Below are 72,089 nucleotides of genomic sequence, written 5' to 3' on the forward strand. Positions count from 1 at the left end.
ACCTGTGCCTATGGAAACCCAAATTGCAACAGTTCGTCAAGAAACACCTGTCTACAATGATGTAGCATCTGAACATACATATCCAAAGATAAATGAAAATCCGGAAGCAATTCCACCAATTGACAGAACTGCATCTGGCTACTTTTCTGATGATCCAAGTGAACATGAAGAAACGCCAGCAACAAAAACTTTCAAAAAGAAAATTACAGAGTTCTTTCATCAACTCAGAGAAACATATCTAATTTCACCATGGATTGAAATATGGATTGTGTTAGGTGTACTTTTTCTCCTTCTGTGGCTCATCTTGGTTTTAAGTTTGGGTAGATTTATTGATGGAAAATATAGTACAATGGGCACAGCAAGTCAGAACATCAACTTGGTCCTGAAACCACACAGATCTTCTCACATCGAAAAAAGAGAACTATCATCAGTGAACATCACAGCCATCCCTATACCTGGTGGTATAGCATGGGACAAAACTGACTATGAAATCTATGGCCCGGTTGAGCTCTTGAAATAGCCACACCAATTCAAGATCTCCTTAAATGACTTTGTATCACCTAGTACTTTCTCTGATAATTGGGACTTTGAAAATATTAATAATATGATGTCAGATTTAGAAATGTCAGCAAAATTTACAGAACATGATTATTTACAGGGTTTTTCGAATTATGAAGAAACGTATTGCCTCAAATACTTTGGGCATCCTTATCTGCATAAATCTGCTAATCCTAGAAATGTTTTCAGTTATAATCAGTGGGAACATTGTCCAACTCCGCCAAAAGGCAGTTCGAAAACATTTTATGAGAAGTTTCCATACTTCTCAGGGTTTAATTACACTAATCCAGAAACGTTTTATTTTTAAATTATGAATAAGACAGGAATGAAAAACATATTGACAAATACTAAAATGATTTATTCTGAAAAATTTTATGAAAAAATGTCTACATTTGGTTTTGAATTTTGGAAAAAGAGCATTGAGACAAAAACCATCTGGGGTACAAAAGAGGGGCAGGTACAAGGTTTAGAATCATTATTTAGAGCCTGCATGATCCCAGAACAAATAAGCCCAGCTGATGCGAGTGCCGAAGGAAGCCGACCCTCCCATTTGACGCACTGAGAGAGACGCTGTCTTTTCTCCTGCCGAAAAATCCAGCTCAAGTGTTTCCAGTCACCCTTGCGGGTTGCTGGGATTCCGAGTCCTGAGAAAGAGATACAAGACCTCCTTCATTCTAAAACCAAGGTACGGAGCTGATTAGATCCTTAGAGAATTCGAAAACGAGCGTCAAAAGTAATACGTCTTTAAAAATAGAGATAGGACTTTTATAATGACGTACACACCACGTCGCTGGGTCGGCTCTTTCCTTGATCGTCAGAGACACTTATTATCTTTTTTTTTCTACGTTTTCTTCTTTTTTTTTACATTCCGCTTGTTCATTTTGGGGGGGAGACCCCCCCAGCCCCCTTTTTTTATTTTTCCTTTTTCTAAATGATGAACACGCAGGACGAAGGAAGACTGAAAGGATTGATCATTACGTGGTAAAGACGGTCGTGGAATGCACCCGCGTTGAAAAGACATTTGCATGGTAAGTTACCCGTAGTAAACGTAACGCGTGGTAATGACTTCGTAGTAAATGATGTTTCCCCAGGCGGGTGGGCAGTCCTGCTCTAGGTAGGGGTGGAGTGGCTTGCCCACTTTGAGGGTGCTGGCTGTTTGGTCGGCCCCATGGCCGACCAAACCATTCATACACACTCTGCCTTTTCTCCATGTAGGCTGCATGCAGAAATTGGCCTTCCCATAGACACCTGTGTTGTTGGCATCCCAACCAATCACGTTGCCATTGCTGCACAGTGATTGGCTTAGGGGAGGGGAGGGAGGCTGCCTGCTTCAAGTGAGGAGCAGAGAAGCAGACATGATGCGGGACTGGACCGGACTGCAAAGGAAATTTAACTTGTTTTTTTTTCAAATTAAACCTTCCTCCCGCACGAAACTAATGAGTCATGCCGGGGGCGACTGCATTATCATTCAAAAGAGTTAGTCTTTCATTCAGCAGATTGTTGGTAATTCAGTTATTGAGTATTTCTCTTACCCACTTGCTATGTCTGTTATTTTGCTACAGAAGGGTGCATATGGATGCCACTTTGCTGTTTATATTTTAATGTGTTACCGTTAAATTGCCTGTATTCCTGTGATAATAGGTATTGTGTGTAACCTTGCTTTTGAGGGATATATTGCACATCCCTTTTGCTGCACTAAAATACTCTATGCTGTATAGACATTTTTCAGATGAACAATGGTTAGTATGATCTCTCTTCATTCTCATACACATACCACAATTTCACAAAATTAGACTCTAACACACAGCGCCACTCCGCATAATTCCAATACACTCAATACCACATAATTACGAATAACACAATCCACTGCACACACTAAACAGTATATATAACACGTAGGTAATAAAGTAAGAGCAATCTTGATTCTTAGCTCGATCTCATAACACAAGTTGTTTATTCTTTACGTGGTCAAATGAAATAAAGTCTTAGCCTATACATGTTTCGTCACATTTTGCTGTTGTAAGCCGCAACTTATTCAGGGCTAAGAAACTTATGTAAACAATATGGGAATAGTAATTACCCACAGAGATTGTTCCTAATATCACATTCACCACTGTGAAAAAAGCATCCAAGACACATAGGTCATTTTGCTTACCAGAACCTGTGGAAACCTATGCTAATGTGCAATAACAGTAAAGTGGTCTATGGCTTTCTGGTGCATTGGTAGTTCACAAGTGATGTGTGCACATATTATGTAGAGTCATAGTTTCTACGGAATCGCATCACACTTGTAATGTAATTGACAATGGGGGAAAACGTAAACATTTAAAATTGTGACTTTCGTGGTCTAGCGCACAGTGAGTCTATTATTTTTAAGATAAAAAGTTGACATCCCCTTAATGTTGCCTACTATTAATATTCAAAACAACGGAAATAGCTAAAGTGTTCTTGGCGCAGATCCTACAGAAGATAAGACAAAATATGTACAAAAAGGACTCGGTATTATATTCGAGTACCCAGCGGTGTCCAGCATTAATTCCCACTTAGGGCTGCAGAGAAACCAACCTTAGTTTTGGTTTTAATTCTGTCTTGAAATGGGTTCAAGATACAAGGTGTCCCTGGCAGTGGGACTCTTCATGTCGTTCCTAGTGCTAGTATAAGGTGCTAATACACATTTCTGTGCACCCTTCATGTATTGGTAATGGACCGAATCCTGGTAAGAGAGTAAAATGAAGCAGTTATACCTGTGGTGTAGCCATGGGCTCTAAATTTTTCCCCTCCTATGCCAATTTATTCATGGGGTGGATGGAGGGAAATTGGATATGGGGTACCAAAGGCAGTAAATGGAGTGATTCTGTTTTGTATTGGGGCCGGTACATTGACGATTTGCCTCCTCATTTGGACTGGCACCACAGAGAGATTGCCGGAATTTGTGACAGACCTAAATAACAATAATGCAAATATTACGATTACTTATCATTACAGTAAGAGTTCCATAACTTTCCTAGAAGTAGATCTCTTTGCATCTAACAACAGAATAGAAAGCAGACTTTACAGGAAAGATACGGCATGTAACAGTATATTACACGCTGCCAGCGCACACCCGAGAAACTATATCAATGCCATCCCCTATGGGGAGTTTGTGCGCGCCAGACGAAACTGCAGTATAGATTGTGATTTTGAACTTTGCCTTCAGGGCATGAGGGACTGATTCAAACATAGGGGTTACAACTACATGATAATATGCATTTCCCTTAATAGGATTTCATGGGTAAATAGACAACAAACTCTACTGAACATTAGTAAGAGCCCTCAAAGACCGTATTGGGGAACATTTGAGGGCAGTCAAACAGGTTGACACCAAATGCCTTACAGCTGTGCTAATGGCAGAATGTCCGTCTCTTGATAGCCACAGAACTTTTACTTTTTTTGGATTGAACCATGCCGAGAGATATTAGGGGTGGCAACAGAGAACTGACACTGTTGAGGAGAGAGGCAACCTAGATTATGCGTCTCAAAAGTGTTGAAATGGGTCTAAACATTGACCACGAATTACACTACTTTTTGGGGGACTGACCAATGATGGATATGAGTACCACACCTTAGGAGCAGTCCAGCTCGACCTCTCTTATGTGGTCTCTTGTGCTGACGAGCTATGGCACTAGGCAAGATCATCTAGATTATCAGCTCAATATCTACCTATGAATGTCTATATATGTCTACCCCATCCTACCTACATACTAAATCAGTGTGGAAATTTTGTTTGAAATGCTTTCTTCTTGAAGCTCTATAGAATGTATATAAAGATAAAATACTTACCACATTCTTTCCAGGCTCCCTGACTTTCCCACTTACATGTGCTTAACACAAGTCTCTGTACCATCCTCTGACTATGACAGGTGTTGATACACTTCCTCATTTCAATTTGCGTCCACAGGGCTGTGTTTGTAGACACTGTGGACTTGTGGACTGAGAGTTATAATTGTTTTCTCTCTGTTTATAATTCTTTTTATAATTGGTTTCTTTCTTCCGCTCTGATATACGGTCTTTTGAGCACTCGAATTTGGATTCATCGACCTTCCCTCAATTTTGCCACATAACTTTTAACTATATTAATTCTTATGCTCTGCACCTTATGGGGATCACATTGATTATCTACGTTCTAATCAGCAATTAGGTTTTCGTTCATCATTTGTCTTCAATGCCACAATATTTACATATGGCCGCTAGACTTCTACTTTGGCTTAGTTTATTGACAACAAGTAGTGGTGTATTCACCTTGCCCCTTTATTCATTGGGAGACGTTAACCTTTCTATTCTCCTTTTTTTATATTTACAAATACTGAACTGGTATCGTTTTTCAATATGCTTATAATATCATGATATAGCCCACTATGCAAGCATGGACTATCGTTAGATTCTTTCCCTTGTGAGTAGGCAACCAGATATATCTGTCTGAGTTGCCATGCCAAAACTTAAAACTGTGCTTTAATAAGGCAGATACAATAGATGCTAGGCGCATACTCTGTTACAGGTTGCAGCACGTTGCATACTTTAAGATGATGGTCACATTTGTACCGTTGTTTCTGGGGCTACATATAGTGCAGAACGGGCGTTTCGTCCTTCCACTATATTAGTAATTTCGGGTTACTAAGCGCTGTTTCTCGGGCAGACTGTGAACAGAGGCCCCGGGTACTCGCTGGGAGATGAACTACATATATATATGGCAAGCAATGGATAGAAGATGCACTAGACTTGATTTAAACATGATTAGTGTGCTATCAGCGTACTTCCCCCTGTGGCAACGCCGCCTGAGATCTTAGTCCTCGTTTTATTAGATTTTCTTGAGATTATCTTTAAGTATACCTGTTTGTTTCAACATTTGTCACCAGTCATCTACTATTTAACGGGTGTCCCACATGGATTGCGAACTCATATTAACAGGGATTGCGGTCTTGATTCTGTTGTGAAATCTTAAGTGGAAATTACACTACTGTACAGCATGCCCATTTTTGAGGTATGCGGTATTTTCAGAGTGGGAACAAGCCGATGAAACACAAGGGTGTGACTACACATATAACTTTGCTTCATTTTACTCTTTATCGGGATTTGGTCCATTACCAATACAAGAAGAATGCACAGAAATGTGTACCAGCACCTTATACTAACACTAGGAATGACATGAAGGGTCCCACACCCAGGGACGCCTTGTATCTAGAACCCATTTTGGGACGGAATTAAAACTGAAACTAAGGTTGGTTTCTCTGCAGTCCTAAGTGACAATTAATGTTGGATACGCTGGGTACTCAAATATAATACTGAGTCCTTTTACTGCATATTTTGTCTCATCTTTTGTAGGTTATGCGCCAAAAACACTTTAGCTATTTCCCTTGTTTTGAATAGTCTCATCTCTATTGATAGTAGGCATCATTAGGGAGATATCAACTTTTTGTCTTAACAATAGTAGACTCACCGTGCGCTAGACCACGAAAGTCACAATATTACATGTGTATGTTTTCTCCCATTGATATGACATTACAAGTTTGATGCTATGACTCTACATAATATGTGCCCACATCACTTGTGAACCACCAATGCTCCAAATAGCCATAGACCGCCTTACTGTTATTGTACAGGGCTCAAGCGTGTGGTGCAACTTTGTATGGGGCAGAATTATGGGGGCATTCCTCGCCTGCTACCTTAGTTGCAGTTGAGAATAGATTTTTCAGACAAATAATGGGTCTGCCGGCAAGCATCCCGCTAATCCCTTTGCGATTAGACATGGGTATTTCGCCGATTGAGGATGAGATTGCCCTAAAACCACTGACCTTTTGGCGAAGACTCTGGGCAACTCCCGAATTATTATCATACCAGGCAGATACAAAATAGCTTTTATCTTACCAAGATTTGTTGAAAAGGGTCCCTTGGTTTGCCCATGTAAAGCATGAGTGCAAAAGGCTTGGTCAACCTTTTTTGTGGAGCACTCCGGGTGATACTTGCCCTTCAGTCCTCCGAGCTCTATTGCCCAAGATTTTCCATACCCTAAAGCTCGAAGCGTTACAAGCAAATACCAAACTTGGCTGCCTTACAAAACAGTTTCTTGCAATGAAGGATAACTATGAGCTAGAAATATTCATGGATGATATCCTTCCCTAGGGTGCTAGAAAACTGTACGTACAGTTTAGACATAGCACCCTACCTGTACGTGCGGCCACTAACAAATGGGCTGGGCAGAAAGAGGAAGGTTGCCCTGTATGCATTACACAAGAAGAAACAGAAATGCATGTTTTATTTTTCTGTATGAGAAGTAACAACCTAGGCAATTAATGATTAAAATACCCTAATGGTAAACAGTAATAAGTGGTTGACTACAGCTGACTAAAAGACAATATTTTTTATTTAACAATTTAAAAAAAGTAAACAATTCATTCACATAACACAAGAATAAAAATTCACAGTATAGTTTATCATAAACATCATGACATAAAGAGAAAATAAACAATCTAAAAAGCTAGTTCTTTATCTATAAGAGATAAGTGGCGAGATTCTATGACTCTACACGCGTTTCGGCGGCTAGCGCCTTCTTCCTGGAGTAGCCACGTAATATTATAAAAAATTGTTTTTCTTGTTCTAAAGGAACCAACAGGTAAGATGCCTGCTTCTTATTATAGATTCTTTTAGCGCCAGGTGTTGCCTGGATAATATAGATGATTGATAATTAGCATCCGCCACCGGAACCCTTCATGTAAATTAGCACTCTGCAATATCTCTGGTTGGACAGTTTCCGAAGTATTATTGGTATCTATTCAGAATTTCGACGTTCTTTTAATATGTAAGATATGTTCTTCTATTCCAAAGAGCGATCAGTTGGCGAGGTATTGTGTTGTATTCGCCTAGCAAGTCCAGATTTTCTACTTCTATGATGTAGGGATGGAAAAAAGATTTTCAAATCTTGTAGAGAGGGTTGGTATTAAAAGATCTCCCTGCCTAAGGATAGAAGGCAGGGCTCTCTATGTCCGATGGCGGGAACTCCGTCTAGCGACTGCAAACGCGGGAAAATTTTTCTGTCCTGGTTATCAAAATGCAAGGCGCTATTGGCTTGTACAGCTCTGTCGGAATCTGGGCTTTGATCATCGTAGGAAGGCTTTTCGGGTCTTAAAATACGACACATCTAAACCTATTGTGTTTGCTGTTTCAAGATACTTAAACACAATGTGGCGTAGGATGTGGGTTTTTGTTCAGAAGGGTAAAAATTCATAAAATGCGTATCAGCAATATATTTATAAATGTGATTATCACGTGCCTAGTCTGTGTTAGATACTGGCTTTAGTATTATATTATCTGGTATATAGAATTGTAAATAGTATTAATTTCTCCTTTTTGTCTTTTTAAACTATTTATTTTATTATTGCTATTTTTTTATTTTTTTTAGTTGCTTGCCGACTGTTTCACATTCATTGAGATAAATCTTTCTCACAGTGCTAATCTATTGCCTTCCCTTCCTCTCCCCTAGCTGTTCGGTATCACATCTAGTGAGATAATCTTTTCTCACTGTGCTAATTTATTGCCTTCCATCCCTCTCCCCTAGCCGTTTGGTAAAATCACTGTATCTGATGTAAATTGGAAATTGTATTACTTATGGAGTGTCCTTTTTAATCATGGTACTCAGTACTCAATAATGTATGTTATTCTGTATCTGTGCTTACTTTTTATGGTCCTAGTGACCGAAATAAAAGTCTTTGAAACGTATCGTACATTAGCATGGGTTTTCACAGGTTCTGGTAAGCAAAATGAACCGAAGTGTCTTGGATGCTTTTTTCACTGTGGTGAATGTGTGATTAGGAACAATCTTTGTTGGGTACTTACAATTCCCATATTGTTTACATATGTTTCTTAGCCCTGAAGAGGTTGTGGCTTACAGCAGCAAAACGCGTCAAAACACGTGTTGGCTAAGACTTTATTTCATTTGACCATGTGAAGAATGAACAATTTGTGTTACGAGATCGAGCTACGGATCAAGATTGCGCTTAATTTATTACCTACGTGTTATATATCCTGTTTAGCTTGTGCAAGGGAATGTGTTGTTGTTTTGTTTTGTGGTTTTGCCACAATTAAGGTAGAAGTGTGGTTCTCCTTACCCCTTTTTGAACCACTCACATAATGAGGGATGGAAAGCAATAGTTGGCCACCCGGAATTGATTGCGATGGCCAGTGACTGTAGGCCCCCTATGATAGGAAACCCGGAAACTGATAATAATAACTTTAGGGAGTGGATGTCTCGGCACAAAGACAAAGCGGGTCCCGCTAAGGTTAGGAATAGGTCTGGCCATAAGAGATTATCGGCCCCATGGTTTGACCAGTTACTTAAAGAAAAACAAGGAGAGGTACGTAGGGCTGAACGTATGTGGCGGAAAGAGTATCATGAGGGTGAAACGTATGTGGTGGAAAGAGTATCATGAGGAGGATCGCTGTAAATATAAAACAGCCAGAAGCGTATACCATGCGCTGATTAAAAAAGCAAAAATTAAATTTTACACTACAGCAATAGAAACGGCTAATAACAAACAAAAAGCTATCTTTAAGATAGTAAATGGTTTCAACAATCCCAAAATACTAGTGCAGGAAATCCCACCTTCTGAAAATCTCTGTAATATAATTGCGGACTTTTTTGAACAAAAAGTACAGGGCCTCACTAAGGATTTTGAAGCTCCTGTCGAAGAATATGGGGAAGTTAGCAGTAGGGTGAGTTGTCCTCTGCACTCTCTGGCGATGTTTCTGCCAATAAGCCAGGAAGAGACTCACAGGGCAATACTGGCAACCAAAACAGGGTCACCATTTGATCTATGCCCCCCCATGCTTCTACATACGCTTGTGGATACTGTCAATCCTGTAATTAATAACATCATAAATGCATCACTGGCCACGGCCATCTTCCCCTCAGAGTGGAAACTGGCGGCAGTCAAACATCTGCAGAAAAAACATCTACCTGACCCCACCACACTATCTAACCTTCAACCAATTTCACTGCTCCCTGTATTATGTAAAATTACAGAGTCGTTTGTAAATAAACAAATCACTAAGTTCCTTGAAGACAACCAGGCCTGGCATCCTAACCAATCAGGTTTCAGAGCACTACACTCTACTGAGTCAGCTCTCCTGTTCACCACCGATACCATCCGTATGGCTTTGGAGCAGTGTAAAAAGGCTGTCCTGATCCATTTAGATTTGTCGGGAGCCTTCGACATGGTCTCACATACCATCTTGATTGACCGGCTAGCAACATCTGGCATAACTGGAAAGGTCCTGGACTGGATTAAGAACTTCTTAAGTGGCAGGAGACAAGTGGTCACCCTGGGTGATTTCTGCTCGAAGAAAAAAACACTTACGACTGGAGTACCGCAAGGGTCTAGTCTAAGTCCGACACTTTTCAATGTGTACACCACCCCTTTGATCAGGTTGACATCGTCTTTTGGTATTGATGTGGTTGTATACGTGGACACCCAGGACTGGGAAGAAAATTTGAAAGGTTGCCTGACGGCTGCATTCGACTGGATGGGGAAAAACCACTTGAAATGTAATACGGGCAAAACTGAAATCATGCCAATGGGCCCTCATAATGACTTTGTCCCTAAACTCTGGTGGCCGGTGAACGCAGAGGTACCGTCTCATACCACCAATGCGGCACGTAATTTAGGCATCAAGTTTGACACCGCTCTGTCTTTCAAACAACAGGCACTGGCAGTAGCAGGGACCTGTTTCAACGTCATCAAGGGACTAAGAAAATGTTTCGACCTTCCCCCCCTGGCAGCTAGGAAAATGGTAAAGGTCGCTCTTGTGACATCGAGGCTAGATTATTGCAACAGCCTATATGCAGGGTTTTAACACAGAAATCAAAACAAGTGCCAAAACACTAAACAAGGAACGTAAACGGCTCCATAAAAGCGGGACAAAACAAAACAAGAAGCTAAAAAAAGTCACGCAAAAAAGGTGTGGGCCGCAAAACGTGCTCACTGTGAAGCACAATGGTTAATCATATTTGATTTGCTGAGCCCGGGAAAATCACAGGAGTTTTGGAACTATATATGCAACGTGGGACGAGGCACAAACCACAGAGAAAATGCCCTTGAAGCCTCTATTTGGGTCACCCATGTTAAGGCATTATATACTAATGATGGCTCCGTAAATATGCAAAATGTTACACCCATTCCTGGAGACTACCTTGATCCTACCATCGAGATGACGGCCCCACCGGGAATATCGTTGGTCTCTAAAACTTTAAAAATATTAGGCAAAACGCCGCGCCGGGCCCTAATGGTCTTCCTGGGCATTTATTTAAGGCAAATATTGACTTTTGGGCCAAACATCTGACCCATCTGTACTCCGAATGTTGGCTCCTGGGGGAAGTTCCAGATTCCTGGAGAGGCTCGCTTTTACAGCCCATTCACAAAAGAGGCCCAAAATCAGCACCCGCCAATTATCGCATGATTGCCTTGTTGGATATTGAGGGTAAAGCTAATGCTAGCTCCATCCTGAGGGACCTCGCAGACTGGTCAAGTGCAGCTGGCATCCTTCCGATCTGCCAAACTGGATTCAGACCTGGGTCAGCCACTGTCGATAACATCATCGCTCTCACTTTCTTAGCGCATCGTGCACGGTCAGGCAAAAGTCTTCCCCTCTTCGCTTGCTTTATTGATTACTCGGCAGCGTTTGATGGGGTCGACCGTGCAATTCTGTGGCATAAGCTGCTCCAATTGAACATCAACCCGGGGCTGCTAAGAGCGATACAGTCCCTGTATCAAAATACTTGGGTGCGTATCAAACTCTCAAGGGACCATGCTTCTGCTAAGATTCACACAGATAGAGGCCTAAACAAGGGTGTGTGCTAGCCCCATTACTATTCAACTTATACACAGCGGACATGGAGAGAGCCTTGACTGACGCCGCCATGGCCACTCCAAAGATTGGCGGGCGCAAAATATACTTTATGCAATACGCTGATGACCTGGTCCTTTTGGACCACACGAGAATGGGGCTGCAAAAGCTGCTGACTGCACTTGCCGTATATAATGACAAAAACAGGCTTGTAGCTAATCGAACGAAATCAAAGGTTATTATATTTGGGCATAACCAAGGAAAAAATCTCTGAAATAGAGGCTAGGCAACCTTTTGCTGGGAAGCACACAGCGCTACACCTACTTGGGCATTTGTTTTCAGGAGTCGGGGCTCCCAAGCGCCCATCTCAAGTCAATCCAGGCCAAAGGTAAACCCATCATCTATGCCATCTGCAAGCTGCAAGCCTCCCTACACACCCCATCTACTACGGCCATCAGTAGAGTGCTTAAAGCCAAGCTCATGCCGGCACTCAACTACGCCCTCCAGCCATTCCCGGGCAAACTGATCCATGAATTAGAAAAAATTAATTGCAGGGCATATAAGAGACTTTTTCACCTGCCAAGCTGCACCAGAAACATCCTCGTTCGACTGGAGTTCTCACTCAACCAGTAAAACCTGGAAGAGCTCGCCACCTTAAGCAAATACTATTTTCTAACGGCGACACAAGAGAACACACTGAAGGCAGTCCTGAAATGCATTTTCAGAGAGCCAGGGAGTCCTTGGTCGGCCACCCTCGAAGTGACTAAGGTCCATCTTAACCTCGCCATGGACTCCTGGAATCCTGAATATGTTACATATTCTGCCATCAAAAACGCGATTAAAAAACAAGTGCGTGCGCGGTCACGGGAATTGGACCTGGAGTCCCTGAGGAGTAGAAAAGACCTGCATGAGACCCTGTGTTTCCCGCACATCCTGCACACTCCTAAACAGCATCTCTTGCAGGCAGTGGGCAGGGCAGCCCTCCATAAGATCTTGGCCTATAGACTACACCCATTGCCCCTTAAAGAACTATACCCGTGTGGCAAGGTCAGCCTAGGCATACAGGAATGCAGGCTCTGCAGCTATAAACGGGAGTCACTGGCACATCTTCTCTTCTGTTGCCCTGCCCTGCGGCTGCCCCGCAGTCTTTATCTTAGGCCATTACTTAGATACTCTGGGCTACGCTCTGCAAAGGATGGGATTTTTCACCTTTACACCCTGTCCATGGTAATGCACATGGCTGCTTTTGGAAAGTTCATCTTCCAAGCACGGGCAATGTTGATGTCTTCTACTGGTCGGATCAATGAGTCTGCTGCCGGCCCATGACCCTTTTCCCTGGCACCTCTTCATTCTTGAAGTAACTATTTAAGTCGTTTTTCGAAATATTCTTGATTTTAACTTTTGTATAGTGATGACTTTTGTATTTCTGGTTTTATGTAATGGTTTTCAGTAACCAACAATAAATAAATTCATTCATTCATTATATGCAGGGACCAATAAAGTGGTCACGCACAAACTTCAGATGGTGCAACACGCAGCCGCTAGGCTGGTGTTGAAATGGTCAAAGAAATCCTCTGCATCTGCTGCATTAAATACCCTGCACTGGCTACCAATTATCAAACGGGTCCTTTTCAAGATCCTAGTTATTACATTTAGAGCCTTCCACTCTCAGGGACCAAAGTACCTACAAGAGAGGTTCTCTCGTTGCCACCCTGTGCGTAACTTGCGTTCCTCCAATGCCAACCTGTTGTCTGTCCCTGTTTTCAGACTGAGTTCAATGGGGGTAAATCTTTGCCAGTTCTAGGGTCAAAGGCGTGGAATAAACTCCCCCCTCACCTCTGTGCCATAGAGCGGGAACTGGAATTTCGAAAGGCACTGAAAACCTGGATCTTTAAGCTTCCTGACACCTGTGCAAGAGTACTAGTATGAAGGCCTGGCGGAATTACTAATAGCAGCCTGACCAGTGTTTATATCTTCTTGGTCAGTAGTGGCGCCTAGATGCTCCCTGGAGCGATAGTTGCACGTTACAAATATCTGTTTACATTACATTACATTACAATACAGACACAAGTACACTATCTGCGTACTGCCTAGGAGCGCCATTACCCTATGTCACCACCCACCTTGCAGCTCCACATAACTACTATCCATGTTTCGACTGCACACCATGCCACATAATTCCACTACACATTTCCACAACTAACAATTCCAATCCAAATCACATAATTCCACTCCACACCACATACAACCACTCCACTCCAAACCAAAACGCATGGGTAAATGACATTGTCATTTACAACCTCAATAGCTCTAACTCTAAAAAAAAGTGAGACCTATTGCATTGAAAATGCTTGTTTTTATATTAGTATCATTGGCCTCCCATAATTTAACAATAACACTGATTTGTAGGTGGGGCTGAACATCTAAGTAGAAGCAAAACAAAACAGCCTGGGAGATCAAACAGTGTGCTTGTGAGGTTACAGGCCTTCATTAGACATCCGAAATTCAGCTGGCCAACAAGAGGCATTCATTTACATGTTCTGCTTTTAGTTCAAGCAGAAAAACAGATTGTATATATTCGCTCAGTAGACCTGCGTGTAAGAGTGTGTGCATTTTTTAAAAAATGCGTTGGGGAGCGAATGGGGTGGCCTCATTCGAACAGGCTAGTACCAGCAACAGCGTCCCCTGGAGAGTTTCTGTATATGAGCAGCAAGTCCCTTGGGCGTCTATGATCCCTCTGCAGCAGGACAGAAGCCGGGGAGCTCAAGACACCAGAGCAGCTGAGCTCTCCCTATAACATCACTGAGACTCGCCAAGGCCCAGAGGAGAAGACACATGTCAAGGAAAGGCGATGTGGCGGCCAGGCTTTGGGGAGCACCATCTTGGTAAAGCAGGAGAAAGAAGAGTGTACAATTCACAAAGATTTGTCTTAACTTACTCTTGGAATTCAGCAGTAAGTCAGTTGAGCTATAAGAATCCGTTAACTTACTCTTAGCAAAAGATTTGTAGACGGATATGTGCTAGGGGTGTTGGCACAGAGTCTCGGAGAGAAAGGGTGGGCCAGAGATTACAGGGGGAGGAGTCGGTGAACCAGGAGGAAAAGCCAGGTAAGAGGAGAGGGAAGTCTTAGGAGGGAAGATATGAGCCATGGGTGAAGTAGACCCTTGCTTGGAAGAATGGAGGAGACAAACGGGGTAGGTGCGAGGAACCAACATAGTATGTGTTGTATTGCACATCACACTTACTACACGACTTGTTTGGAGAGTAGCACACTACTCCATAGCCCAAGGTTAGTGGTTAAATCCAGTAATGCCATTACTAGGTTTAGTCTTGTGCTCTCTGGGAAGCATTCGAGCCATTTACTTCAATTTCTTTTGTAGGAAAGTCAATTAGTGTGAGTTGGATAGCCTCATTAGTAGGGCCTCTGTGGCATTATGCAGGTGACTGGTGGGAGGAGTAGAGAGCCAGAAGAGAGTAGGAATGATTGACTTCAGAAAAGGAGAGGCTGTGATCTATGAGCCGTTTACAAAGATACATAATGGAAAATAAAGCCAAAGGGCATGCGGATATCAGTAGTAAAAGCACAGAGTAGTGCAGACAGGATGGTAGGGAGCGAGGCAGGGAGTTAATAGATAGCAAGAAACGAGCCTGGATATTTGATAGTTCCAGGGCTTTAAGTGGGATGAAAAAACTGGGAGAAGGGGGAGAGGGTGTCTCTCAAAGGGGCGTGGCCATTGTAATCATGGGCGTGGCTCAAAAGCACTATGCTGAAAATATATGCTTAGCATAGTGTGCCACCCAACTGGTATTTTTGCTACTTCTGTCATTACATCCAGGTATATAATCCAGAAAGTAACATTACAAGTACAACAAGCCAGTACTATTGGCTTTGTCAATGGTTGTTAGATACGTAACATAAATAAGCAACAACCATGGCTTCGTAGTATAGCATATTGAAAATGCTTCACTTCTGAAATGGTGAGGCTGAAATAACTAAAACGAGTCTCTTTAGAGTGCAGTGGTACTGCTGCAAAGTTGAGGGTTTTTTTCCCCTGAGGGTGAGGGCACAAATGGGGAGCCCGATAGAGACCCGTCTCTGCACCTGCCTTTTGGAACTGCCGGTGTTGAGACCTGGCCCACTTAAAGCCCAGGGTAGTTCAAAACAAAGACCAATTTTACACGAGGGTTTTACTGAAGAAGTGAACCAATACAGTTAGGAGGTGAAGCAAGGAAGATGAGAGGTGGGCAGGGTGAGAGAACGGGCTGTCTGACAGTTGATTTTGGGGATATGAAGGTATTTAGGGATACAAGCAGTGCTTGATTTGTGTAAAAAAAAAAAAAAAATGGGTCAGGGCTCTACTCGGGAGGCCACTGCAGCGTGCACCACACATTGCCCCTGTCATGCTGCTAATGATTGTAACAACACAATTAATAACCACCCAACTCGGGCAAGGGTGACTATTCAGGCAATTAGACGCCCCCAGAGCTATAAGAATGACTCAGGCAAAAGGTAATAGTTATTTTAATGTATATTGATTTAATTATTAACTGTTGTAGTGGTCATCTCTAAATTAGCCAGACAGAGCCACCATGTGGCAGATTGTCACAAGTGCAGGTGTTGACAATTTAGTGCTGTTGCTGAGCTCTGGAAACCATCAGCTCAAATTAAGCACTGGTCATCCAAGCTTAGTGGAAGAGGTCTCAAAAGTCTCAAGGAAGCATAACAGAGCAAAATCAAGCCTTGATCAAATGACCTCTTTATAGAAGCAGAGATAGTCACCTGATATTGGAGAGCCGTCTGCAAAGGGGAGGGCTCAAGGCACTGGTGTTCAGGTGTGGAACAACAAGCAGTGTTCCAAGCTGGGAAGCAGTGTGAGCGGAAACAGCAGCTGGGGAAGGTGGCTGTGCATCTGCGACAGTGGACTGAGCAAGCAGAGAGGTGTGAGTGAGGAGCAGTCTAGGGTGGCAGGATTCAAGTGGAAGGCTTCTAGGAGGTGGCGGGCCCGGCCCACGATTACTGAGGGTGGGGTGGGGTGGGGAGGGAGGCCGAGAGCTGGGTTCAGGAGGAAAGACGGTAGACTGAGTCGGAGAGGTTGAATGGGCTAAGCTGAGTAGGGGGCACATCGAGTGTGCCAATGCTGGTGGAGGCATTCAGTGAGTACTGGGCAGCTTGGGAGTAGGGGCAGGCTGAGGGGAGCGGTTTATAGGAAATGTCAGAGTTGATCACTTGAGTTTTCCAACTGAGGGAGGGGCCGGCTCAAAACAGAGGCTGGGCTAAGGGCAGGGGCCAGTCTGAAGGCATGACATTGAGAGGTTGGTTGATGGGAGGCTGAGAGAGCAAGTGGCTACACCAAGGACGGGTATAGGCTTCGAAAGAGACAGGAAGAAAATTGGTCCATCTAGAAGCAGAGGCCCAGCGGACGGAGGCTGTCTGGAATGGAGTATGCACAGCACGTTCATTTGGTTCACTTTAGGATTATCCGCACCCCCCTCCGCCCCCCCATGACCCTGGTCATCTTCCTACTAAAGTGCCCCAGGACCTCACCAGCATCATTCACAGCTGGGAACCTTCGATCGGGACCAAGGGATATTACATCAAAAACATGTATTTGAAATGTTTAAGATTGATCAAGTCGAAGAGGATAATTACTCTTGCCAGAGAAATACAACGAGACTCAATCCCAGTAGCACTCACTCACTGCTAGTGAGTGGCAGTCAGTCCTTTAGAGGCGGCCTCTCAAGTCCTGCCCCATCAGTGTGACTCTCGGTTAGCTGAAATTCGTACCCAGTTAGTGGCACTCGGTTTCAGGGAGTCGGGCTTCTCTTCCTTAGATTCACTCCTTTGCGATGGAACCGGCTCCTCGTGAGACCCGCTGCCAGTGGTGGAGAGCCGGTTCTTGCTATGTATGCCAGACTGCCCGCATTTGTTTGTAGATGCGATAAGGCATGTTTACATCAATGGCAGGGCTTAAAGGTGCAGGGCGGGACCCTGCATCTCTGTTCAAAACAGATCATTGCATTAGCATTGGGGACACTTTGTTCCAAGTGCAAAATAAAAGTAAAGTACACCGTCCCCCCTCCCCAATCCTAGTGTTATTTACCTTGATGAACCACCCCCACCAGTCTATTCCCAAATTAAAATGTTACCTCCTTCTCATTTTTTCCATAAAACTTTATTTTGTGAAATCCAACAAACAGAGACAATAAGTTAAAACTGCCGTGATGTTATGTCCATGGGGATTTCAGGAAAGAGAAATATGGGAGAAAAAGGAGACTTTACTGCCACAGTCTGACCACAGCTGTTTTATTGTCACTATTTTCAAGTTGTACACTGGCTGCTCAAAGGCACAAAACACTCAGATGTCACGAGCAGTTCTGTCCATCCTCTTCGCCTCGGCAAATGTTCTTTATTTTCCTTTTGTATAAATATTTGCTGATTCAGTGGGGAATTCCTATGGTACAAAAAAGGCGGGGAAACATATAGTACAGTCCTGGTTTTTGGTGTCCATAGTGTGTTTGTGCTGCTGGATGGAGGGGGCGGTCCGCTGGTTTGAGAATCTCCATACCACCAGGTCTTCAGAGATGATAGCAGTTCTGAAAAATGAAGGCGAAAATCTATCAGTACCAGGTGGCATCAATAATCTTCCATTTTGTTAGACAAAAAGGATTAAGTTCTCAGAACAGTTGGAAATGTAAAACCTTTGATAGAGCCCCAAAATATGCGTTTAAATATCTGAAAATTCACAATACTGGTGTTTGTGATTTATGGATAGTATGTGTTAAACAGAAACCTACAATTAAGCAAAAGTAGGGCCTTCCTCTTATGCAATTTGAATTCACATTCAAGACTGGAATGACATGCTACATCGCAAATGGGACGTAGCTAGGCTTTACTTACTTCCCAGGGCATTCTTATCCCACCTATACTAGGCATACCATTGATCTCTGGCATTGGTCTTGCTCTTAGATCCAGCTTTCTAAGCTGCCCTCTGTGCCCCTTCCCAGCAGTTATAAAGCACGTTTTCTTATTAACCTTGCTGTTGTTGGCATGTTGCTCATAGAGACTGCTAATACCATGCTTACATTGTTGGAATTCAATCATTCATCAGTGTATAGGCGGAATATGGCTACCTAGCTTTATGCATAAATGTCTGGAATTAAAAAACGCGTGGTCTCCGATTATAGGCTTAAAGTGATAACCTACCATTGGAATTCTGCTTAGACAGACATGATGTGTTTTACGAAAGCTGTGGAAGAAAACAAACGAGACACTGTTAAACAAGAAGACTAAAAGCAGGAAGAAACAGAATACATGAAAATCAAACCCTTGTATATAGAAGTGTTTTCAAAGGATTTGGGAACTTGGGCCAGGTGTGCATGCTACAGAATCTGCTACCAGAATATGGGCTGTAGAGGCGGTCCTGGTAAGGAGGCCGTGAATTGAAAGGTCAGAAAGATTAAATTACCGTCTTGACACCCCCTGAATTTAGACACATTTCATGCGGAGGAAAAAAGTTCGCAGCGCATGGCGAGATTGAAGATTCAGCAAGGTTTAAATATTAGTGTAATCAGGACAACTCTTCTGTGTCCAGTAAAATTATGGTGGTATCCTGTGTACTACTTACTCCAGGACATACTAGGGCCATGGATTAAATACAATGTCACAATCTTTAGATTAGTGAGACAGGGCTTCCATCGGATCTGTATGTACAGGTATGGGTGGGTTCACCTCCCTAAGAGCGACTCTAGAGAAAGGTTTTATAACATTGACCCCATGGACGATGGATCCAACAGTCTATGGAAAGTGCATGTTGAGGAAAATGGGGGGGCGTCCAGTTTATGAGCCCTACCTACTAAAAAGGAAAGGGGTCTTGAATGAAAAAATAAATGCAGTTGAAAACACGATCTGCCGCCAAACAACCACGTCTTATTATGATACAAGCATGGCCGAGGTCCTGTACATAAACTGAAAGATGTCAGGGAAAGGTCGGCCCTCAGGACTTACCCTCGTAGTTGATGCAGCCGTTGGAGTCTTCCTGGCCTGCCAGCAGGGCTTCTACCTCCTCTTCCTTCATCTTCTCACCTGTAGACATAGACGAAGTACTTAGTAAAGATGTCCCGGTGCAGACTCCATATACAGCGGACCTGCATATTCCTAACAGGACATCTTTCGGAAACATGGAGTTTTTGGGTGGGGGTGAAGGTTGGGGCATTCCACCACCCCCCCTCCCTTCCTCCCGGCCCCCTTATTTGCATTAAGGTAATTTTAGGTAGGAGAAGGGTAAAATAAAAACGGGTGAGTCACGCCTGAATCGGGTGTGTTTGATAAGCATGCTATTCCTCAGCCCGACACAAGACTGAAGGGAACCCAACTGCCGTTCCAGTTTACCAAGCCTGGGGCCCTTCCCATCACGCCCCCCGGGACCAACTGAAGATGGAGATATGTTACCCTTGTTACAATACCCTTGGACAATAGTACTCCCTTCAGCGGCTTCGAAGTGTGAAAACCTGCGCCGGACAGAACAGGATTTAAAACGAGTTTGCACATGGATCTCTGAAGCTGGTGCATTAGCCCAGTGTGTTATCCAGCAGCAGCTGTCCGTGGTGCTGATTGTGCGACTGATCGCATGATCACTTCCCCCTTCCCACCACAGAAAGCGCAATACCTAGTGTGGCCAGCACGTGGCGAAGCTCAGCGCCCATCACGGTGCCGTTGCCCTCCTTGTCGAAGACGCGCAGACCCTCAACGAAGTCCTCAAAGGTGCCCTGGTTCTTGTTGTTGGCGATGGCCTGCAGCATGGGCAGGAACTCCTCGAAGGCGAGCTTCTTGGCGTTCATCTCTGGCGGGAAAAGAAGCACAAACGTTAGAGGCAGACAGGCCTTCCAGGGCAGCCCTACAAACCTTCACAGACGTTGCTACAACCTCTGTGCAAGCAGCCGCCTCAGGAAACCAGAGGGGACTGACCGCCCAGCAGTGAGCAATGTGACAAGATGGCGCATCACTTCAAAGATAAGTTAAGTAGAACAATGATTAAACGCATGATATTGCGATCGCCTGACTATTCATTTTTCATGCTCGTCATTATAATAATAACACCCCATTTGGTATTTTAATTTTGTGTAGAATTTAAATGGCGCCCTTTGTCACATGCAAATGGATAGCTTTTATAAAATGCTCTACAAAGAAGGTTGCTTTAAAGAGTTACCACTTTTTTTAAGCAGGCAAGAGAGCCAGGGAACACGAAGAATTTCCCCAAAATCAAATAATTCGGCCAAGCCAAAATGTATCCCTCTCAAAGTTGACTCAGCATTTACAGCAGGCGACAATGGTTTGATTAGATTGACCGAGGGTGCCATGATTTTCAGAAGGGCCCCGGCCTCCAGACTTACGTAGTCCCCAGATAAATGAAGGAGAGCCCACTCCCTCAACCATGGCCACGGCAGAAGACATAACACATACCCATTAGAAAAGGCCCCCAAAGCGCATGCGCGGAGCCAGGACCCCGTGACCGCTCCCAGGCGCGCGCCTTACCCTCAGCACTGGGGTTGCCCAGGATCTTCTTGACCTCGGCGTTGGTGGGGTTCTGTCCCAGCGCGCGCATGATGTCAGCCACCTGGCCGCATGTCACCTTGCTCTCGCCAGTCCTGTCGAACAGGAGGAAGGCTTCTTTGAAGTCTGCAGGGAAGAAGAAGGAATATTGAGGGTGCGCGCGGACCTTCCCGGCATGCAACTGCAACACTCATCCCAAGGCCCACCCAGGTGATGTTCCCACCGTGCACCCCGAGGGCGCACTGGACGCAACTGGTCTGAGGAATGGGCCTTCTCTGAAGGAAACTGGTCGGGGTGCTTTGAGTCAGTCTTGTCAAAATATGGCCTTGGAATCTTGACAGGTTCCACCCGCATTTAATCTCGATATTGGAGTCATTTGTCATTTGCTTGGTAGTGAGGTATGGCCAACCCCACCTAGTTGTACCCAAGTAAACCCAGGAAGGACCCCCAAGGCCCACCTGTCCTCGACCTTGAAATCAACGGCAGGAGGACAGTTGTGCCAGATAGCCTCACACCGGGGTCTCCAGTGTGGCAGTCTCAATGTTACACCTTCATAATGGGACACCGTTTCGCCTACCCCTCAGTGCCAATGCAACAGAAGCAATTCATTTCCTCACCTCGAGGATTGTTGGGAACGAATACACGTGGCTTGGTTTGCAAGAGGTGCTGCACATACAGCGTTCCAGGTGTGGTCTGGGAATGGGGCGTGAATAGTTCTGGTTAATGTATTCAAGTTTAGACCTACTTTTCTTAAAACAGACCTTCTTTGAGCAGCACATTTCAGAGTTTCAGTGTTTACCAAAGATTTCTTTTTTGATTTAGCAGGAGGTGGCGCTCAAGTTCCATCCACGGAGCGCGCGCTGGAGGGTTTGGGGCCAGGTTATTCAATAGGGCACGTGTATTCCCAAGACATCCTGCCTTGGTTTGCATGGGGTGTGGTGCATATATCTTTAAAAACAGGTGCGGCGCCGCAGTGCAGCTGACCGCGCGCGCGGGCACGCACGCCTCCTTGTATGTCTACAAGGATTCGTTGGCTGCCGCAGCCTGCTTGTAAAGGTGGGGGGAGGGGCTGGTCTGCAGAGCCGACACCTGCCCGAGGATGTCTCTCGTCGTCTTGTCGAGCAGGGAAACGTGGGTATTTTGGGATCTCTGCTCCGAGTCCCATTCGGGTTCTGCCAGCTGTTGCAATAAGATATAGTCCTCCCTTTTCTGCGCGAGGTCTCAAGGAGGCCTTTCACCCATGCACTCCATTTTAGGTAAGTGTCTGGTGCACGCAGTGAACTCACACCATAGAGTGGGCTCCAATTTCGAGGCGTGCTGTGAGCAGAGGTGGGTAATGTCAATGGGGCGATAACAAGCTACCGTAGTAGTTTATATATTTTTCAGGGATCGAAACGTGGTATTATGGTAAGGGCATGTGGCTGTCCCCAAAAGGCATTATTGTTAGTTTACTCGTTCTAATGCCCCGCATGTGCAGATCTGTGGCAAACTAAGCTAGGGAGCAAGGTGGTGTTTGAAAAAGGGGGTGGGAGCTGGTGAGTTCCTAGCGCTGTGAACCCCTCTATTCGCCACCAACACTCTTTACTTGTATTCTTAACCCATAAGCAGCTCCAGTTAACTTCCCAGTTATTTTATAACAAACTTGTCATTTTTCAGATAAATACCATTGAGTCAAGGGGTCAGGTATCAAACCGCGGCTTCTCTATGCTTCTTTTGGATAAGTGAGTGTCGGGCTCGGTGTGTGGGTTTGAATCGTCCTGGTCAGACCCAGGCCGGGCTGCTGAGACTCCTTGTAAAGCCATATACATAGCCAGGACTCTTCTCCCCCGCCCGAAGTGGCAGGCCCAGGTGCCCCCCATGTCTGCTAGAGAAGCCCTTTCACGCCCCTTTTCGGACCTGAGTAGCATTTTCTGCCTGCCGCAAATACAGCGACCCCTTCAACGCCGGATCTGGCATCGTTTAACAAGTTTGCACACATTGCCTGGCCAGCTTCTGAACGCACGAACATTTATTCCAAGTGTTTCTTCTATGTTTGATGACCACGTGCAGATGACTAACATTTTTAGCACCCTCTACGCTTGTTTAAAAATACACATTACTAGAGTCATTCCATTCATCCAGGAACCCTGCACGCTCGTCTTGTTTTCTGAATCCTGCCGTCAGAGATCTAGCCATGCAATCTTGCATCTCACACAGTCTGTTTGGCCTTAAAAGACCACAAACTGACAACACGATGTCCCTCTTCAAGTATCACACGTGCACCCCACACCCGCACTGTCCCTCATACAGGATATAACATTCTGTTTGCAACCTCTCCCATTGTAGGTAGAAAAGTGAGCTTAGTGTCAACTGATCTGCACACGATCACACAACCTGGTCGACAAGCTAATGGCAGAAGGCCTATATTAAGGGAAGCACAGATTGGAATTTGGGAGTGCTGGTTCCACAGTCTACAGCTGAACATCTAGGCCACATCTCCTGTGTAACCGGTACCAATATCCTTGGTTACCTTCAGGTGCACTGGCTTAGAAGTAGCACCAGTTGGTGTATATAGCACTTCTCCCCACCCCGTGTTTCCTGAACTGGAAAAGAACTCACACCAAACAGCGCTAAGAAGAGACTCACAGAAGATGGAGCCTTCTCCAGGAAGACCAATCCACCCTCCATCTTCCCACAGACCCCGGCACCTTACATTCACTCTACAGTAGGCCTCACACACAACTTACCTTCCTGCTGGTCCTGGCTGAACTCGATCTGTTGTGAAGAAATAAATTGGCCACAAGAGAAAACAGTTTAAACAAAAAGGCACAGAGGATCTGGTAAAGTGCCCAGCTCGCTCAGTGAGGAATCCTTCAGGTGGACAAAATGTTGCCTCGTCCCTCCTGACTCACAGCTGAAAGATCCTTTTACAAAGCTGGGACAACCAGCAAGATTGGCAGTGAAGCGAATGCCTTTATCTGCTCATGGAGCAGGGCAAGGGGCTGCTGCGAAATTATACCCATTTCCAGTCACCTTTGATTGGAGGTGCCTTATGATATTTATTGTAAAAAGATTTTAAAAAACATAACTAAATGTGCAAGGATTCTGTGATCTAATGGGTCCCATTTGAGTGAGGCCAAAAATGCACAAGTCTCCTTGTAGTGTACAGTAAAAGGCAATGCTTCACTCTCAACCCTGCTGGACTCAAATTCCTGTTGCACTTACCAGCAACCTCTTCTTCGGAGAAAGACTGCAAGGAAAGGAGAGAAAGCAAGATACTAGTATAGTGCGAATACATTGACAGAAATCAAGCAACTCGGCTACTCTAAGGATCCCCCAAAAGCACCTGGTCTGAAAGCATGTAGGCCCTGGTGGTAGTAGACTTATCACTGAAGCTGACCTCTGACCCACCCCCCAACCCTCCCTCACTGCAAACCCAAGAGGAGTGGGTCATGGACGCCTGTTCCACACCCAACCTATATTGAACTGTATAGCCCTAATGTTGTACTTCATCAAACTACCTCGAATATGGAAGCATACCACCGACTCCTGATACCCACCACCAACATTCAAAAAGACTACCCAAGGGTTCCAAAACCTGAACTCCGATTGCAGTGTTTGCATTCTAGGCTACTCTTTAATCGTACCATTTTCTGAAGTCTATCCTAGATAGAGTAACACTGTCTTCTCAAAGTTACTGTATATTAAAAGTCCTCTGTCACTGAAGTGGTCTTTAAGTGCCATGTGACAAAGGCCCCCGCACAAGGCTGCAGTGCTCATGAAGCTATTAGTAGGCCAGAATTGAATAATTGCTTATTCCCAGTGACTCCCTTTAACATATTTTTTCTAAAGACTCATTTTGAAAACACTTAAGCTCTGTGAAGAAGCCCCATCTAAAAAGAGCGCTTTCTGAAAGGCTGGCTGTCTGGAGCAGGAAAGAGAGGCAGGCAGTGGACGCACCATGGTAGAGTCTGTCGGGTTGGGGCGCAGCGGCGGCTGGAGGCGTCTGCTGGTGGAGGCTGAGTCCCTGAGTGTGGTCCTGACTGCCGGGCCCTGCTCCTTCTTATGTACCCCTGGCGGCCTCGTCACGGCCAGGGTCCGGTGTCAGGCCCCGCCCCAGGGACAGACCTTCGCTTTCTTAGGGCAAAGGCGGAGGGACAGATATGTTTCTTGACCCGACCTATGCCGGGGGCTATTTTTAGGCACCCGCAAGAGAGTAGGGTCCGTTTTACTCCGTTTGAAACGTCTCTGTCAGCACTTTTATTGCTCTGTTTCTAAAAGGAATGCGAGGCTTGGCATAGGCCCTTCGGGGATTGCCTTAAAGGGGCTTCTGGCGCATTGAAGCCCACATATACGCTGCTCGGAGCTAAAGCTGTGCTTCTGGGGTGCCCCATCTGAAATGAGTTTATCTTACTCCGGTAATCCACGGGGTGCCCCTGTGTCACCAAACCCTGATCGAACTCCAATGTATGGAGGACTCGGACCCAGTTTTCTCCTTTTTTGTTCTATACACAATTATGAGTAATTACTCTCTTTTCGTTGTTTAGCAGTCTGGACAATTTTAATTAACTACCCCTGATATTTTAAATTTCTTAAGTTTAATATATAAACTCTAACTCTGCGTCCACTTGCCACGCTTTCTGCTGAGAGCTGTCAGAAAAACATTAAATACGACTAAAAATAATCCTGCAAACTTTTTAGGGGCATGGACATAATAGGAGATCATATGAAATTTAAAGGAAGTTATATTCCTGCCGACACCTGTTTTACACATATACTTCCTATTGCATTCTGTGAGTTACATTCCTTCCACTAGATGCAAAGAAGCCATGCTGCTTGATTTGCGACAACTCTAGTGAACTTTAAGCATGTCAGCACACAACAGTATGCATCCTGGGACTTGTAGTTTTGCATTAAGCTGTGTACTTAGCGTCTGAAAAATCTCGGTATGCAAAATGCTTTTCTCTAGAAAAAACAGGGTCGGGACGTCCTGCCGGACGTAATAGGGTGCACACTGGCAGATGTGTTGTTGACAGACTGTGTACGTTTTAGTGGGAGGGATCTGAAATCCGGGCTGTACTGCAACCTCAATTTTTGACTTGGTGGACATCACCTTCCCCCAGAGCTTCATTCAGAAGACCCCTTGCTCTCAGGCTGCACAGTGTTAAAAGGAGGTCTTGGTGTCCAGACATTGTTTGCCACTTGACATTAGATGCAGCCTGCACTTTCACCTGTGGCTGATTAGGGAAAGGACTGCCCTAATCAGAATGCCATTGAGCACAAGTTTGAAGGGGGCGGGTCACGGGTGTATTTCCGGACCACGTCTAGCAGTGGTGATGTCACGTGGCACTCGAGGCAACGCATCTTCCGTTTCATGATCTTAATGAGAAAGAAACATAACATGACACAACACTGCTCCTTGTCCGCTGAGCCGCCTCATCGGTTCTCCAAAGGCTCCTTTTAAAACAAGCTCAGGCAAATCCCATCGGCCAGTCTTTAATGCATGCAAACTGCATTTGTGTATGCCTGTGCCTCAGTGTTATCACATCGACCTTGCCAGTGTTTGTTTAAAGTAGCCGGATTTGTGCAACCTTATGCTTGCATATATGTGTTAAGTACATATGTATTCACGGGTAAAGCAATAAAAAAACTTCTACGGTGAAAAAAAAAGTTTTTACTTCATACAAACCATGCATGAAGTGAATGTGTTTGATGATTCCTTGAACTTTTGAGATGTGAAATAGTCCCATGTGCATTGCAATGCAAGACTAAACAACCAATAGCTTGAGGTGAGAGGCATATCAATCTAAGCCCACGTTATGTATGTAAGAATTACTTCCAATAGACTTCTAGTCTACTGCACTCTCACACTTGGCCTAAAAATTATCACTATGTGAAGAGAATGAGAAAATGACCACATGTGGCCGTTTAATAAATCTTAGAACGCCCCCTAGTGACTAGACAGATGTACTGCTAGGATCTAGTTGCTGATAAGCTGTCCTACATGTCGCGCAGTGAACGCTGTGCAGCATTTGAGATAAAGAAATGCCATCTCCCAGATATGGTGCTCTCGTGTGTTTGTTAAAGCGACATTAAACTCAGGGTAATGTACGCAAGATCAAACTGTCACTCTCCCCGACTCCGCTAAAGACCCGTCCTTGTTTCAAAATCCCTGCACCAACTACCAAATATGCATGAAGTTTCGTCCAGTGAAAATAAACAATACTGCCATTCCCAGAATGTAGTGCGGGGCGAGTTTGAAATCAAGGAGCTGATTCCCGATTTACCAAGGCAACCATCAAAAAACCTTGTTTGTCCATAGCATGTTTCTTTAAGTGGTAAAAGCTAGCTCGAGCTGTACACACCACAACCGCTGTTCAAACTAATCATGTGAGGACCACGGAAAGGTGAGCAGCGGAACGAACTACGCTAGGACTTGCCCCTGTGACCTGCAGCCAGCTTGTACTAGGAGCACTCACCCGCAGAAGTGTCCCACCTGAGCTCTGTCAATGCATTTGCTGTGGAACGGGGTGGAGGGCGGGGCTTACCTTTAGGGTCGCCCCGCTTGCAGTCTCGCTCCGCGAAGCCCTGATTGCGTGATAAATCCAACAGGTTAAATAAACATTCACATCTTATACCCCCGACCCCTCCACCCACAAATCAAATCATGCATGGAACACCACAAAAATCAAAGCACGCCAAATTACACAAATTCAACCAACCGCCCCCTCCCACAAACTAAAAGTGTCATGCACAACTAGACTGGGCTTTAGATGCATATTTTAACAACACTGACACATTTGCTGTCTACAAATATCGCATGCTATCCCATGTCAAGTGACTGGAGCTTCTACAAGGGTGTTTCCGTTGCATTCTGGTACTTGTAGTGTTGGATATATAACAAGAATTTATACCGCGGTACCAGAATACAATGTTAAAAGCAGGACGGGACAAAATGGCCAATGCTGGCAGGGGACACATTTGTGTGGCTGACAATGTAGAATTCAGGAAGTGTGCTACTAGAGTGTGTTGGTCAGTGAGTAGCCATAGCCTCTCTGCACGCCAATAGGACACTTAATCAGAAGTGTGTGCAGACCAGAAAGTCAAAGCAATGAATTGAAAAGTAGTTCAGTTTTTGTATTCCACATGCTAAAAAAAATCAGGTATTATTTGTACCCACTGAACTACATTTAATTCATCTAAATGAGCGATAAAGAGCGGAGACACTCAATCCTGTGAGGTGTGCCATGTGAGGAACTGTTTCCTGTCATCACTGGGATGTAAAAACGGCACAATGACAGTAATTTAATTTGATCAATGACATGCTATGATGGCAGCGATACATCTGGAAGGACGATTGTGTAATGGCTGTCCTTTTTTGCTTTCCACTTCAGGGGAGCCAATCAGAGTATTCAACCACCTGCACGTACATGAATTGTTTCCCAAGGGGCATTTGTGAAAGGCTTTATGCCAAAACGCGTCATGCCCAGTGCAAATAAAGTGAACATTGAACCTGTGACAGTGCTCCGGTTATGTTCCTGGTGGAGGGACTTTGGTGTATAATATATATGTGTGTATATATATATAATACCATTTCAAGCTTAGGGCGCTGCATTCATTATACAGAAAAGCAAGCAAGAAACTCTTGCTGGCACCCTAAGTGACAAAGTCTTTTTCCATTTCTACAGCAAAGTCTTTAAGCATAGGATTAGCTAGTGTCAGTCACACCGAGCTCAAAATGACAAAAGCTTAATATCTTTCCAGGCAAAGCACTGCTGCTTTGGATTGGTACCATCTAAAAGCCACACCTGACACGTTTTGTTCCTGTTGTCTTCAGTGAGGTTTAACTTTGTCCAGACACATGGGGACATCCAGTATAAGTCAAAACAATACCCAGAGGGTTGCGTAAATTATGCAAAAAAGAAGCAAGGACCTCTGGGTAGAGTACATATTTTTGGGAGTAGCCCTTTCCACCCCAAAAGTCAAGTGAACTTAGAAATGCATAATCCGATGCATTCTTGCTAGGTGGCACTGTGGAAACATAAACTAATAGAGAAACTAGAACACGTCATTTGTAGTAGTCTCTTCACCTAAAATATCTCCTTTTAAATATGACGCTTATAACTGGGAAGGTTGTGTCACCTAAAGCGTGGTGTCATATTGTAGGCAGGCAGCTGCCTGCAAGACCGCTCTGGACTGCCGGGCCCCGAGTGCACTGATGCAAACGAGAAATAAAAACTGAGCACGGGACGCGCCGGCTAAGAGGGTCAGAAGCTGGATTCGGGAAGCCACCTGCAGCTCCCAGGCATATCGGAGTGTAGCAGCACGTAGTCTGCCCGTCCGCGCCCCACAACGGGCTGTAGTCTTGGGCCTCCACCCACTCATCAGACGTCATCATCCTCGAGCAGCGCTGTGGAGAATGCAAGTTCCAGAATGCATTGGGATGTGAAAGCAAGACGGCGATTGGAAGCTTAAGTGTATGAATGGCTCTATCTACAAAGCTGAAAGTGTAGCGTAGGAATAATTCACGCTAGGGAGCAGAAGGATGTAGGTACAGAAAAAAATGTATTATTTATTTTCTCTTTTAACATTTATCAAAAAGGTTTCAGGTGCTCATATGAGCACCTGAAACCTTTTTGATAAATGTTAAAAGAGTAAATAAATAAATATTTTTTTTTCTGTACCTACATCCTTCTGCTCCCTAGCGTGAATTATTCCTACGCTACACTTTCACACAGGACCTTAGTAGGCCACCCTTGAACCATTGTTTTTTCAAAAAAATCACCACTACCCCAGGTTCTCTTTATGGGGTACCCTTGTTCTTAATAAATATCTATCTATAAAGCCGCACCTAGTTACAGGTGGAGTTAATGAAGAAGGGATATTGTTTGGCACGTGTGCGTGCTTTTATTACTATTTGATCAAAATAACGAGAATCCTAGAAATTGAATTCACATTGCTTCGAAACAACAAGGCTGCTGTAGTTAGACCTTCACAGCGCTAAATTATCTGAATATGATTATTTACGGCCTATCGTTGGGTGGTTTCATATTGATCACATTTCTAACGAGTGCATGCATTCTCGTTTTCTTAACTGAATGGTAGAATACTATGTTCAGTAACATTCTTGCTGTTACATTTGTGGGTCTTTGTAACGTGCATTCCAACAGTGGTTATTTTATTTAACTCAATGGTACTAATTTTCTTAAATTTCAAAAAGACGGAAGGTGAAGCCAAAATAAAGGGACGATGTTTTTGGGCAGCTTGAAGTGGTAGACCCGGTGCGAAAAACAATATTAAATCCATGCAGGTGAGTCCAGATCTCTGCAACAGTTTCCTTGTTACATTTGGCTGTCCCGCCAATTCACTGAATTCAAACTGAGCACCGTTTAGATATTACACAGCAGCGTGCATGTGCTCGTTTAAATACTCTCGGCGGAGCTGCAGGCTCGTCTTTTCATTCGCTGCCTTAGGCAGCAGTGCCGAATATGGGAAGTGGCGGCTGTCCGTACACTGATAGGAGAGGTCGGCCATTCCCTCGCCCCGCCTCTCCCTCTCCCCCTTCCACTCTCTCTTCTGCCTTTCTTTGATAGGGTGAAAGAAGGGCTGTGTCCAAACTGGAAATAGAGAGACATGTCTCCTTTCAAATGTCCACCTGTTCATGCCGTTCGTTGCACGAACAGGTCATCTGGGGGCGCTATACTGCAACCAAGCAAGCTTTTAGAAAAGTAAATGTTCGATCTGGTACCTTTCTGGGACCTCCCAACTTTGGGAAATGGGTAACCGAGGCACAAGGAGCTATCCCCGTGTGCTCAAGAGCACACGGTTCCACCGGTAAGTCTAAGTTAGAACTCTACTATATGATTACGCAGCCTACACACCCTATTCCACGGGTTTTGAGTTTTTCCGAGTGGATTCGTATTATTCGAAATTTGAAGGGTATTTAATGAGCATTAATAACTAACACAGTTTTGCAAGATTACAACTTAAAATATTAGCAGACAGAAATGAAAGTCAACATTTCTTAGCAGTCGAATGACACCAAATACAAATTGCACATATAATCGATCGTCCATGTACTTAATAGAATAATTCTCATAATAAATAGCTCCTGTCCTTGAAATAAAAATACAATTACGTTAATCATTGGAAGGCTGTTTAACTAGACTAGTGTTATTTGGAGTATTTAAAATAAACAAACCAACTAAACACGGATTGTTGTGATTTTCCTGCGTGTAGACTGAAATCCTGATCGAAGTCTAGTTGTTTATTCTGCGGTCTAGTGTGTTGCTGTTAGTGACGTTTCATTGACGACTTTAATATTGTTAAAATCCACTTAATAGCGGAGTGGAAATGCACTTGTAATAGATGGAATTGGGAGAAAGAGAATTGCATGCCTAGCCTAACGAGTGAAAGTTTAAAATATATTCTACTCAGTTGTATCATTAATTTAAAAACCACATCCTGTGAATGCTTCATGCTAATGTGCATCCCTCGGAGACTATGACCGTGTAGGTACGTGGCAGAAGGTGTACTTGTGGCGCCCTCTTGTAATGCTTCTGCTGATGTCTGCAGTGGGTGGTATGAGAGCCTTCAGGAGCCGGAGCAAAGGCTGCCTTGAGATGAATGTACTTGGCGGCTCCGAGGGGGCTGTGCACTTAAAGCCCCTCCCAGAGAGGGGCGGTGCGAGCATCGCTCAGAGCCGCACTGCAGATCGCTCTAAGAAAAGACCGCAGCAGGTGCGAGCCCCGGGATGGGCCGGGACAGCTGCAGTCTTATAAAGACCTTCACAGTAGCCGGGAGCTGGGGATATCCGAGGGCGGGTGGATTTGGAAGTTGGCATGGATGGTGGCTGTGAGGAACTGCCTGGTCTCCTTGCAAAAGACGGCTGTTCAGAGACGGGTCTTTACTGTCCAGTTTCTGCTCCACTCTGCGAAGTATTTAGGAAACCGGCAGCACGGGCTGTCTGCCTATTGAATGCATAACCAGGAAAAGGCTCTCACCCCGGTGGTGTGCACCCGGACTTGTCTGAAACTACATTTGGGCGTTCTCTGTGTGGTATAAACGGAGCAACCCCCAGGGCATGGCTAGCATGTAAGGTGGACACGTTTAAATCAGCGAACAGATTGTACTATACTCCTTAAGTGAAGCACCCTGGGATTAGGGTTGCCAACTTTTCAACAAAAAACACCGGCCGTTTGTTGTTGTTTTAAGAGTCTGCAAAGGCTTGCACATGAAACTTGAGGGGATTTTAAACAAATTAGTTTTCTGTCCCTGTTTACTTTAATTAGTCAGAGACCTTTAGTTCAACTCTAGAACGCTTTAAAAAAGTGTGTCCAATTTATATTGTCTGTTTGAATTATGTATAGACCAGGGGTAAAAAGAGCGGCGTTAAATCATTTTTCGCATTTTTGTACATGGCGGGACTGGTGGCAACTCTACCTCCCAAGGCACAGGCAGTGAACTGAAGATTCGATGTTACGACTTGCAAATAAAGTATACACCATTCTCTGTAGCGTGCACAAGAACCCTGTCAGCTACCTCACTTGCTATGGGAAAAGACCCCTGGAAATTAGGTCATCGAAATTCAACAATGCGCCCCAAAAGTCCCACACAGCTCTCCCTAGACATGCAGAAAGTACTCTAAGCAGCAAAGGAAAACCAGCATGCACTCTACTCCGAAAATTAATCTTGACGAGATGAAACCTGACTCGACCCGCCCACCTTCCTATCTTGGGCAAGCGGCCCAGAGTGGGCACACGGCGGGTCATTGAGAGAGGAATAGACGCACTTTGGGGACCTTATAAAGCCATCAGTACATCCCCCCCCTCCTCCCCATGCACCCCCCCCCCATCCTTTCTTGAGAGGTGCAAGGTCTCCTCGAGGGCTGAAGTAGGGGGTGTTTATCGACCTACGCCCCCACCGCCCCAATCTCCCTACCCATTGGCGAGCTGTCACATGGAAGCAGTTAGTAAAACACAGCGGATGTCACGGCGTCCACACTCAGCAAACACAGAGTAAGACGCGGGCAGTAGTCACTGGAGGGCGCCCCCTGCACGTGGAATGGGGCAGAACGCCGGATTCCTTAGTAAAATGTTTACTGTTTTATCTTAACAGGAAAGAAGTCTAGCAAAAGTCTAGCAAAAATCAGGGTGCAGTGACAGGCCGAGGGGTAAAATCCACATACTATATATATATAAAAAATACTACTAAGTCCGAATATCTAGCACCCTTTTATCTGAGTTGGTTCTAGGGGTTGACTGATAATTATTTTTTTGCTGCAAGTGTTACTTGTTCATCATTTCCCTCCTTCCAAAGACCCCGACGTTTCACAGCAGGTTAATATGCGCTCTCTTGAAAGCTGTTGTATGGGTTTTCAGAGCTTCCGCCCAAATATAGTGTTTGTTTTTTGTTTAAAGCAGAGTAATGGGGCATAGAATACATGGCTTCTGCAAAAGCCGGGAGGAAACATTTTCAAGACCACTATTCAGTTGAACGCTGCATCAAGTCACATGAGTGAAAGCCTGTCTATCCACTTTTCACTTCTCACAGGGTGCTTGAAATGCATGTGCGAACTACTGCAAGACTAGAGCAGAAATATCAATGTCTTTAATTCCAGCGTGGGTCCCGAAGTACTTCGAAAGTGCATAGGACCAAACTATGTGCTCCAAGCAAGACTTATAAGACAAGACAGCCTGTTTCAGCATCTCCCAGGTGGGGCAGAAGATCTGGGCTGGAGATGCAAAGTGTCAAGCTGCCTATTCATTGCGGTTAGTTACCCCCGTTCGGTACTTAATTTAATTTGTTGTGGTTTGTAATGTCGCAGAATGCTTTGAAGTAAATTGTACGGCAGCACAATGCAAAACACAAAGACAAATCACTGAAATAAAGTACTTCGGGTCAGGTAGAGGTTTTGTACAAATGTACAGCTCCCAATAAGGGTGAGCCAGTGGGTAGTCTCTCCTTAAGCACACCCTTAAGGTGACTTCCATGAATGAACAAGTGGGTCCCACCACCATCGTGCGGTTCAGTGACTCTGCCCAGGCTGGTCCACAACACACCCTGTCCTGTTACCTTAATGCTGGAGAGGTCGATTGCAGCCTCCTTGGGCTTGACGGGTTCAGGGGCAGGGGCAGGAGCTGGGGCTGCAGCAGCCTTGGCTTCGGGCTTCTTCACGTCCTTCTTGGGTGCCATTGCGAAAAGTTTGGTGGTTTTTCAAGTGGGGTTTGAAGAGAAAAAAAGACAAGGACCGAATCCAAGCCAACCAAAAAGACCAAGCAAGCTGCAGGAGATGATCCCTGGAAGAGGAGAAGCTCCTGATGGTCTACAGCCAGTGCCTTGAGGGAACCCAATGTGTTAAGCACTCTTTGGGCATATATATATATTTCACTTCGGACCGAGCGCGGGTCTGACGCAGGCTGTGGGATTGGTGGACACCGGGGGATGTCATCAAGGCTCGAACTATAAATGGAATCTTTGGGTCAGGGTTTCAACAAACCAGGAGCCTTTTTTCCAGCCTCCCCCCTCACTGCCCCCCCCCCCGCATTTTTTAATAGAGGAAAAGGACAAACACTCGCCACAAAGACACATTGAGACAGAGCTGGTGTTGACATTGACAGGCAGCTTTTAATGTTTCACATTTTCTTGCTCGAAGCTCAGTTCGAGCCGAGGTCATCAATCATGTGTTTTTTTTTTTTTTTGCAGGCATGTGTGTCACTTACAGAAGAGGTTTGGTTTCACGCTTGGAATTTGGGATTTAAGGAGCTTTGGGGGTGTGATCACAGTTTCCATTGACCTTCCTTCTCTTCTCGCCCCTCCTCTTGCTCTCCCCCTCCTTTAAGAAAGTGTTGATCCAGCACTAGACCCCAAGAGGGGAGAGAGTTTAAAAATAAAAGCAGACGTATATGGGTCTCCCTTCCAGGCCCCCTCCACTCTTCAAAGGAGAGTTACTATACTCCCAAGGCATCTCGTCCTGCAACGCGCACTCCTTTTATACTACTGGGAAAAGTGACCACATTCGCATAATAACCCAACCAAGCCCAGAGCAAAAATAAAAGATCCCCCTACAAATGAAAAACTTGAAGACAAGCCGGCAATGTACCAGACAGCATTGCCACTAGAAACTAGAATCTGGCTCCCGGAGCCTCGGTTCCCCCACAAGCTTCAGTGTATCTGTTCTGCTTCTATTCTATGCACCGTGACCCTGCTTGCTGAGTTTTCCCCACAGGATTGTCTGCTTGCGCGCTCTCACGGGAGTTCCTCAAGAAGAACCTAACTTCCCAAACAATACACTCCTTGGTTGGGTATAGCCAAAAAGAAGTGCAAGTCCGATTTTCCCAAAGAATCGCCCAGCTCTTTGGATTCCAATTTCTCAGCAGAAACCAGAACTCTTACCCTATTTTCTGTACAGTTACGAAGAAATCCCCGGCTGATATAGTCTCCCGACGACTGGTGTTTTGTACAAATATGTGCAAGGCGGTCAGCAGAGCCCACATTTATGTCCTTGCAAGTGCCAGTGCTTGGGAAGGGTTTTATAATTAGAAAACACACTCCTGTAACATCGGCTCCCCTCTCTCTCTCTCTCCTTCCAAGGCATTCAACCTACAGTTTGGAGGAAAGGAATAGCAGCTCGTGCGTTGCAAATGTACAGCTGTTCTCATAGCGCTTTGTCCTGCGGGCCACGCTGTTTCTAAGCACTTCCAATTTAGGTAGGGAATGAAACTAAGGCACAGGGTAGTGAAGTGATTTGCCCAAGATCACACAATTTGATTAAACGAGGAAGCCAGAATGAAAACTGTTTCAATACCAAACAATTTACCTATCCAGGAAGAGAGTTCCAAACCCTGAAACTCACCACCTTTCAATATACCAGCCACTCTGATCTTCTTTCAAGCAATTCGCTCCACTAAGCTCAGACAACCTCCACTAAGCGGGCTAGTGCTTAGGGAAAGTTTTGTCGAAGGTTCTGTATCCAGTCCTTTACGAGACCAAAGCACCTGATTCGTTTCCCAAAACCTCAGTTTTTGTTTTACAAAAACTAAAAGGAACGACAGCCTTCACTTGATAGTCAGTAGCCGGTCTTTTGAAAGGTCCATGTTTGAAACCCCTCTAGACAGCTTTAGGTCACAAGATTCTTTGTTCACCTTTGAACATATGGTATCTCCAGAGGTTGCTGTCTCCACCTTAGCTCGGATTCTTTGTGCTCACATGAGCTTGGTGGCTGAGTTGATGGGTAGAAGAAATGGCTGCAGCGATCGAAGGGGAAGTAGCAATCCAAACATGCGCCCTGTCTTCGATATTGACCCGTCCAGCCCTGTCACTTCTGCCTTTGCTCTTAAGAGCGACGCGTGAAGAAACGAAAAACATTTCCTGCAATTAAATGGGTAGAGATGAAAGAAGACAGACGGTACCCAGTTCAACCTCTCTCTAATTACCACTTTGAATAACAAAAGTGTAACCTTTGCCAATGTCGTTCCTAATAAGGAAGTTACACTTAGCTCCGTGTCCTCGTTTAACATGACCAGAACAATCTTGTATTGGCCCGTCTACTATTTCTAGCAAACTTGTAGTCCCTGCCAAGGGCATGCTTTTCTAATAGCTCATCCAACCCTGGCTTTTATTAACAAAGTGCTTAATTTGTGTAAAAAAAAGTGTCGGGGCTCTCCTTAGGAGGTCACTGCAGCTTGCACCACACATTGCCCTTGTCATGCTGCCATGGATAGTAACAATACAATAACTAACCATCACCTTCCTACAAGTGTGACAATTCGGACTATTACAGGACCTCAAAGCTCTAAGAATGGCTTGGGCGCATGTGATTGTCATTTTGCCTACTGAATTAATAATTGGCTGTTGTGGGAATCTCTATATAAGCGAGCTGTCCCCATAACTTTAGAACACGTCTGGACTAAAGGGCATTCTGCCAGGAAGAAGAGCAGGATGCTGCAGGAGGGACGGACACTCTGCTGGTTGCTTTGTTGTGCTGGCCGGCTGATTGCTGCTTCTGTCCTGGGAGGGAAAGGGCTGGACTCTGCTTATTGTATCCTGCTTCCAAGGTTCTCCAAGGGCTTGTGTGTGCTTCCCTTCTGTTAAGAAGTCTCAAAACCATCAAATACTTCATCTGCAGCCCATGAACTCCTCTGTTGGGAGTTATCTTAGCTGTGTGATCCCCTTTCTCTGATTAGAGTGAGAGTCCCTACTTTGACAGGGTGCATATCGACTGCCTGCTAGGGACCCCATTTCTAACACCCTTCAAAATTCAAAAAGTGTATTTCTGTAACATGTGGACTATTTGACATTGCCAAAAAAGTACTTATGAAAAGTGCTAGATCATAAACCTGAAATTGTAACCATTCCCTCCCTCAACCCCACAAAGTTGACAGCAGTACACATCCAGGGCATCTCTGCCACACTCCCAGTCACAAAGAGTAGCAGTAAACCAGTGAAAGGTGCAGCTAGCCCAGTGTGCTGTCAGGAGAAAACCCTGGCTTTAAAGTGTACTACTGCAGTTCACATCAATGTTTCTTGGGATCTTTATGACTGTGGGGTGTCAGTCGCGGCTGCTGCCTGGAAGCAGCAGTGGGCGGGGTGGGTGACAGGGCGGGAAAGGGGGAAATTGGGTAAAATAAACAAATTGCTTACTTCCTGGCCTCCGCTTCTCCTGTGTCCCGTCCCGTCCTCCTCCTGGCTTCTTGTGAGGAAGCAGGAAGTACCAGGGCTCACACGCTCCCCGAAGCCAATCACAACACTGCAATGCAGTGTTGTGATTGGTCTGAGCACGTGACATGGCACTTAGGCAGGGGCTGGAGGGGTGGGCTTCTTGTCTATGCAGGCTGTAATGCTGCCTGCATGGAAGGGCCAACTAAACAGTCATTGTACACAGGAGTGTTCTACCACTCCTCCCCTGCTCTGCTCTTCAGGTTTTATGGTTTCACTTTAAAAATCAGCTACTAAATGGGTATGCCTTTGTCTCTCCTTTTTAATGTGAATGTTTAGTTTTTACCTAATGTAGTTTTCTGCAGTTTTTATATTTTTAAAACTTGACCAAAAGTAATTAGGGCTTTACATGATTATCACTTATAACACACACCACCACATTTTTGTATGTGGGGGAGATTAAATGATTTAATCAAAATCACAGGATATTGAGACAACGCGAAGACTTGAACCTGGTTCCCCAGTTCCAACGTCTCAAATCTGGCCCTAACTCCACATTGGAGAGTGGTAGGCAGAAGCCACATGAAAGCTCGGCTCGTTTTGGGCTCAAGGTTCCAACATGACCTCCAATTTAGCCTGAGTCAGGCTTCAGGCTCGAGCGGGACTTGACCTTTCACAGGCTCCCCCACCTCTATTAATAAGACAGACAGAGGTTGTAGGTGCCACCACTGAAGGGAGCCTGTTCTTCTCAAAAAACCTCTTTTCAGGGACAGTGGTTATTTCACATCCCCTCTAGAAGGGGCAGATGGCCACGCCTTCTATCACTTATTCTAAGACTTCAAGTGGTCTATGACAACTCCAACTGTTACAGTGTATGCTCAGGGTCCATAAGTTACCAGCAAAAATGAATCAATGGAGTACTTATATAGCTAGGGTGACCAGATTTTGAGAAGCAAAAACTGGGACTGGTCATTCATAAAAGTAGGACTAAAGTATTTTCTGTTACTTTTATGTCTGGTCTGTCCTGGCTTTTACATAGATACATAAATGTGTGTGAACACACGCACACACTCACACTCTCCACTTGGAAGAAAGGGAATGACGACACCATGTGGGAGCTTTTAAAATATTTACTTAAATATTGTACATTGAACGCGTTCCGGCTGTGACCCACCTTGTTCACCGATACCGAGGCAATTGTATGCTTCTGCCATTTAAACACAAACCATGTGAAGTGTAAAAAGTGAGAGCAGACTGCGCTTCTCGTTGGTTGTTATAATCTATTGACTAACAGTTTAGTATAGTTATTTGAAGCATATAAAATGTATTAATCATGAATATATGTGTTGGAAAACGAGGCAGCATCTGATAGGCCTGCACAAATACCATGACTACATTTGTCCTTCACTGGGAACCAAACACCCAATTGTATTGCCTGACTCTCAGAGGGTAGCGTTGCAGAGCAGCCTGAGGCTTACTCAAGGGAGTTGGTGTGGGCTAGTAATCGCCATTTGCAGGTGCGCAAAAATAACACTCAATAATTGATTGTCCAGTCTGTACTTTGCTTTATAAAAGTAAGAGTACATTTATTAAACACGCACACTACTCAATACTATGCACCAATTTACAAATGTACATAAGCTGTTGGAATTACTTTGTAACATTGCATAACACGTCCACCCCTCCCGTGGGGGGGTGGGGTCTAGTACCACCACTCCCATGTATGCACATCATCTTGCCCCCAATGCAGTTAGTTGAGCGTAACCTGGAGCGAGGGCCCTGCGCACTGGTACCATCCCAGTGGCGACCCACCCCATTATCTCAACAAGCATTTAAAATAGGTAACCCTGCCTTGGTGACACATGACCATGACTGAGCATTTCCTACTGACCATGAAGTATACACCTCTCCATCTTAAGGGCTTGCAGTCTGGGTTCTTCACCTAAGCGCAGCAGCAAGAATACATGTTTAAGCTTCACTTTAGATTGACAGTACTCATCACATTTGTGGATCATTAGAATGCATTGCAATTATAGCCTCTAAAGGCATCACAGATGAAATCACAGGATTATGCATATACAGCCAGACACCCTAGCAGGAATGTCTGGTAACATAACCCCCCTTTGCTTATGACATCACCTTCCACCAGTTCTTCACATTACACATGTGGTCTTCAGTCCCTCTCAAAGAAATAACCTCAGAAATGCATTTCCGGTGCAATTACACCTCTTCACCTCCAGAGGATGCCCTACTCCAGACATCCCCAACTCAGCCCTTCACTCTGTAATGCACTTCTCAGTACACCCTCAGCTCTAGAACAAAAGTTTCAGCTTAGAAGGTGTTAAATGCTGGCTGAGCCCTTGAGGGGTTATTCTTTTCAAGTCCCCATGTGACTTAGGGAGGAACATCTCTTCATGCTGGGGGTGAGACTGCGCTTCTCCAGCAGTCGTGGAGACCATTACCACACCCAAAATAGTTAGTATAGACTTACTACATCCATCATAGTTGGCATGTGTATCTTTAATATAGTATCCAAGAAGTGATGTTATGCCGTTCCTCTAGTGGCAGAGTCACAGATTCAACACAAGATCGGGTCCCACTATGCCCAATTTGGGACTATAGTTGGGAATCCATTTGTTGGGTTGTAATGCCCTCACACACCCTCTTAGGTGTCATGCTTCATCATGTGGGCTGCTCCTCGTTAGGTCGGCGGTGCAATACCCAACAGGCTCCCTAAAAGGGGCACTTTATCGGAGATCTTTTATCCAATAGCCATATGATGAAGTGCAGGTGTGGGGCCAGAATCGTGTAGATTTGAAGTGGTGAATTAAAATAGGATTGGGAGTACTTAGCACAAATTAATGTATTCTGGGGATCTCCTATCCTAGTTAAAAACAGTGAACAAGGCACTCATCCGAGTGTTATGTCTTGTAGTGGAGTGTCCTTTGTTAAAAATTATAGGTCAACATGTTTCTCGCTTCCAGTAAATTCTACTAGTGATTCTTCAGGACCGGGAATGTAATTAGTACCATCTACGCTTAATGTTATTCGTATAAGATTTACTCACAGAACAAATTGTCTATTGATAAATTTTCCTGATGCGACCTGGATCTACCCAATTCAGTAATTACCCAGGCATCAACAGTACCAGGCGGATCACGCATAAGGCTTAGCTCCTATGTTTGCAAGAGGTTAACAGCATTATGTTACATACCTATATGTATTTAATATAAATATTAACGCAAAAAAATAATATTCTTTTAGTTTTAATAAACTTATATTTACTTTTAAATGCAATTTCGCGAAGTCGCGTTAGGTGCGTGCTGCGTGTATGCACCCAACACGGATCCCATGTGACCAAAAAAAGAAATTTGATTGGTTTATAACACTTACTGTTCTAACTATTGAAGAACCCCACCCATTTCAATTACTCTTCTTAGACCTTCCTTAGGAGAAGACCTGCCTGAGAAGACCGTCACTTTTTCTTCATTGGAAACCTGAATTTCTTTTTTGGAGACCAAAATGGCTACACCACTGCAAGAATCATCTGATTCTGTTTATTTTCTTGCTGAACAATGTCTACCAGAACCTCCCCCTCCCGAAAGATACAAATCCATCGTATGGAAATTTTTTACTTTTCCAGAGGGGCAAAAGAAATGTAATGGCACCAAGGTAACATGCAAGATTTGCCAGGCAGTGCTGTCCAGAGGAGATCCAAACAAGAAATACTCCTGTGGCACTGCTAGTATTTGCAAGCACCTCCAATCCATGAATCCTGTGAACTATTCTCACGAAGAATGTAGAAGACTGCGACAAAATGCACCTCAACCACCATCAATACCATGTCCCTCTGGGGCATCACCTTCAACATTACCACCAGAGATACATCTCCAATTTGTGAAAGTTAGAATGCACTGAGTGAAGTGTAATCGTTTAACTTGTTCTAGGGAGCAATCAGTAGACCTAGTTTTCAGAGCAATTGATAACCATCGATGCTAGTTTTTTTTTTATTCCCTCAAAGTTCATGGTTTTGTTCGTCCTGTTGACTTTTTTTTCTTAAAAAACAAACAAAAAAAACCCTTAAAAAAATATATATATATATATAAAAGTACAAAAAACAAAAAAAAAAGCTATTTTCAGAACTAACTACTCTGGTTAAAGAAAGCGCTACATTTGCATGCTAGTGTGTGAAAGTTTACATAAATGTATACATACTACATAATTGACTAAATCATGCATTTGTGGTATATGGTGAATAAATAACTGCAGAACTATAAGGAAGTGCTGTAGCAATGCACTGTAAGCTCTTTAGCTACAGCATGCTGAGGTACTTCCAAAGCACAGGGATGCAACATATGTACATAAATATGGTGGAAGTCTGTGCTTACCTCTGTACTGCTGCTTCAACTGCAGGCATGTGGTGATACAGGCACCCTTGCACCATGGTGCAAGAATATCTGTGTCGTGTGGAGTTTGTTTTTGTGCAGGAAGACACACCTTCCTGCACAAAAGCAATCAGTGAAGGCATTTTTCACCTTCAACGTATGCTGTGCATTGTAGCATATATTGGAAGAGAAAAAATGAGAAGAAATGAAAACAATTCTGGGGCAGATTAACAAGCTCTCTGTGCTACCAGTACGTCACTTTTCATGACATACTGGTGGCGCAGGTGACTCCTCCATATTTACAAGGAGAGCAAAAGTTACCCTGTGTGGCTTTTCCTTTCCTTGTAAATACGGCCCCTTCACTTGCAGCTCTTTGCATTGAAGGGGCGTTTCATGGGTGATGCTGTGGGTGTTCCCAAGCAACACCCATGGAACAACACACTTCTCCAGATTTACGAGAAATTGTCAATCTAGAGATGTGTCTGAATGCTACACCACCCTAGAGGTGGCATAGGAATGCTCAACGAGGAAAAATGTTTTCATTTCTCCTTGTTTTTTATCTTTCAATGCATGCTGTATTCTATAGCATGCATTGAAAGAGGAAAAACCTTCTAGTGATTTTTTTATGTGCAGGATGGTAGCCCCTTCCTGCACAAAAACAATCTCCCAATGGCGCAAGCATTCTTGCACCATGGTGCAAGGGTGCCTCTGCCGGCGCTTGGCAGCTGTTTCTGCGCCAACGAAGGGGAGAGCACAGGAATGCAACATATCGTTGTAGATATGTTGCATTCCTGCGCTCTGAAAGTGCTGCAGCGTGGCGCAGCCAAAGGGCTTGCGGTGCCACGCTGTGGCACTTTCTTCTAGATCTGTCCCTCAGTATTCATGTTAATTTTATCCTGTAACTTAAAACACCCACAGAGCATCTTTCCACATATATCTACTCCGTCCTTCTCCGTTTTCTTCACCTGTGTGCAAACACAGGCTATTGTGCATTTTAGTACTTAGTTAAACGTACCTTCACAATGATAGAAATAAAAAATGCGAGACATTTTTTTCCAGTTTTTTTAATAAAATAAATTTGTGTAAATTTGATACTTTAGAATTAGAATCTGTAAAAGAGAAAAAAAATACAGTTATAATACATAGTACTATACTTTTTACAATACACAATTTTTACATTTCATAAATTATTTTCTTTGCCTTTTTTGTTGTTCTCAGAATATATTGAAATTCACTAGAAACAGTGATTTCAATCGTACTCATCACGTAACAGCGGGCAAAAAAAAAAATCATTAAGATTGTTAAAAAAAAATCTATCCTCAATAAAATACTATAAAATACAAATCACACATATATAAAATGCTTACTGGTAAGAACCTGGTAAGAACATTTTATAACTTCAATTTATTAATACTGTAAAAGTTGTTGCTTAAAACTATACGCCGAGACAATGTGCAAGAAAAAGTCCGTAATTCAAACAAACACCTTTCCTCAAGGCCAAATGGCATTCTTGAAATCCGTTATATTGAAATTTTGCAATAGTAAGCGTATTAATACATATTAATACATTCCTCAGAGGCCGAATTATGTTTAAAAAAAATTGGCTTTAAAAACATTAGGTAGGAATTAGGTAAACCAACTGAGCATCATTACAAAGTGTCCAGCCTTTTTCACATTTTAGATAGGCGGTGTAATGTCCAGATGTTGTGGAAGGTCAATCATGGAAAATTATTGCTACTGCTACAAAAGTCCTTCCTGATATTGATAGTTGACTTGCTACAAAATGTTTTATTAAAGTTTCCAATTTTCTTCCATCAGCTGTACAACGTTGCATCAATAAAATTATATATTGTCCATATCTTTGTATAAATAATTTTGATAACATTTCTGATTTGCATTATCTGCATTCCATGAACTGATTTGCTGCTTTAACTAGTTTATTGAAAGACACTGATTACAGTCTGGCAATTGTCAAATTTATAAATCTTTCAGTGTCTCTGTTAGTGCTACATGTATACATCCAAATTTCACAATGATGTTCCCATTTATAACAAAGGGCAAACAGATTTTACATTTTTATACCTTCATTTTCCAATATGGTAAGCATATACATTAAAAATGCCTGAGCATCTTGTTGGATATTCTGCGCAAATTATGTAGAACCAGAACATACATCCAAAAGATTACGAATATCAGGAATACTTTTTATTTTACTATTATCAGTTCTCAATTTTTCATAAACGCAATGAAACAATGAACAAAATCATTCTTCCAGATTCTCTATAATTTTCTGTTGCAAACCTTCAAGAAAAAAACCAACATTGACCACTACATTAGCATAGCAGTTGACACCTGAACTATTTTCAAACTGATAACCAACAATCTCTTCAACAGTGTCCTTTTTCTTTTTGCTTGCAATCACATTATCTTTTTTTCCCCTTCTCTATACCTTCACTAAAGATGTTCTCATCTTCTTTTTCTTCCTACTACACGGTTTTCAAATACAGGATATTGACCTAAATTAGGAGCATAAACTCTTCGTAACCGATTATACTCTTTTACACTGTTTGCATCTGTAGTAACCTTTGGGTCATCAAAAACAAACCCGATAAAGTTCTGACTCATGACAAAGCAACATATGGCATACCGCCTTTAAATACAGTTTTTCCAATGTTCACCAAAGCATTTTCTACACTTAAACCTTGAGATTTATGAATAGTCACTGCATATGCCAGGGAAACTGGAAACTGTTTTCTATGGACATATAAATCTTTGACAAGGAAAAAACGAACTGAACAACAACCAATTTGTTTCACTTCTTCATTCTGATCAAATGCAATTTAAAAAAATTCAATGCCATCTTTATTCAGATAATTAACAAAATCCACAACTTTGCACATTGCTCCATTAACTAAACTTTTTCTACATCAAAATTACACCTTAAAATTACCTGACAGTTTCTAAATACATATAAATTCTTTTCTAAACCAGCAGGTTTAGATATCGATTTTTCTAAAGAATCTAATTTTGTTTTAAACTTTTCTGTCAAAATAATAGTGATTCCTTCATGCTCAATTTTATCAATGGCTTCCATTTTTATTATTTCTTCATTTTTCAGCTTCAAAAGTTGTTAGTTGAATATAGAACACTCACGCATTGTTGGCATTAAGCAGATTACAGATTTGTTTTCTGCAATTTTCATATATATTTTCTCAGGAACTACATTTTTATTTGGAAACAAATTGGAAAGTAATCGACTCTGCAAAGCTTCTCTGCCATGTCAGTATGCCAATTCTCATATCTTGAAGAATAGTTCCATAATCAATATTATTTGCTTGTTGCATATTTGTAATGAGCTTCTTGTATTCAAAATATGACCAAATGTTTATATTTCCAACACTACCCAGAGACTTTTTGGTGTCTTCATGCACAAGTGTTTTTAATACTGGTTGTCTTTTACGGGAGTAAGTTGCAGTAGATCCCCGAAAACGATGTTTTCCTCCAAATAACACGTCATACTCTGTTTTAAGAATTTGTTGCATTCTTAAATGCACAAAAGCAAGCATTAAGTTTGAGACCATGCTTACCTCATCAATAATCAGAAGTTTCATTTTCTTCAGCACTCATGAAACTTCACAACAAGCTTCTCCAGATAGCTTGTGATATTCCAATTTGTTTTCATGCTCCACAGGTAGCATCAGTAAACTATGTAATGTAATTCCTTTAACGTTGTGTGCTGCTAAACCAGTTGGAGCAGTTACAAAACAAGGTAAATGTGACTCAGTTGTTTTCTGTAGATAAGTGGTGATTACTTTAAGAAACTTTTTACTGTTCCAGCTTGTCCACTCACATACATTTGAATAGGTTGAAAACATGTGCATGTACATTCCTTTTTTATGAAGAAATCCATGATCAATCTGTTGTCTCACTTGCTAATATATTTCTTTCTGTTCAACATTTAGTTGTTCTTCCAAGTTTGCTAAGTCCGTTACATCTTCTTGAGCTTGATGAATTACTGTTTCCACCTCATTCATGGCGATTGCTGCTTCATTTTTAACAATTGGTTGTCCTAGTGGATCTTGACTCAGCGCAGCAGAACTTTGACTATCTTGAGAACTGTCTCTAGCAATCTCAGCTGCAATAGTAGCTTCTTGATCAATTTCATCGTTCAACACTTTCATATAATTTGCAAAAACAGTGCATTGTATGGTATCTTTACAAGCATTGAAGGAATCTTCATAGCTCTGAAATTCTCCAAGTAATTCCGGATCTGAATGCCATGGTTTGAACAGTTGCAAAAGAGCGAAATAGTAAAATTCCCGTTTATCAACAGTGTCTCAACTCCGCTTCCTGTTATTAACCCCTTCTGTGCTGCACGGATTTTCCCCCGGTGCTGAACGTTCCATTGGGTCTATGGAACCATGACGGAACGGTTCCGTCATAAGCACAGGCCACCTTATGCTCATGACGGAACCGTTCCATCATGAGCATGGAAGGGGTTAATCAAATTTCCTTTCATTTGTTTCACCAAACATCCTTCGGAACCAATCATTGCATATTTCCCACCATTGATGTTCTCTGTAGTATTCCATTTAAAAGTGTAGTTTTGCAGTGCTTCATAGAGACACTTATTCTCAAGATGATGACTTCTGTTTGGGTAATATGTCTCCAACATATTTGTTTTCAAAATATCTGTACTTTCTGGATCTTTTTCTGCTAAATATTACATTTCTTGAACAGATTTCAGTACCCGATTTCGCATTGCAGCAAGACCTAGACTCACCCAAATTATTCTTCTAGATTTGGAGTATAGACTTGCAGATGATAACCGATCTGAGCATTCATATGCTCCAATTTCTCAATGGGATAACATCTTCAAACTGAAACTGTATAATTTCTTACTTGGAGTCTTCTCATGAGAAATCTCTTCCTACATTTCTTTCAATTCTGTCTTTTCTAATTTTGTAATGTAGGACGTTACATATCGAGCAGCAGCAATGGAATTGTCTGCAACGTACTGAATATCCATGTTAGCATTCCACATGGACAGAATAACCGGATTGTAGACATTTATGTATTTTGAATCTTTGCTTCTTCTTAAAATGTAGGTATTTTTTGGAGACTTTTTTGTGATGGTATGTCGCATAGCTGACAAACTGTTCACTCTTCCTTTGGATATTAGAGAATGAGGAAATGCAAAATGACATTTGGTATAGAACTTATCCTTAGACTTTTACTTTCGTCTGCAGTATTTTCCACATCGATGGCTTTGGAATCGTAAGACTTGTTGTCTCAAGTTTTTTTCTTCTGTGCTTTTTGGTACAGTACATGTGGCATATTCTTCAATAAAGGACCAAACAGTATCATCTGAATCTGTTCCAAAGTTTGGGGCATCCTTGATCCATACTAGCAAATGTATATGAGGAGCACTTCTTGCTTGATATTCCTTTCTCCAAAAGAAATCCACAACTTCACTAAGAAGAGGCATTTTTTATTGCAGATAAAAGACATCATAGCTTCAAATCTATGATTAAAATACCTGCATACATTAACAGGATCAAAAGAGCACAATTCTCTAGGTGTCTTGTATTCAATAATTTTATATTGGAATTTGCCTCTCAAAGAAATTCAAATCAATCATCCCAAGAGTACTCAGCACAGCTTACAGTAAGGAACCATGTAGGAGTTCCTAAGTTCCGTAGCATACATTTCAGTTCTCCATGACATCGGTGCCAATATTCGTTAGTGCCACGCGGACATTCCATCAGATTAATTGGCTGAGATTCTAAATCAGGGGTACTCGTAGTACGGCCCGCGGGCCGGTGGTGGCCCGGCAAAAGCCTTCCCTGGTGGCCCGCGGACCTTGCAGACATCGTACCCGAGTTTTTTGTTTTGTTTTTGCTTTTTAAGAGTGTCTGCAACCAGAGCGCGACTCAGACGCTGCTGCTCTCTGGGGGCCAGGCGATTCCTGCCATAGTCAGAGTGGGGCTGCAGGGGCACAGAGAGGTGAACAAAGCCTCAATAACATGCTAATGGTCTTTTAAAGACCTTTGAAGTGCTTGGGTTCGGCTGTGTGTGTGCGTCTGGAAGCTGTCACAGCCCGGGCACACACAGGCAGGGTGAGGAGGGAGAGCGAGGTAGTGAGGGAGAGCAAGCGAGGGAGCGAGGAGAGGTAGAGCGAGGGAGAGTGAGGGAGGGAGAGGGAGGGAGAGCAAGTGAGGGAGAGCAAGCGAGGGAGAGCGAGGGAGGGAGAGCTAGGGAGGGAGAGCGAGGGAGAGCAAGCTAGGGAGAGAGGGATCAAGCGAGGGAGAGCGAGGGAGGATGAGTGAGGAAGGAAAGTGAGGGAGAGTGAGGGAGGGAGAGCAAGTGAGGGAGGGAGAGCGAGGGAGAGCAAGCGAGGGAGGGAGCCAACTAGGGAGGGAGAGCAAGCGAGGAAGCGAGGGAGCGTGGGAGGGAGGGAGAGCAAGCAAGGGAGCAAGGGAGGGAGAGTGAGGGAGAGCAAGCAAGCAAGGGAGGGAGAGAGAGTGAGGGAGGGAGAGTGAGGGAGGGAGGGAGAGAGAGCAAGCAAGGGGGGGAGAGTGAGGGAGGGAAAGTGAGGGAGAGGGAGGGAGGGAGAGCGAGGGAGGGAGAACAAGGGAGGGAGAGGGAGGGAGAGCAAGCGAGGTAGCGAGGGAGAGCAAGAGAGAGTGAGGGAGAGCGAGGGAGGGAGAGCGAGGGAGAGCAAAGGAGGGAGGGACAGCGAGGGAGGGAGAGCGAGGGAGGGAGGGAGAGCGAGAGAGCGAGGGAGAGGAAGAGCGGGGGAGGAAGGGAGAGCAAGCGAGCAAGCAAGGGAGAGGGATGGAGGGAGAGGGAGAGCGAGGGAGGGAGAGCGAGGGAGGGATGGATAGCGAGGGAGGGAGGGAACGAAAGGGAGGGAGAGCGAGGGAGGGAGGGAGACCAAGTGAGGGAGAGCGAGGGAGGGAGAGCGAGGGAGGGAGGGAGAGCAAGCAAGGGGGCGATGAGAGCAAGAGAGAGGGAGGGAGAGCAAGGGAGGGAGAGTGAGCGAGGGAGGGAGAGGGAGGGAGACAGAGCGAGGGAGACAGAGCGAGGGAGACCTCAGAGAGAGGGAGACCTCAGAGTGAGGGGGAGGGAACAAGAAAGAGGGAGACATCTGAGTGAGGGAGACAGAGGGAAGGAGAGAGAGGGAGACCTCAGAGGGAGGGAGACAGAGGGAGGGAGACAGAGGGAGGGAGACCTCCGAGTGAGGTAGAGGGAAAGAGAGAGAGGGAGACCTCAGAGTGAGGGAGAGGGAAAGAGAGAGAGGGAGAGCTCAGGGAGAGGGGGAGGGAAGGAGAGAGAGGGAGAACTCAGAGTGAGGGAGAGGGAAGGAGAGAGGGGGATGCAGAGGGAATGAGGGAGAGGGAAGGAGAGAGAGGGAGACAGAGGGAAGGAGGGAGAGGTAAATAGAGTGAGGGAGAGGGAAATAGAGTGAGGGAGAAGGAAACAGAGAGGGAGACAGAGAGAGAGAGTGAGACAGTCCGGGTGAGTGAGACGGAGGAAGAGAGGGAGTGAGACAGTCAGAGTGAATGAGACAGGGGGAGAGATGGAGAGAGAGAGAGTGAGAGAGTCAGAGTGAGTGAGACAGAGGGAGACAGAGGGAGAGAGAGGGAGGGAGAGAGAGGGAGAGAGAGGGAGGGAGAGAGAGAGGGAGAGAGAGATGTGTGTATGCTGTGTCTGGTGGCTCAGTGGACAAAGGTGTTCGCTGCAGGGACCTGTGATCAACCTCATGGTCACTGTTTTGTTTTGCTTTATCTCCGCCACTTCCCACTGACCCCGCCCCCACCGGTGCGGCCCTCGGACACAAACCACACTGTAAATTTGGCCCCTGAGAGAAAGTTCGTGAGTACCAATGTTCTAAATGATCATCTCTCTGGTGCACTTTATCCATAAAATCCTTTGCAGAAACATTTTGCAGTTGTACTCCTGTTTTCAATATGTGATTGACTGCATATGAAAGTCCAGACAAGCCACTCTCAATCAAAATATGAAATATATAAGGGATACACTGTCTAAATCCTGGCTCTTCTCCATACAATCTTGTTGTCCGATATTCAGATGCAGGAATTTGTACAGGTCGTTCATCATATCATCCTCTTTTTCCTGTTGGAAACAACTGCGGAAAACAAAAATATTAGATTTCCAGTAATCCCAGTGTTATATAGCCTCTCTCTAGTCCACCTACGTGGAAGACCGCTATTAGCTCCAGACCTCACTCAACCCAATTTTAGGGGTTGATTTTAAGCCCTGAAGAGTCGTGTTGACTCTACGGCACACGACGAAACACGTGTCGGCTTACTGTTATTCCTCGAGTCTGGACCCAATAAAACTCCACCCTGCTGGGACAAGAATCACACCAAAGGATCTGCTTCTATGTTATTTTGTGTCTTGTTACTCACCAATATACTGAATTGTGGAACTTTGTTACTGTGGTTGCGAGAGCTTAGCTGTCTAATTGTACTTGGTCTTTGACTTTTTAGGCGGTTAGGGGCAATTTTCCGTCTGCTCTTTACGCACCACTTAGTCACCAATTGTGTTCTTTCATACGTGAACGTTAAACTTGAGGCAGTGCGCCCAGAATATCTGAACCCTAAAATTCCCTCTAGTAGTTTGCGGAAAACAACGAACTTCCAAGCTCTCTTCCCATACACTCATGGGACTTCTCTTTGCTTTTTTCATTTGGAATAACTCAATAGTATTCCCCATCACTTCTTTTGAATGTACACTGTAATGTTCATAGATTTCTTCACTTCTTGACATATCCACTTTTTCAATTTATCCACTTGACATTTCAGTATCTTCTGCTAAAAGTATTTCTTCTTCTCCGATATACACATTTTTATAGTACTCATTGTTTTTTATTAAATACAAAGTCGCCTTCTGCACTTTCCTAACATCCACTAACTCCTGCCAGTTGTTCTTACTCTTAGTAGGAACACCATTAACTAGAATGACTAGTGGTTCATTTTCAACACACTCTACACCAATAGTTTCAACATTTTTCTTTAAATCTAATGGTAGATATACAACTCTTCCTTTTAATCCGCTCTGTAAATCTGAAAGAGGCAATTTCCCTTTTTAGGCTCCATACGAACAATAGCCTGAAACGGATGCACACATTGAATGAGAATAGACTCATAGCTATTTAAATCTATCAGTTCTGGAGGAATAGCAACCAACTCCAAGGGCCATATGGATCATCAAGCTGATTTGCGATTCTGAAATAGCGATTTTTTAGAAATCGCTATTTCAGAATCGCAAATTGGTATGTATGTACAAATTCGAATTTTTTTGCAAATTCTTAGTATTCCTTAATTGCGATTCGCAAATTGCGAATCCCAATTAAGGAATACTTTCCCATTCATTTCTATGGGCCAGGAGGACCGTAGGAATGAATGGGAAGTTATTCTCAATTTTCAAATCGCAATTTGAGATGCACCCCTGAAATAAGCATAGGTTCACATGGCATGTATGTGCATCACATGGCACTTTGAAAAATGCAAAAATGTGCATTTTTCAAGGAATTCGCAACTTACCACCAACTTTAAGTTGGTAGTAATTTGCGATTCCTTAAGGACAATTTGCATTTTTTTTGCTTCATACATTGCATTTAAGGAATCGCAAAATTTGCGATTCCTTAAATGAAATTGCAAAATAAGGAGTCGCCAATTTTGTGATTCCTTGTTTTGCACCAGATTTTTCTTCATACATACCGTTTAGCAAATTCGTATTCGCAAAGGCCGAAATTCTGCGAATTTTGGCCTTTGCGAATGCGAATTTGCTTGATACATATGGCCCTAGATTATTATGCACAGCTCTAGCGGGCATTTTATTCTCATCTAATTTGTTATAACAATATTTACAAATGCGCTGATCAGAAGCCAAATCAAAACAATTCTCTACCAACAAATAAGTTGCAAATTCCTTCCACATATCATTATTTTCTCTTTCACTTTTTAAATACAGATCAACACTCCTAGTCTGATTTTTATAGTGAGTTCGCCGGCAACAAATACAAGAGTAATTTGGTCTTTCACCTGAAATCACCTTAAACTTTGTAATTTCACCTTCAACATTTTTTGTACAACTATGTTCAACATTCTCTTCAACATTTTCTCCTATAATGTCTGAGTTTCTGCACTCTCTTGTTCCGGGCCAAAGTAATAAAACTCAATATCCTCACAAATCTTCTTCACATCTGAAACTGACCCACGCAAAAGAGTACTGTTCAACTCATTTAGTTTTAGTGCTAGACTTTTTGCATAATACAATCTTCTGACTAACTTCCGCATTTGAGTATGATGTACTGCCAACATCCTGAAATGATGAAAAACACTTTGACATACTTATCTAGAAAGACAAGCCAAAGAATGACCTTGCAAACCAGTATTTCTTCAAACTCTGCAAGGGTCTAGTCCTTGCAACATCTTAATCTTTTGTTTAACACTTTTTTTTTACTAGATTCTCGTAAGAAATTCAGTAAAAGATCAATAGATTCTTGTCATACACTACAAATACTACTGCAATCCCAAGTGTACACTGGGGCTTTAGCGCGTCTGCCTAGAACTTCATCAGCTATCACTTCTGCATTTCTGGGAACCATTTTTTCTTTTTCAATTGGACAACCATTTCTAACCTCATAAACTCGACCACTAGTGTCAACTGCATGCAATAAATCATTGGTCTGAAAAATACCCTCTTTGTTAAAGAAAGGCTCTGAACTTGAACTGTGTTTCCATTCACTCCCAAAAAATCACAAAAATTAGTTCTGTTGATTACTCTTTTTCTCTTACTTTTGGCCTTCAATTAATGGATTGGTTTATCTAGTGATCGAATTCTGTTTAAAACTAAAATAAATAGTTTTCTTTTTACTTCAGAAGCCTTTTCAGCAATGGATTCAATATGCTTCTTCTTTTTATAAAATAGTGATCTCTTTTTATATTTCTTCAAATCTTTCAGAAATTATGTACTACTTTATTATAAAATACTTTTTTTTCGTATCTCCTTATACTGATTTTCTCTTCTTTTACCGTAAGTCGAATTTTTTGATTCTACATTTGCTTTTTTTCCTTTCTTTTTATTTCAATTTTTTTTTGTGGTTGAAGCGTTATCACTGGTTTCAACATTTTGAACCTTCTTTTTCGATCTAGAAACATTTTTAATAAACTTCTTAGTAATCTTACCAGAAGATTTTCTCTTTTTGGCCACAATATGTTGCTCATCCAATACTTGTTTTTGAGTTTTCTTCAAGTAAATGTCCTTTAGCTCTCTTTTTCTTTTTCTACCTTTTTCAGGCATGATAACTTTATTTTAGTGATGACAAACAATATCTGTTAAAAATAAACATAAATAAAAGTATATTACTAATCTTATAAATGATATTTTTCTATTACTATGCAAACACATTCTATATAGATGCTCACAGAGAAATCGTATACCTTAAATACAAGTATGAAAGTGGTTACACTACACCACATGCATAGTGCACAGGAGTTTGAAGCACTCCATGCCTAAAGCCTGGCTCACTATATGAGTACATGCATACTAACTGAATAATTGCAATAGTACAAGAAAACACACTGAGTGAATTTATAACTGGTTGAGCTTTACTTTACTGAATGGATTAAAACGTAGTATTGAAAGATTCACTATGGCATTGCAAGAACAGTGACAGGGTATTTTCTGTAGTGTAGGTATTCCTACAGGGGAATTGTAGGCCTGAAACACAACTGTAAACATGATTAGACCAGTACATGCATAGTGTATAGGAATTTTAAACATTCCATGTCTAAAAGCATGTTTAAAAAAAAATGGAGAAATGTGACCAGGATGCATGGATCCGCCGTAAAAAAAAATAAAAACGAAGTATGGGCTCCTGCACTTGTTTAAAAATTTGCTACCTGGGGAGGGCCAAATCCTGGATTCTAAAATATTTCATATCGTTGGGGTTCAGAGGAGTCCTGTAGCCCGGTGACTGCCATTCGTCGGTGCTACAAAATAAATATGTGAGGGGACTCAAAGCTACTCCCCAGTAAAACACTTGGGTAGGATGGGCTTAAAGGCCTCGTCCAGCCCCGGGAACCGCTACTCTTCGAGGCTTTAAAAAACAATGGGTCAGAGGGCTCAAAGGTCTCTCTAAGCCCCGATGATCACCAACATCTGGGGCTTTTTGTATTGTAGGAGAGAGGCCGCGTGGCCTCCATTCTGGAGGAGTCAAAAGCTTTGGGGAACACCACCCCCCAGGACAGGCTACTACTGTGTCTCGGGGTTCCTACACCCGAGACACTGCTATTTGCATATTAACAAGTGCCAATGCGCAGCATTTAAAAAAAAAATACGTAAAAATTATACCGCCCTATTAACTAGGTGACGATAAGATGCATTAACGCATGTTACCAGCCGGTTTATTTATTTATTTATTTATTAATGAGATTTTTAGAGCGCGAACAAAGGCCCTTGGGCGTCTCGGTGCTGTAGTATCTGCAAAATTCAACCAAGGAGGGGAAGAGAAGGTCTACTGATTAAAAAGCCAAGTCTTAAGTTGTTTACGAAATGACCAGAGCGAGTGGCTTGATTTAATCGAGGGAGGCAAAGTGTTCCAAAGTCTGGGTGCTGAGACAAGAAATCTTCTGTCTCCCCATGAGACAGATTTGCTGCGTGGGACCACCAAATCATTCAGACTGGAAGAGCGTAGGGTTCTGGGCGGGCAATAGGGGGTTTGGTAATGGCTAGCCTCGCATCTCCAATCAGTTGCAATGTAGGCGTTCTCAGAGGCAGGGTAGGTTTTCCTATGACAATAGAATATAGAAGAGAGGAGTACTACAATAGCGTTATATTTACAAGGTAACCTTCACTTGAGGAGCGATACCAAAACTCTTGCTAATTGCCGTTTATGCAGGATCCCAACATGGGCTCTAGAGTAGACTTAAGCACGTTAAATATAGGAGGTGGATTGATACTTGATAACTTAACAACAATAAAAACCTTTTGGGGCATATTATCAACCATAACGTTAACATTATTGCTGCTTTAGCAGCAGAAAACTGCCGCTAAAGCGGTGATAATGGACTTGATAATACGCCGTAGAGAATTCCCATAGAAGCCCATGTGCACACCAGAACATGGGCTTCTATGGGAAATCACAAGGGCGTATTATCAAGCCCATTATCGCCGCTTTAGCTGCAGTTTTCTGGTGATAATGTTAACACTGTTTCTTAATAATATGCCCCTTAAGCACTTATGTCTCTGCAAACACATCAAGCAACCAAATGCTTCTCTCACAATTTTCCAAAATACACACTGACTCACAGTGTGATTCTAGACAAAGAGCAGCATCCTTTCACTTTACCAAAAAACATTTACTACTCTGCAACAACTGAGATGACTGCACACATCCCACGGAGCAGATCTACAAGAAAGTGCTACAGCGCAGCACTGCAAACCCTTTAGCTGCGCCATGCTGCAGCACTTTCAGAGTACAGGAATGCAACATATGTACAATGATATTTCGCATTCCTTTGATCTCCTCTGTGCTAGTGCAGAAACTACTGCCATGCGTCGACGCAGGCACACTTGCACCATGCTGCAAGGATGCCTGCGCCATGGGGAGATTGCTTTTCTTTTTTTTAAAACTTTGTTTATTGGTTTACCTACAGCCATACATACATAATTAGAAAACATATATAAATCAAGCAAGATAACATCAGGGCAAACATTGATGTCGATTATACCTCATACATTATCTACAATTTCAATATGTCTACACATCTCCAGTTCCACCGTAGGGGATACACAGAGGTCTCCACGATACTTATTCCACATTGACCACTTCCGATCCCACTATTTGGGGCACCCCCTAGCTACAAAGACTTCCGTCTCTGCCAACATGCACCCATCTAGCTCTTTTGCCCACAACGTAAAGGGCGGCGGGTTTGCTCCCCCCCACCCTCTTGCCAGTTCTTGTTTAACTAACGTGTACCTCAATGTTGTGAATTGCTGTTTGATTTCCGTAAGATCAGTTGCTTCCCATATATTCAAAACACGCAAGAAGATGGACAGAATGTTGCACAATGGCAAAACATTCACCCCTAGTCACAGATCTGGGTTTAATCCATCGTTATTTTGCTCACCAATCCACCCCAGTTCAGACATGGCCATATGCAAATCAGTCTTGGCCCTGTGCCTCATGGGAACAGTCCAGCCCGAACTGCCAAGCCATGTCTTTCCTGGACCGAAATCAAGCATCCTAGGACCGGTTTCTCAGCCATCTTCAGCCAGGATAGCTTGACTCCAGTGGCGTAGTGAGCACAGGACCTACGTCTGGGCATACCCTTCCCACATAGAGTGAACAGCAAAACACACAAGATGATGGACGGAATGTTGCACAATGGCAAAACATTCTCCCAAGTCACAGATCTGGGTTTATTCCATTGTTATTTTGCTCACCAAGCCACCCCAGTTCAGACATGGCCATGGGTTAAACCCAGATCAGTTGACTGGGGGTGAGTGTTTGATTTGCTCAAACGCTCCGTCCATCATCCCCTTTGGTATCGTTTTGTTCGCCCTAAGTTGGCAGGGTATTCCCAGACGTGGGTCCCTTGCTCACTCTACCACTGGATTCAAGATAGCCCGGCTGATGAGGATTATGAATCCGAAACCGGTCCCAGGATGCTTGTTTCCGGTCCAGGGTAGACATGGCTTAGCAGTTTGGGCTGGACTGTTCCCATGAGGCACAGGGTCAAACTGATTTGCATATGGCCATGTCTGAACTGGGGTGCTGGAGTGAGCTAAGGAATGATGATGGAATAAACCTAGATCAGTGGACTCGGGCTGAGTGTTCGATTTACTCAAACGCTCCGTCCATCATCCCCTTTGGTATCGCTTTGTTCGCCCAAGTTGGCAGGGTATGCCCAGACGTGGGTCCCTTGCTCACTCTACCACTTGATTCAAGATAGCCTGGCTGATGAGCATTATGAATCCGAAACCGGTCCCAGGATGCTTGTTTCCGGTCTAGGGAAGACATGGATTGGCAATTCAGGCTGGACTGTTCCCATGAGGCACAGGGTCAGACTGATTTGCATATGGCCATGTCTGAACTGGGGTGGTGGAGTGAGCTAAAGAAAGGTTATGGATTAAACCCAGATCAGTTGACTGTGGTGAGTGTTTGATTTGCTCAAATGCTCCGTCCATCATCCCCTTTGGTATCGCCTCCCATATATTCAGCAGTCCCAGTTGTGGCATCAACACTACCTCCTTTCTCAAGGCCGTCTGCATACGCTCCGAAGATCAGTCCCAGAGGGGACGTATCTTTGGGCAGCTCCACAGAATATGATAAAAGGTGGCCTGCTGTTCACAACCCCTCAAACAGAGATCGTCCGGTCTAGAGCCTATTTTTGCTAAGGTCTTCCCTGTCATATATGATCGGTGAGGTATCCTGAGCTGTATGAGCCTGAATTTAAGTGTGATGGCTGCCTCCAGAGGGGACATAAGAGTTGCTTGCCAATCCTCGTCGCTTATTGGGTCTAGGCCGTCCTGCCACCGCTCCCTAGGGTTTGGAAAGGTGTCCGGAAGGTTGTTGCACAACTTTTTATATGTGAAAGATATCGCTTTTGAACTTAAAGGCCCATCTAACAGCCGGACCTCCAATGGTGACACTTCCAGTATATCTTTAAGAGACGGAAAAGCCGCTGTGATCGCGTGTCTAATTTGCAAGTATCTGTATACTTCTCCCTGAGCCAGGTGATATTGGCTCTGAAGCTCCCTAAATGTAAGTACAGCCCCTTTCTTAACCAGAACCTTTACTGCCGATATACCTACATGGTTCAACTTATCAAACCAGGCTGATAGCATAGAATGCCCAATTTCTGTGCATACCACAGCGGCGCTACCCTTGAGAGGAGGCCCGCCCAGCCCAAGCGAGAGTGCACTACACTCCAAATTTACAATGTATGTTGGGTAGGTCCAAAGAATTTCTGTTTGTTCTTTCCATCACTAGTATACAGGGCCCCTAAGTAACCGGAACGATCAGTTTGATACCAGTCAAGAGCATACGCTGGGTCGCCTGAGGGGAGGTACAGCCAATGGTTGACAGTCACCAGTTGCGCCGCCCAGTAATAGAGTTGCAGGTCAGGTAACGCAATGCCACCGTCGTACCAGCCTTTTGTCAGTTTCTTCAGTGCCACCCTTGGGGCCTTCCCATCTCACAGCAGGGTGCGCAATTCTCCCTCTAAAATACGAGTCAGGGACTTTGTGTGGGCAATTGTGAAGAACATACAGGAAACGAGCGAGGGCCAGCATCTTAAAGAGTTCAGAGCGACCCAATAGCGATAAATGCAGGGACCTCCAGTGCTTCACATCTGCACGCAGTTGAGTCAGTGGGGGGGGCTAAATTAGAGTTATAAAAAAGAGCTGTATCCGAAGTAACAAAAATCCCCAAATACCAAAACCCCTCCTCTGCCACCGCTATGGTGTAGCCAGTCGGAAGTCGGGGGACCTGACCGCGCAACATAAACAAGACTGACTTATGCCAGTTGATCGTATGGAATGGAAATGGATTTGTAGAGCGCGTGGCTACCCTGAGTATTTGCCAAAAGTTGTGAAGATGTCGAGTACAACACTAATTGACTTGTAAGGGGAGGCGAGATACAGCAGTATGTCGTCTGCATATAGAGATATGCGATCTTCAACGTCAACTGCTCAGCGCATCCCTCGCACAATCACATCCCAGCACACCCAGGCCACGAGAGGCTCCAGAAAAAGAGAGAATATCAGCAGGGATAGTGGGCATCCCTGTCTAGGGCCCCTATGCAGCCCAAATGTCCAGGACGTGTAGCCATTAACTCTAACTTGCCCCAAGACGTCAGTGTGTAGCAGCTTTACCCAAGCTATACATCCTACCCTCAACAGGACTTCAAACAAGTAGGGCCCTTTAATGGAATCAAAGGCCATTGAGGCATCAAGAGACAGCACCGCTGCATCCTCTTCAATATATTTCCTACGTGCCATCACATTGTGCAGGCGCCGAATATTAAGTGCCGTATTTCTCCCTGGCATAAATCCTGATTGGTACGGATGAACCAGTGATGTGATAACCGTCACTAGCCTGTTAGCCAGGACCTTTGCTAGAACCTTTGCCATTGCCTCCACATTGATCAGCAAGATTGACCTATATGAACTGAAGCCATCTGCTGGTTTACCCTGCTTGCCGATTACCACAATGGCGGCTAACCGTTAATCTACTGGCAGCTGACCCGCCTCCAGACTTTCCTCGTACATGGCCCTCAGGTGCGGCACAGTTAGAGAGGCAGTAGCCTTCAGAAACTCAACCGGTATGCCATTGGGCCCCATCACTTTTCTGGATTTAATCTGTCCTATGGCCTTGCTAATTTCCTCGTTCGTGAGATCTCCATCCAGATTCTCCCTGTCCACTTCTGAAAGAGCCGGTATGTCACTGTCAAGTAGGAGCTGGCGTGAATCCTCAGCCGTATAGTGAGTCGATGGGGAGTACATCCTTGCCAGGTGGTTAGCGAATTCTTCTGCTATTTCCCGCGGATGTGTCACGATGTCCCACCCGGTGTTGTCAATTTATGAACCCATCTCGTACCCTGTTCTCGCTTCTCTAACCATGCTAGTGTTCTGCCCGCTCTATCTTCCATCTCGTATATTCTGTGCTGGGTGTGGCGATACTTAGCCAACATGTGTTCCCTAGTTTTTATCCGGTATTCGTCTCGCTTCAATAAAAGCCGACGACTAACGTCTGGTGAGGGATCTTGTGCATGTTCCCCCTCTACTTCAAGGAGGGGAAGATTGCTTTTCTGAATGAAAGGTCCCCTTCCTGCACAAAAGCAATCACTGCAAGCATTTTCCTCTTTCAAAGCGTGCTGTACAATGTAAATCTCACAATGTAATTCAAAACAAGCAGCACAACTACCTGGATTTTACCAGGAAAAAAAACATTAATTATATTTAAAAAAAAACACATAAAACTCCTCACAAATTACTAATTTACTTTTCAAATTGATTTGTAGATTAAGAAGAATGTCACTAATACACCAGGTTTTCTTATATAGAATCTCTGTACTGCACTACTCAGCAAAACCAAAAACATGGCAAAGTTTCCCTCTCATTCTGCACACATATTCATGTAAATACCAAATCATATTGCTTACCACATTAATTCAAAATCTAACACACATTTCTATTGGTTACACATTTTAGCCCTTTCCAAATAACATAAGTTTGAACCCTACCCCCAATCTGCTTACTGCCTGTTACCATGGCAACAGTACATGGAACACTGAACTAAGCACACAGGTCACAAGTTCAGCACACAATGTTGCTAATCCAAACAGCAAGTGTGCTTGACTTTTCAAAATATCACCCAATCTAATGTAATGTTCCGTTCAAACAGTTTTTGTTAACCAATATGAAATGGATGTATGTCGTTACTTCGCATGCTTTTACAACGCATGCCTTTACCACGCAGGTTTTACAACGCAAGTCATTACAACGACTTGCGTTGGGGGGCACTGGATAGTGAATAGTTTAATTTACTATTAGAACTCCAGTCCCCATGGATAGTAGGGAAGGTTTTGGATAGTAAATTAAACTATTCCCCATCCTACAGCACCCCCCAGCGCAAGTCGTTGTAATGACTTGCGTTGTAAAAATTGCATGGTAAAGGTACTGCGTGGTAAAAGTTGCGTTGTAAACACTGTTCCCCATAAGAAATATGCTTTTAAAAAACAGAAACATGCACACTACTTTTCAGACTAAAATGTTTTTAAACAGCCAATCATTTCTATTATTTTTTCAAAACTGCACCTTATCCACCATTTTAGAAAAATCTTACTTTTCAAACTGCCATTTCATTTACATAGACCATCTGAGTGCATCCAGACCTCCTTTCAAGATGCTTAGAGTGAGGATTGTGGGACACAGCTATATTTTCTGGAGCCAAAGGTAAGCAGAAAACAGAGGCATGGACAAAGACCTAGCTTTGCCAAATGTAGACATTAAATGGATTCACAGAGAGGGTTAAAGTGGCACCAATTGATGCCATAGGTTAAATCCTTTTTGCATCTCCAACACCCCGACCTCATAATTGTGCACTGTGGTGGCAATGACCCAGGCCCTGGAAATGCTTATAAAGGACACCTTTACAGAATTGATGTCACTTTTCCCCCAAACTGCCTTTGTGTATTCTAACATATGCCAGAGGCAAAAATGGAAATGGTCCAATACATTTTGTCCACAGATTGAAAAAGCTAGGAAACATGTCAATAAATCTGTTTCTGCTTTTCTCTGAGATTATAGGATGGGGTCAATTTACCACAACAATCTGCTCTTTATTATGAAGGGCATCTTTAGGACAGATGGTGTACATTTTACAGATGAGGGTAACAGAGTCTTCCTCTTCAACTTTAGACTCTGCATAGGTACTTACTTGTAAGTACCAACATCTCAAAAATAAACACAAGGGCTCTTTTTAGAGCCACCCAAAATCTAAACACATAACCTTTATGTATATCTGAAAAATATTACTTTTTTTCCCCTTGGAGTCGTGCACCCGACGCATTTGAGTCGTGCACCCAACGCGTGCACACCAAGGAGCCATAGCAAACAGCAGTAGTGGTCCCCGAAACTAGAGGGGACTTTGAGCCCCCCTCAACCATTTTTTAAAAAACCCCAGTGGGTTGCAGGCCTTTGACCCGAGACCAGAGAAATTAGTTGTTGTAGTTAGTTGAGCTAACTATAACTCATGCGCCCACAATGCACTGCTGATGTTGTCACATATTATATCACTCAAGACATGGTCAGTGACATCACAGATGGCATCACTGATGACATCTCAAATGACATCACTGATGACATCACTCATGACATCATCCAAGTCATAATGTGATGCACATACTGATGCACTGATGTAAAGTTTGATACACCCATTGTAAAATACAGACTACTATTTTTGAAACCATACACACAAGAATGCCATATACTACATACCACTCACTATTTCCTAGGTCCACACACACATCCAGTCACTTATACATGTAGTTACCCATCAATACAGGACTATAATATGCCCTCATACACCTATACATACAGTCACACTCCGCCACTCATCCATAGAGTTATTCACAAACCTACTCAGTCATGCAAAGAATCAATCACATAGCCATTTACACATGTATACTGTTATACACAACTCCTTTATTTATAGACATACCACATCACTTATTTATTTGGACACTAACACATATTTACTGTCTTATACAATCACTGATAGAAGGAGACACTTATTTATACACCCACTCTTCAAATAACTTAGTCTCACGTATAGTCATTTATATATTCCTACAGTCACATATAATGTCTTAAAACATGTTTATGTAGTTAGTCACATATATACCACTGAGACATTCATTCACTCACCAACACACCCATACACACACGAACTCACCCATACAGCCCTTCCCAGGTGCAAATTTTTAATTCATACAACCAATGGGACATCTATGCACAGACTCATACACCCTCCCGTCCACTCACACAGACACTCAAGGAACCGTGCACATACTCACACAACAAATCAATAACCCATATAGACACTCATGTAGCTATTCAGCAACTCATGCAGTTGCTTACACACCAAATGAGAGACTAATAAAGACTTAAACACAGTTTAGTCACTAACCCATGCATTCAGTAAGAAACGTTCAATCACTCAGTTATACAGTCAGTCACACTCCTACGAAATAATCCCTTTAGGCACTTGTAAATGCATTCATTCTTCAATACACCTTGGCATATATATATATATATGAACCATATTTAAACTTTACAGAAACACACATTCACTGGATGATGTCATGAGTGATGTAATTTGAGATGTCATCAGTGATGTCACTGATCATGTCATGAGTGAAGTAATATATTACATCATCAGCAGTGCATTGCGGGCGGGCGAGTTATAGTTAGCTCAACTAACTATAACAGGCGAATTTCTCTGGTTTTATATGAGCAAATGTTCAACTAACTATAACGTCCCTGAAACCTATGTTTTTTTGGGTAAATTTCTAAGGTTTTTTAAATGCTAATTCCTAACTATAACTTTTGTACAAACTATGGTTTTGTCAGTGAATTTCAAAGGTTTTTATATGTTAATTTCATATTTTAATGTTTATAAAACCTATTTTTTCTATTATTTTGAAAAATATTTTGGAACTCCATTATACTTCTTTTTTTTAACTTTAAAAATTATGTGATGTTTAATATCTTCCCCCCCAAAATATCTTTTTTGAGAAATCTGCACTCCGATACCGATAGGGTACCAAGCTCCATCACCACGCTAATCCGATCCACCATATTGCTAAACTTGTAAATGATGCGCATTTCGTATCCGACGGGTTCGTGACACTGCGCCCCACGTAACATCATATACGCATGAAGTTGCCCTAGCTGCTACTTTGGTATCCGGGTACGCAGTACCTAGCCACGCGTTACATCATGTACAAATGGGGTAGTGCCCGCTGTGCGTTGTGTATGCGACAAGTACACACTGCCAGGCCATGTGTTACGTCACAGACATATGGTGTCGTGCCAGGTACGTCGTTCCCTCATATTCTTTTGTCTCAAAAGTGTATCTAAATAACTTTAAACAGTATATGAGAGCAAGCAAATATTTTAAACATTTATATATTTCTAACTGTAATAAACTTATATTATGATAAATATATTTTTTCAAAATTGTGTTGGGTGCGGCCTCCTTGCACGCTCAGTGCGCGATTGCCATGTGACCTTAAAAAAAATCCTTTTATTGCTTCATAGCATTTCCCATTGTAACAGTTGGACGACCCCACCTTTTTTAGTCATTCTCTCTACAGCATTTGATGAGACGCCTCTTCTGCTTAGAGAGCTTTTTTTGAAAAGCTTTTTCCTGTATACAAATATCTTATACTTCACACAACATGCAAAGATCATCTTGATCAATATTCATTGTCTGTACATTAGCCTTCCTCTTGTGATGGCCATGCATCTCAAACATTACATCAAAAAACAAATGTTTGTTACACGATGCCCTTGGTGTGTGTGCACATTTTTGTGCTCCCTTTCGGCCTGGGTATTGGTGGTTCTAAGAAGTATCATCAGCCATGGGCAGAGTGCACATCCTAGATCACATGTGACAAACAGTAAACAGTTATGTGTAGATTTGTATTGCGGTACGCTCTGTTGTCAGGCTTTACCAACATAGTAGTGTGTTATGTGTCAGACTTTCAGATTCACGTTTGACATGCATTGCTTGACTGTAATGAGCATTATTACTGTGTATGACGTAGCCTCACTGCTGATCCTCCCTCCATCTGAGCACGTTCACATGTGTACGCTTCGCCTTAGCAACACTTTCAATAGTAACATACACCATTGATATGGGCAGTAGAGAAATATGTTAATGGAGTTTTGACTAGCTTTTTAGAAGGCAAATCATTTCTGGCACCCTAGCCAGTCAGGTTTCAGAGCTAATTTTAGCACTGAAACAGATTTGCTAGAGGTGGCTGAAACTATCAAAGCTACCCTGGACAGAAGTGGGAATGCAGTCTTGGATCTTTCTGCAGCTTTCGATACCGTGCCACACAATAGATTATTGCAAAGACTTAGGGAGAGCGGTATTGGTGGCACGGTTTTGAGATGATTTACTTCTTTTTTGGCTAACTGCTACCAAACTATCTGGGCTCCTTCTTTTGCTGCAGGAATCCTCTTTCTGAACATGGGTGTCCCTCAGGGCTCCATATTGAGCCCCACACTATTTAACTTGTATATGGCCCCACTTGCCCAGGAATCTGAGGCTAATATAGTGTCCTACGTTGATGACACCTAGTTTCTGTTCACTTGTGAGAAGGGCGGGGATTTCAATGGCACTCTCATTAATTCCTGTCTTTCTAAATATTTCTCCTGGCTTAGTCACAATAATTTAAAATGCAACTCTGAGAAATCTGAGTTTATTTTTTTCGGGCAATGGCCCTGTGTAGCTTGGCATACATGGTGGCCACAGGATATGTCCCCCCCTGTATCTTCCGTCTCCACTGTGAAAAACTAAGGAGTCAAGTTGGATGCATCTCTTTCTATGAAAGCTCAAGTTCAGTCTGTAGCTGGGACATGTTTTGGACTATTGAGAATGCTGCAGAATTTCCTTCCCTTGCTTTCCATCCCTTATAGGACAACTGTTGTCCAGGCCCTGGTTGTCTCCAGGGTAATTATGTGAACTCCCTGTATCTCGGCCTTCTGGATTATCTCTTGAACCGACTACAAGTGCAGCAAGGGCAATTTTCTTGATTTGGCCCAGAACCCATACCTCTCAGCTTGGGTCCTCACTGCACTGCCTTCCGGTGCGAAAAGAATACACTTCAAGGCCCTGGTCCTGGTTTTTAAAGCTTTCCACAAGTTTGGAGCAACTTACCTATGGACAGATTTCAACCTCATCAACCCCAATGCACTTTGAGATCTTCTTCTCAACTGCTGATTACTGTCCCTAACGTTCAATTCTCCCGGCTAGGGGGTAGATCTTTTGATGTTCTGGCCTCTAGGTTGTGGAATAGCCTACCTTTTGATATCAGACAGAGCTTTGACCTCCTCACTTTCAGAAAAAGTCTGAAAACGTGGCTTTTCCAGCAGTGAAGTTCTGTGTCGCGGCTGTGTATGGTTTGATGTTATGTGGTCTACGTGTTTTGCTCTAGTGCAGGGACACTCCTGGGAGGAGCCGCGCGCTATACAAATATAGACTAACATAACATAACATAACATGCGTGTCTGCGCATATCCACAACCTTGACAACGACATGTGATGTTCGCCATTCAATCTTTTTGAACAGTATCTCATTAACGATAGCTGCCGCCCTCCCGACACATGCTACATTAATGTAAATTGTGTATTCTGCGACGTCAAAACGGCAAATGAAACACACATAAGTACACTTCCTGGCCAGGCAGGAACTGAACAACGCCCAAGTCCCCGGAATAATTATTCACACCCCTACGCTGACCTGGCGTACGCAAACCCAGCCTGCTTTGCGTACGTGTAGATAGGATAACGACAACGCCATATGTCCCAGATCTTCCACACTGCCTCAGGTGATATAGCCTCATCCACCTCGCATATCACAATGCTCAATAAAAAAAAGGGATCCATGAAGTGTACACCATCCTACAATCAACACTGCATCTGAATTGTGAACACTGCTGCCCGTAGTGTTTGCACACACAACAACGACCGCAGGTGAGCAGTGGGGCCTGGGTGCACAGCGACTACAATTGAGCGCTGGGCTGCGGGACGGGTGGTCTGCATCAGCCTGAGTGCGCAGGTGCGAACAAGTGATGTTGCTCTGTGTAATGATGTGATCTCTGACCTCTTTCAGTCACATGTCTGTCTCATTTTAAGGACCTGCTGGACTGTACTGTAGGCCTCAACCAGCGGGCAGCGCTGCCCTACAGACATGTGTTGAGCACAGGGCTGCAGGAGGGGTGGGGTGCATCAGCCTCGGTGCGCAGGTGCGAACATTCAATGTTGCTGTGCGTAATGACGTGATCTCTGACCTCATTCAGTCACGTCTGTCTCATTTTAAGGACCTGCTGAACCGTTCTGTAGGCATGAGCCAGCGGGCAGCACTGCCCTGCAGACACGTGGCGTTGGCTTTTAGGGAACAGTAGTGAGCTCATTACTAAGTGTACATGCACACATGCTTCCACCACTGCATTACACGCACACATTATGCTTCTAGCATGCGCTCTGTTCCTTAGTATGTGAACGCTGTTATAACATATTATTATTTAACCTTGTGTATTCTCGTGCACTCCAACTCCTCTTTGAACCACGATTACCACTAACAGTTGGTAGATCATACTTCAAAAATGAAGGATGCACTCAACTGGTGTTTTCTATTAAGCTTGAAATAAACCTTCATTTAACTCCACACGTTTCCACCATTTGATTATTTCTCCCTTTTCAGACACTGAATTGATTGAGCCAAAATGGGCGGCCGGGATCTCACTCCATGATGATGCCCTCGGCATTCTGACGCCTACCATCGTGGTATCAAGACTAAGTATGGGCAAAATTTGCGAATTCGCGTTTCGCGAATTCGCGCAAAATCGAACTCGCAATTCGCGAAATCCGTGAATTCGCGAATTTTCGCAAGGGTTTTTGCCAGTTCATGAGGGTTTTTTACACGTTCTGGAATGCGAACTTACTTGTGTGGTCGCAACGGTCGCGACCATGTTGTTTCTACGTGTCCAGCCTGTTTGCGACCCTGTGGTTCATCGCGGCCACCCTCCGGTTCATCACTGCCACCCTCTGGTTCACCACTGTCACCCTCTGGTTCACCACTACCACCCTCTGGTTCACCACTGCCACCCTCTGGTTCATCACAGCACCCTCTGGTTCACCACTGCCACCCTCTGGTTCAAGACTGCCACCCTCTGGTTCATCACTACTATCCTCTGGTTCATCACCCTCTGGTTCACCACTGCCACCCTCTGGTTCATCACTGCCACCCTCTGGTTCATTACTGCCACCTTCTGGTTTGCCACTGCCACCCTCTGGTTTGCCACAGCCACCCTCTGGATCATCACTGCCCCCCTCTGGTTCATCACAGCACCCTCTGGTTCATCACTGCCACCCTCTGGTTCATCACTGCCACCCTCTGGTTCATCACTGCCACCCTCTGGTTCACCACTGCCACCCTCTGGTTCACCACTGCCACCCTCTGGTTCACCACTGCCACCCTCTGGTTCACCACTGCCACCCTCTGGTTCATCACTGCCACCCTCTGGTTCAATACTGCCACCCTCTGGTTCACCACTGCCACCCTCAGGATCATCCCTGCCACCCTCTGGTTCATCACTGCCACCCTCTGGTTTGCCACTGCCACCCTCTGGATCATCACTGTCCCACTCTGGTTCATCACTGCCACCCTCTGGTTCATCACAGCACCCTCTGGTTTGCCACTGCCACCCTCTGGATCATCACTGTCCCACTCTGGTTCATCACTGCCACCCTCTGGTTTGCCACTGCCACCCTCTGGATCATCACTGTCCCTCTCTGGTTCATCACTGCCACCCTCTGGTTCATCACATCACCCTCTGGTTTGCCACTGCCACCCTCTGGATCATCACTGTCCCACTCTGGTTCATCACTGCCACCCTCTGGTTCATCACAGCACCCTCTGGTTCACCAGTGCCACCCTCTGGTTCATCACTGCCACCCTCTGGTTGATCACTGCCACCCTCTGGTTCAAGACTGCCACCCTCTAGTTGATCACTGCCATCCTCTGGTTCATCACAGCACCCTTTGGTTCACCTCTGCCACCCTCTGGTTCATCCCTGCCACACTCTGGTTCATCACTGCCACCCTCTGGTTCAGCACTGCTACCCTCTGGTTCATCACAGCACACTCTGGTTCACCACTGTAGATCATGGGGGGAAAGCACACCTGCGCAGCCTCAACTGAGATGAATTAATTTGAGGCTGGTTAATGTGTCACTGAATTTGTGCTTTAAGTGTGGCACCCACTTCCTTAGCTGTAAGTGCTTCCTGTTGCAGTTGAATTTTTTTTACAGGAGCATTGTGCCATACTTGTAACTATTCTCTGACCCTGCTTTGAGGGTCAGAGCAGGGTCAGAGTATAGTTGCAAGTAGGCAACTGAACTTTGGAGGGGCCCCTCAGGGAGCACTAAAGGGAATGGTTACAAATTAGCTTGAACTTTTGCACCTGCTAAGTGCTTTCAGTTTTGAAAAATTTGTTTTTCTGCAATTTCGCGAGATTCGCAGGGTGCGAATTCGCGCTAAATCGAACTTGAAATCAGAGAATTCGTGCAAATTAGTGAATTTTTTTTTTTGAGTGTTCTCAGCCTTTTTTGCATCTTCGCAAGCCGCTTGCAGTGCAATGACCGCGAAGTTACCCATGCGGTCGTACATGGGCGCGGCCATCTTGTGCGCGTTGCGTATTTCTAGTTCCGGGCGCTATTGGCAATCTCGCGTTGTGTGTGGCGTGCTATTACGAGTTCGCCTGTGTTTTTGGCTGCTCGTGGGGAAAATATCGCGCAAACTTACCCACGCGGTCCTCTATTGGCGCGGCCATCTTGTTTTTTATTCATTCCTATGGTTTTTGGGCCTGCTACCTTTCTATCCATCTTACATCTTTGTAATCCTATGTTTTTCTGAACTTTATTTTGCTTATTATCTATCTCTACAATTTCCTACATCTATATTTTGTGTTTTTTAAAACTTTTTGTTACTTTATTACCTACTTTATTTCTTTCGCTCTCTCTCTTATTTTTTTCACACCTATTCTTCTTTCCTTTTTCTTGTGCCCAGGACCATGGCAAAGGGAGCCGACAAGGGGAAGGGCCCAGCACCCCGTAGCCGGCTCCCTTGCGGGCGTTTGAGGGGGGAGGAAGGCCAGGCCAGGGAGATCTTCTCTGCGGTGGAGATGGCCGCCTTGATGGTTTTTGTCCAAGTCCACCTCCCTAAGACCGTGGCAGCAGGTGGGCGGATTGCTTCCGGTTACGGCCTCCGGGAGCGTCGCCAGCTGTGGGAGAAGGTGTGCCGGGGCATGTGGAAGGAGTCTGGGGTCCGAAGCACCTACCAGCAAGCGACGCACCGGTGAACTGACATCCTGGACTGGGAGCATGACATGCTCGACCTGCTAGGATTGGAGATCCCTGGCCTTGGTAAGTAGCTATTTAATAACTATCTTTTTTCTTTTGCTCTGTTATATTGCTAATCTATTTTTTTCCTGAAGAGTACCAATGCTGCTGATTCGCTTACATTGCAGGTAAATTAATCTTTAAATAGCTTCTGTCATTGCAGGTGCTCGCCTGGTTATTAGCGTTGCTACTATGCTTACTTGTTTGCAACTTTTTAGTCATTTGAGAGCGTTATGGTAGAGACAGTAGACTCAAGTCTATTCCTTTCTTTGTACTCCTGCTGCTGCCACTTTGAAGAGATAGTGGTGGATTGATACGTTGAGTATATTATTTATTACTTTTTATAGGACATTTGTTAGTGGTCTGTAATCATGATGACGGACTGTGTCTGTCACGCGACGTCTCGTGCTGCTGAGTGATGGCAGTCGTAGTAGAACATTTTTGTTGTTGGTGTAGTTAGTGAATTACATAACTTTCCCGGTCTGCCAATCCTGCAATACTGTACTACTATCCTCCTAGTTGACCAGGTCAGATGCAATTGTTGTTAATTTGTTTCCCCGACATAATTTTAGATTGTGTTAAAAGAAATCAAATATTTCCAAGAAAACAATCATCCATGTTGTGTTTCTTTATTTCATGTTCACCAGCACCTCCCAGGGGCAAGGCGCCGGCGGCGAGTGAGACCCTGGTGGAAGAAGGTGGACAGGATCAGTCCCTTGCAGGCTCTTCTGCTGGCCCCAGTAAGTTGTTCCGTTGTTATATTAGTACTTATACTTCCCTAACTTTTACAGCTCCTTTTCATTACAAACTGTTTCCTAATAATTCTATATTTTACAAAATAGTCTTTGATCTTCTTCTAATGTAGTCTACTTTCTACATTCTTATCCTGCCTCTACCATCACTCTCTGTGCTACTACTATTTACGATTATGAGTCGGTCTGTGTAGGTAGCTAAGCTTGTACAGTCGGCAAATGGTATGAAACAAAACTTTGATTCAGCAATAGCTCTAGGCACTGAGTGCAGTCCTCTGGGTTGCCCTTGCTGTCTATTCCAGTCTTCTTAATGTAAGTGCTTTGACAATTTCCAATAACAAAATGTCATTGTTTACACCAAGTAAAAGGTAGCAGTTGCCTTTTTGATTTGAGAGGAGCACATCCCATCCCGCTAGTGTTTTAGGGACTATTCTGCACACAAAGAAGTATGGACAAGAGAAATAGGACATTGTTGATGATAGGTGCAGTTCGACTTTCAACATAGCTCAGTCCGAACAGAAGTTGAACCCTCAATCCCCTGACCGACTATCTAGTGTGTCTGACCAATGATTTTACGACCCAGAAGAACAGAAGAAGACTATCGCCGAGTCCCGGCCTATCTGAGTCACTGAAACATGACTGCCAAGTGCAGTAGTTCAAACCCTTCCGCTCACTCACTCGTGAACAAAAACCACACAGTGTTTGTTAGTTTTAAAGTTTTATTTTCAATTAAGAAATGAAAACATTATTTCTTTATTTTTAATAGCGTAGTATTCAGAGCTAGCAATGGTGATGGATGAAGATGACGTTAAAGTTTAAACAACATTCCCATGAATGAAATTACTATGACTCAAACTTAATAATAGTTAACAGACACATGAAATTATTAGAATAACTGTGCCCCCACCTTCTTTAAAGTACTGCTGGTGATGACTTACTAGTAGTTGGTGAATCGTCTGGCAGAAGGGCAATGGAATCTTCTTTCTGTAATGAGAAAAATGGTGCACGTTAAGCAAGCATTCATCAGTTGTCATAAGAAGAAGTGTAGCATTTAACGGAATAAGCATATAAAAGGTTAACACTTCCTCCCCAAAGCCGTTACTTTTTTCAATCCCAGTAATAAAAAATGTGTTATGTAACATTTTCTTCCATTAGGAGACAAAATAGGGGGTTGTGTATGGCATCTGAAAATATGACATTTTTTTCTTAGACGTCACAACATCTGATGCGGCACAGATGACCGCAAGTGCCGGGGCCACCAGTGCAGAGAGGTACACTCTGGATGTGGTGGCGCCAACAGGAGGAGCTGGGGGGGGAAGACTCAGCGGCGGCAGACGGTGGTAAGTTATTATACTCCTTACTCATTGAAATGTTTTTGAGTAGGCTCGCAAAGGAGTGTATGATGTACTGTACAGTAGTACACAGTATACTAGTATAAGTAGACAGTACTGTTAAGAACAGTTACTAATTTAGAACTACTTTTTGGGCTATCACGGAGAAGACAGTCAACCTTGACTTGTAATAGCATTAGCGGCAGTACTACTCGGGTAACCAATGCCCCCCTCTATTTCACTTCAACTCAGCTGGCAAATTTTTATTGTGA

At 43.8% G+C, this 72,089-nt stretch overlaps 1 protein-coding gene across 1 annotated transcript; it reads right to left on the reverse strand.

The window, feature by feature from the left end:
• Nucleotides 1–17,581: 17,581 nt before the first annotated feature.
• MYL1 (myosin light chain 1) lies at nt 17,582–34,489 on the reverse strand. Its single transcript, XM_086955553.1, has 7 exons — nt 34,034–34,489; nt 23,707–23,734; nt 20,963–21,106; nt 20,097–20,270; nt 19,436–19,513; nt 18,635–18,677; nt 17,582–18,024 (listed from the first exon to the last, which is right to left on the reverse strand). Exons 1-6 carry the CDS (start codon nt 34,151–34,153, stop codon nt 18,649–18,651), a joined length of 573 nt encoding a protein of 190 aa, XP_086811679.1. The 5' UTR covers nt 34,154–34,489; the 3' UTR covers nt 17,582–18,024; nt 18,635–18,648.
• Between the last annotated feature and the right edge of the window lie 37,600 nt (nt 34,490–72,089).

Source organism: Lissotriton vulgaris, chromosome 2_1 (assembly GCF_964263255.1).
Source record: "Lissotriton vulgaris chromosome 2_1, aLisVul1.2, whole genome shotgun sequence".
NCBI classification, from domain to species: domain Eukaryota; kingdom Metazoa; phylum Chordata; class Amphibia; order Caudata; family Salamandridae; genus Lissotriton; species Lissotriton vulgaris.

What these genes read in the sequence shown, in the direction of transcription:
- MYL1 (XM_086955553.1), bottom strand. Translation starts at nt 34,153, where the DNA reads ATGGCACCCAAGAAGGACGTGAAGAAGCCCGAAGCCAAGGCTGCTGCA. An exon ending in CAGCCAGGACCAGCAGGAAG is followed by an intron (nt 21,107 to 23,706) that starts GTAAGTTGTGTG and finishes TCTTCCCTGCAG; the next exon opens with ACTTCAAAGAAGCCTTCCTC. An exon ending in GGGCAACCCCAGTGCTGAGG is followed by an intron (nt 20,271 to 20,962) that starts GTAAGGCGCGCG and finishes TTTTCCCGCCAG; the next exon opens with AGATGAACGCCAAGAAGCTC.